This window comes from Spinacia oleracea, chromosome 5 (genome assembly GCF_020520425.1).
Source record: "Spinacia oleracea cultivar Varoflay chromosome 5, BTI_SOV_V1, whole genome shotgun sequence".
NCBI classification, from domain to species: Eukaryota; Viridiplantae; Streptophyta; class Magnoliopsida; order Caryophyllales; family Amaranthaceae; genus Spinacia; species Spinacia oleracea.
In genome coordinates this window covers 43350267-43422355 of record NC_079491.1, presented here as the reverse complement: position 1 = coordinate 43422355, position 72089 = coordinate 43350267, and the positions used below count along the sequence as shown (strand labels likewise).

General features: G+C 36.7%; 2 protein-coding genes across 2 annotated transcripts; one reads left to right on the top strand and one right to left on the bottom strand.

The window, feature by feature from the left end:
* Positions 1 to 29807: 29807 nt before the first annotated feature.
* On the bottom strand, positions 29808 to 32741 carry LOC110795933 (uncharacterized). Its single transcript, XM_022000966.2, has 5 exons — positions 32552 to 32741; positions 32370 to 32430; positions 31719 to 32129; positions 30297 to 30637; positions 29808 to 30216 (listed from the first exon to the last, which is right to left on the bottom strand). Exons 1-5 carry the CDS (start codon positions 32618 to 32620, stop codon positions 29998 to 30000), a joined length of 1101 nt encoding a protein of 366 aa, XP_021856658.1. The 5' UTR covers positions 32621 to 32741; the 3' UTR covers positions 29808 to 29997.
* A 30710-nt stretch (positions 32742 to 63451) lies between these two features.
* Positions 63452 to 65491, top strand: LOC110795932 (allene oxide synthase 1, chloroplastic). The gene has a single exon (XM_022000965.2). The coding sequence runs from the start codon at positions 63614 to 63616 to the stop codon at positions 65168 to 65170; it is 1557 nt and encodes a 518-aa protein (XP_021856657.2). The 5' UTR covers positions 63452 to 63613; the 3' UTR covers positions 65171 to 65491.
* The last annotated feature ends 6598 nt before the right edge of the window (positions 65492 to 72089 follow it).

The following is a 72089-nucleotide window of genomic DNA, read 5'->3' as shown; positions in this document are numbered from 1 at the left end:
ACACTAAAACAGAAAACACTCCTAAAAACACCTCAAAACGTCGCAACTCTTCAAGAAAATAGCTACTTCTTTTGTACCTTATTCTTTATGTGACCAATTAATTATATTTACCACGCAATCGGAAGGTATTCCTTTTTCAATATGGGAAATATCTTTAACATATGCAAACAGATTAAAAATAAAGCTCTTATTAATTTTATTCTAACGCATATGTTCCAGCTACCTTGGCTTCTATTGCTTCCATGCCACATATTTAACGTTAACTCCCTTTTGTCTCCTGTCTCTACTGCCTCTAAACATCTTTCTTCAATCTCCTAACTTTCTCTCAACCTTACAGTCGAGGCATAAAGGTTTTCCCACTTTTCTTTTGAGCTAGGTCCTATTGACATGGTCAGATTTATGGACAAATGTCTATTTTTGGATTTGAGGGAACAAGAAAAAAAATGAAACTAAGGTATGTTCCAAAGCTCATGAACCAGTGAAAAAACATGAATCTTGGCACAAAGATTTGCCTCCAAACTCAAGATTTTCACATCATGAATCCAAGTTGAAATCGAGGTTGTGATAAAAATGTATGTGTTATTGAACTTGATTTCTTAGTTTCTTTACCATTCGGACAATAAGAAAATTAAGGTGTTAGCTTTAGATTGAATTACTTCAGCTTCACTTACATAAGATCCCTTTGAAAATGGGGTTTTTTGGCCTTTTGCTCAGCTAAAGTGCATTGTCTTTACTGGATGAGGCCTGAACTTATTGGATCATAATTGAAACTTACTGAGTGTTGTATCGGAGCCTCGGATGGAAATTTCCTCCCATAATATTAGAAATTGTTTGGGACTCTTACATATGTGGATTCATGGGTGTGGATGATGATTTTGAAAGAAAACTCATGACAAAAATGATATGAAATTAACAAAACAATAGAAAAACTACAATAAATAGTCAGAAAAGGGGTTTTTATAAGCAAACAATAAGCAACGGCTAATTTTCAAACATAAAACTAGCCGCTGAGCATCAAAATGGGTAATTTTAAGTTATGTGTATTTGGTGAATTGAGTTTCAGAATAGGGGTATTATATGAAATAAGTAATAAAATAGGGGTATTTGGTGAATTTAAAAATTAGGCTAACGGAGGACTAACGGCGCGTCATTAGTAAGGGTATTTTGGGTATTAAGTCATTTGTGAGGGGCATTTGGTGAATTTCTGAAAGTCGAGGGGCATTTGGTGAATTACGCCATAATTCGGGGGTATTTCATGAAAAATCCGTATAATAAATATCAATATGATATTCAACCAATTGATAAACCGTAATCATTAAGGATTTGTAGTTCAAATAAGCAGTGTACAAGCAGAGACAGTAACAATGATATAAAAATTTCATACTTATGAGTTTTATTTTCACCTATATTGTAGGTATATAAGACTATCCAACTATGGCTTTCAAATGAGGTTATAGTGTGTGAGGTATACTGTTTCTGATACTGCATATTAATGTTATTATGAGAATGAGATACTATCATATTGGACTTAAAGAATACAGTAGAAAGGAAGTTCACAACCATGAGTAGATCTGAGCCAAACAAACTTTGACATACTAAGTAAGAGCAGAAATATAACCAATGTAAATGGCATAAACAAAAACATTATTCCATAATAATGAATGCTATATAATAGTAAACAAGATTGCATATATACCAGAGATCATAATTACAAAAATATATTACATCCAAAGGCAAACAAGGAGCATAGATCCTTGATAATAATCTTTTTTTTAATGGAAAGATACAATAAAAGTTAGGATAGTCTTCTCTCAGGACTATGCCCTAACTTATCTAAAGATATAAAATAAGAAAATTTACTATCTATATATGGATAAATATCTTGATGGGTCTGGATATGATGACCTATAGCGGCAACATAATCCGCTGCGCGATTAGTTTCTCGGTAGATGTGGCAAGAAGAAAAACTATCAAAATTGTTCAAAAGATGGTTGACATCTTTCATCAACATTTGAATTTTCCATGGACATTGAGCTTGTACCTGTAAAATATTAATTATCAATAAGTTATCACTCTCGATTAAAACATGACGTATATTATTTTCAATGGCTAATAAAAGACCATTACGAAGGGTTGTTGCTTCAGCGAGAAGTGGAGAAGAAGTTCCAAGATTATAAGTTCGACTAACCACATTATTATATTCCCTAGGTGATCGCTAATAACAACTACCCCAGCTGTGCCAAAGTGATTACGAACTGAACCATCAAAATTAATTTTCAAAATACCAGGGGCAGGGGGGTCCATGCAACATTTATAGTGCATGGCGATTTAGAAGGAGTGTTATTATTAGCAATGTTTACATCCTACGAATCTAGACGTGTACGCATATTCCATTCTGTAAAAATTCTAAAAGCTCTAGTATAAATTCCCATTGATGATACAGGACATCTATACCTAGTATTTAAAAAGGATAACCATAGATTATTGGAAGCCATGTGTCACCATAGATTATTGGAAGCCATTTTTCATCTCTCATTTCATTCATTAATTCATTATTAGTTTTTTTTATTTATATTGTTTATATGTTTTACAACTTTAACTCCTCTTCCACTTCATCTTCCTTATTCAACATAAATTACCAATAGTCCAAGATACACATTAATCTCTTCCACTTCACCCCCTTAACATTCAATATTAACTCAACATATATTTTTTATATTTTTTCAACCTTCAAATTAGGGGTGACAATTTCATCAAAGTCCGACGGATATTCGAACTCCCGAACCGAATATATGGTTGAAACCCGATAAAACACTCGTGATGGGTCGGATTCGGGTGGAGTTTCATCCAACCCGTCACCCGATCCATCATTTGATCCATCCATCCATCCGTTAAAATTAATAATTTTGTTTACTACAATTACTTAATTATTAATAGAATAATGTATGTATTACCTAATAATTTTTTATTATTAGTTTTCGGTTATTTTATAATGTAGATGTCAAAATTATAATTCATTGTCCACTATATTAACACATATTACTTTATATTCATTGATATTTTATAAATAAAGTTGACAATACTTTTAATTACTATCGTTAATCATCCGACCAACCCAATTCATCCGCGGATGCATGATGGATGAGTCGGATGTGGATGGAGGGTAAATGGAGTGACGGATGGGTTGGATCATAGATGAAAAGTTGACGGATGAAGGCGGATGAATCTCCACCCAATCCACCTCCGATCCATTGCCACCCCCACTTCAAATTACACCACTATTTAATTCATATATTACCAAAAATCACAAATCATCACTAATTAAAACTTTAAAAGACAGCTGAACAACCATTATACAACCGCCCGTTCTATAAACGGGCTCAAAAGCTAGTTGTCTAAATATGCAAGCATTACGTGTTTTCCATATACTCCAAAGAGAAGTTATAATTTTTTTTAGCCGGAAGGGAAACATTATTACGAAGTTCATGGAAAAGAGTAAGAATAGAAGAAGAACGGAGATGAGTGCCGAGCCAACGAATTGAAACGTGTGCATCCCAATATTCTCTAACAAAAGGACAATGCAAAAATAAATGATCTTGTGTTTCAGTAGGATTTCCACGGAAAGGGCAACAATTAGAAATATTAATGTGTCGATATGATAAGTTATCCCGGGCGGGGAGGCCATTATGCAGTAATTGCCAAACAAAAATTTTTAATTTCGGAGCAATATCATGTTTCCATATCCAAGAAAATTCCCACTTGGAGGGAGAATAAAAATTATGAGCGAGCCAAGTAGCAGATTTAATCGTGAAATTTCCATTACTAGAGAAATCCCAACAAGGTTCATCTAGTAGCCTTGATAATATTAATATATACATAAGGCATCGTAATATGAGGATGTAATAGGTTGATACTTGCTTCCAAAAATTATATTTTCCCAACATCTTTATGAATTGCAATCCTTGGAAGCAAAGTGATATATCCACAAACACCAAACAGTAAGAACAATGCCTTATTTTGAGCACTATATACATATGGCATAAAAGGATAAGGTGTTAGAAAAAATAAGCATGATGGGACATTCAGACACGTTTACTTTTGGAGGCAGCTGAATCCTCCATATCATCACATCTCCTTCTTTTTTATGATTCAGATGGAGATTGAATCCCCAAAGTTTCCATAAAGAGTTGTTCACCCTCTAACAGTTCCCCATAGTCTATGGGAAGATGAGACCCATATTCCATAACCGGGGGAGTAGAAAAACCTGACAGTAAATCATCATCGGACTCCAAAGTATCATCTTGAGTGACTGGAACTCTATCTTCTTGCTGAGGTGCTTGATGAGAAATGAGAGGGACTGGATTTTCCGTAGTAGTAGCTTCTCTAGGCTCTTGATCTTGAAGGATTGAGAAGGGATTAGTATCTATATGAATAGGTGCATCAGGGATTGTAACAGTAGGAGAAGGTCGAGATTGATGACGAGGAACATTAATGTCAGGTTGATTGATGGTGGCAGGTTTATGATGAAGAGGATTCCTGAATCGTTTTTTCGGAGTGACCTTGATCCATCAGCCACGTCCTTCTGGACGGGGTTGAACATCAACAAAAGATTCTCCAGTAGGAGAATCAAGGTTGCTAGCATGGAGATGCTCTACAATCAGGTGTAACTCAGAACGGATCCTACGAGGACAAGCGTCAAGGGAGTGATTGGAAATACCACAAAGAGGGCATACTTCATTCATGCCTTCGTAATTAATATGAACTTCAAAGGATTTATTAGGCAAATTAACCCACGGAGAACCAGGAAGAGGTTTTTTTGTATTGATATTAACACAAACTCTTGCAAAACGAGCTTTGGTCTGAGAAATAGTAATAGCATCTAATTTTATGACCTTACCAACAGGTTGTAAGAGATCAGAAAGACAGTCAAAAGACCAAAATTCAAGCGGAAGTAAGTAAATACGGATCCATTGATCAAGAGTTTCAATATCTGAAGCATAAGGACATAACCCACTTTCCTATGGAAAAAAAGCAAAATTTAGACCTTGAACAAACCTGGTCTCCCAGCCCATATATCTTCTTTATCTTGAGCATTAAAAAATTTAACAAGAAACCACCCATTACCCATATCTATTAGAGATAATTCACCTTTTAAGAAAGCCCAATCCTTACGAAGCTTAGTCAGGACAATATTATATGGTATATTGTCACCAAAAGGCTTCCCCACCAAACAACAAGCCTCAAGGTTCTGAATTACCCCTGGATTGGGAGCTGGATGAGCAGGCTTAAGGTTCACTATTGGGGGAGAGCTGGAATGAGGAGGCGAAAGGTGGTCGTGGAGAGCTGTATCATTAGGTTCAGCATGGGTAGCGGTAATAATACTCTTACTTTGATCTCCCACAATCTCTCTGATTGGAGAACTGGTGGTGGTGGGGTTACTTCCAGAACCATTACCAGGGAGAGGAAAAAATTTATTCTTTGGAAGTTTGGGGTCAGTAGAGTGACTGGAAGACGGAAATTTCGAGATGCAATCGGCATAGGTTGATTTTGAACTTGGAATAGAAGACATTAGATTTTTTGGGACTAGATTTGATAAGCAAACAGGCAAAGAACTAAGCAAACATAGATCATAAATATGCATAACTATTATATAGTTTCCTACATTATCCCAGAAAGTACTAAACACAGGAAAACGTGTCAATTGAATATAACTAAACCAATATTTATAACTGACACGAATTAAATTAGATGAATCATCTCTAACACAAATTGGAGAGCAAGACACGTTGCAATTATACATGCAATTAGATGAAATTAACAAGATCAAATAACAGGAAGAGGAAAAATTAGAGAATATATTAGAAACTCCCTGAAATTTTGATAACGTTGTTGACATCTATTGATGATAGGGGATTATAATCCGAGCTCCTTGTTTGAGAAATCGACAGCTGTAATTGGTGGTGATTAAACTTTGCTTTTGACTTAGTACATCAATTTTTTTTGGGACATTTTTGGTAATTGACGGTGGGTTTCTTGGACCCATGTGAGGCAAAGGTAATTAGGGGTATTAATGGATTTGATTTTGGGAGATTTTACGAAAAAACTAACAGAACATTGAATGTTTGGGGAAGAAAAATTAATAGTGCTGGTGGGCCTTTATGGCTAGAGAATAATTTCTCCATCTTTCTCTCTCTAGAGTTGCTTTTTTCTTTTCAACTACAAATTTTCATTTACTCTCTCCATTTCTTTTGTTTCTTTACGTTTAAGAGCATCTCCAATGGTTGTAGCTAGGGACTTGCTTGTAATTTTTAGAAATTCCAAGCTACTAGCTTGACAATTAGAGTTGAAATGATAAATTAGCTTGGCCAAACAAATTAGCTTATTTAAGCTAATTTGCTTGAAAAAACTTGGCCAATGAAATAATATTAAATTAAAATATTGATTGACAAACATGACTATATTAAATATCAATCTAGTAGCTAACCATTAGGGTATTAACTAGCTAGAAAGGGAAGTAACTTGAAATATTATGTGGCATGACAAGCTAATTTAGAAATTAGCTTACCGTTGGAGATGCTCTAATACTATGCACGTGATCCAACGACTAATTAATATGAATTAATATTTGTCTACTTTTTTTATTTAAATAAGGGAAATTATGTTATTTATAACGTTTCACATTTATCAAAAATATTACAATGGGACAATGAAAAAAAAATTAATGTCCCAACGGGAAAATGCGATAGATTAAATGTCCAATAAACTTAATTGGTTAAAATAATTTTTGGGCACAGATTTTGATGGAATATTAAGGCTCCATTCTATTATACTTATTTTGACTGAACTTATATTATCTGAACTTAACTGAACTTATCTGAACTTAGAACTTATCTGAACTTATTTTATCTGAAAAAACTTATTTTGTCTAAAATAAACTTGTGTGTGAAAATGTCTGAAAAAAACTTATCTTTTCTAAACTTATATTATCTGAACTTATCAAAACTTATCTGAACTTTCTGAACTTAACTTATTTTGTCTGAAATAATTGAACTTATCTGAACTTAATTATCTGAACTTATTTTGTCTGAAATAAGTCAAAATAAATCGAACAAAACAGAGCCTAAGACATTTATGTGACAATAGAAAAGGTAACGTAAAGAACAAAATAAGACACCAGCAATGGAACACATAAAGAACAAAAAGAGACGAAGGGAGTAAAAGTTACTCCGTATATATATATATATATATATATATATATATATATATATATATATATATATATATATATATATATATATATATATATATATATATATATATATATATATATATATTAAAGATTGTAAATCAAGTAAATTAAAAGTTACCCGATATTGTAAAAGTAGTCTACTTCACTTTATTTTAACGATATTTTTTTTTGCAAATCACTAATGATGTATAATAGTAACTATTATAACCCTTCCAAATGTTTATCAATAAAATAATTAATAATATAAAAGATAATCACAACACGTTAAAGGTTACATAACAAATAAAAAGTAAAGTTACCCTAGTGTACAATAATATTGTACACCTATTACGTACAACACCTTTTGGACGTAAAACTAATGTGTTGCCCGAGCTATGCCTTGGGATGCTACTTTGAATAATATATGTATGTTCGACTTTTTTGAATAAAAAACTTGCATAAAAGAAAATTGTTTTTATGTGTAGCAAACGGAAAAAATATATATTCAAAAACCACAAAATTAAAGTTGTTAGTTATTTCTTTAACAAAATTTAAAGTGTCTTATATAATTATTGCATCATGATAAGAGTAGTAGAATTAATCACTCATCTTTAAAGTTAAGTATGTTTATATAGTGTAATAAATCACAACAAATACTTGGCTAAGCTGGTAATACTTATTAGTTATATACTTGTTGGTCACATCTTCAAATCTTTGTATTAACATATTTTTGTTGTAATTTTACTTGCTAAATATGTGACGTGACATGGTTCTAGTGCTAAAATAGGTGACACGTGGCACGTATTCTAGTCTTATATATGCACGCGATGCGTGCGAAATTATATAAAAAATTTAAAGTTGTGTTATTACAACTAATCACAACGAATATTAGGCACTAAAAAATCATTCGCAAAGTTCATATTTTAAAACAGTGGGGGCATACAATGAGTCAATCTTGCAATCTAAATAGCGTAACAGTGTAACTCATGCCTTTACATGACAAAAAATCAAAATCTTAGTACCAAAGTAAAGTAATTAAACATATAAAATGGAGAAGCTTTAATTAATTTGATCACGAGACTCAAACAAAGTTAACATATATTTTTCAAATATGCTCGATCAACAGATTGATTCATGATGGCAAGAGATAGAAAAAGGGACAAAAAATAGAGATCAATAGCCCTTGATACCATTTAGAGAAGCTTAAGTATTTCATTGAAATGAGAGGTATTTAAATACTGATACATGAGCGTAATTACAACTACTAATTGATTTCAATTTATACAAATAAGGCTAAGAATAAAGATCACAAAATATATACAGAAGCTAGTATAAGGAAAATCAATTTTCTTTGACTTTGCCAATTAATGGAATGAAGGCAAATCAATTTTCTTTCAGCACGTCTCCTGTGAGACCAGTCACACCATCAACTTGATGGTGTGACGAGCGTGAAACCAATAGCGTACCTTCCCTAAAACTATAAAAAAAGTAACAGATCTAAACTATAGAAGTAACATACCTAAACTAAAAAAGTACCTCCTTTAAAATAAAAAATAAAAAAGTAACATACCTAAACTAAAAATGTACCTCCCCTAAAACTACTCCGTATAAAAAAAAAGTAACATGTCTAAACTATAGAAGTAACATATCTAAACTAAAAAAGTACCTCATCTAAAATCATATAAAAAAAAAGTAACATGTCTAAACTATAGAAGTAATACATAAACTAAAAAGGTACCTCCCCTAAAACTAATCCGTATAAAAAAAAAGTAGCATGTCTAAACTATAGAAGTAACATACCTAAACTAAAAAGGTACCTCCCCTAAAACTACTCCGTATAAAAAAAAAGTAACATGCCTAAACTATAGAAGTAACATACCTAAACTAAGAAGATATCTCCCCTAAAACTACTCCGTGTAAAAAAAAGTAACATGTATAAACTATAGAAGTAACATACCTAAACTAAAAAAAAGTACTTCCTCTAAAATTATATAAAAAAAAGTAACATGTATAAACTATAGAAGTAACATACCTAAACTAAAAAAAGTACTTCCTCTAAAATTATATAAAAAAAAGTAACACGTCTAAACTGTAGAAGTAACATACCTAAACTAAAAAGGTATCTCCCCTAAAACTACTCCGTATAAAAAAAGTAACATGTATAAACTACAGAAGTAACATAACTAAACTAAAAAAAGTACTTCCTCTAAAATTATAAAAAAAAAGTAACATGTCTAAACCATAGAAGTAACATACCTAAATTCACAAGTGAACTAGTCTCACCATCAGTTGATGGTGAGGACAGTCTCATATAAGAATTTGGGATTTTCTTTTCTTTGCCAATCAATGGAATCACGGTTATAATCAACCATGATTTGATTGTGTATGACTTTCCTTAACCGTCATATATTGATCTTCCACAGTTATGGCCTATAAGGAAGTTTTAATTGCAGGTACTAATTGATTACAATCTATACAAATAAGGTTAAGAATAAAGATCACAAAATATATACAAAAGCTAATATAGGGAAAATCAATTTTCTGTGACTTTGCCAATCAATGGAATCAAGGCAAATCAATTTTCTTTTACTTTGCAAATTAATGGAATCACATTTTTGATTGACCATGATTTGATTGTGTATGACTTTTCTTAACCCTCATATATTGGTCTTCCACAGTTATGGCCTATAAAAGAAGTTTTAGGTGTTTTATTTCTTTGGTTTCCTAATTTGTTACTGCAGTTACTAAATAATCAGATTTACAATTGAATTAAATTGCGAAATTGTGGGGTATTTTAGTCTATTCTATAGGGGACACCAAAAGTAATTTTACAAAAATAAACTCACCTCTTCACTTATTTTCCTCCCTTTTTTATTAGATGATACAATTGATAGTCAAAGTAAATTATATGGATATTGTCAAAATTCAATTTGTGTCATCTAAAAAAGAACGGAAGCAATATAAATTATGAGCCCCAAGTGTCATATTTATCTATATTATCTCTATTATATAAGCCAAGAGGGGAGGGTTATTTTCGTAATCACGCTTTTGGTGTCTCCCAATGATTTTACTAAACTACCCTCTATGTATTTAAGCATAACTATTAATGAAAATATCCCATAAATATAACCATTAATGTAATATGTGAGGATTTGTAATCCTTTTGTATCACATGTAATTAGATATGTGCATGATTAGCGGTTACCTAAGTTATATCCTATAATTACGTAGATTAGTTTGTATATATGTTGACTTATGTCATTCTCATCAATCAAGGAATATCGTCCAATAATATATATGGCTAAATATGATATAGAGAATAATATACAAAATATACATATAATCTACCAGTCAAATTTTAATTGAAAAGGGTCGGAAGACAAATATTCGAAAAATTAAAGCTTCATTCATGATTTAACACAATTTTATTTAATAATCCCCATTTGATATTGTGAGAGCTTCTAATATTGTACTTCGTATTCGGTTGTCAAACAAAAATAACGTAAAAAATCTATATGGTTCATTTTTAATATATTGGATGATCATATTTAATCTCGTTGTTAATTTTTCTTTCTTTTCGATGGTAATCGTTCTTCGATTCGTTCATAATCAAAATATACAATCAGAGAGAGAAAGTTTATTTTCTAATAAGGGTGCATTAGAGGTGATACGAAGTAAGAGAGATATGTAGTACTATTGTATTATAAAATAGAGATAATATGTAATTTCGCACGCATCGCGTGCATATAAGACTAGTCTCTATTATATAAGCCAAGAGGGGAGGGTTATTTTCGTAACAACACTTTTGGTGTCCACCAAGTAAAAGACTAAAAAACCCTTCCACACCCCCCCAAAATAGAGCTACTACCCAGCCCTTCCCATCTTCCATCAATTCAAAATCGCCCAGATAAACCCCCAATCCCCCCCACACACAAAAACCTCAATCCCAAACTCTCCTAAATCAATGTCGACCAGTGATCTCAATGCAACCACTCGCCGTCATTTCTAGGGTTACACTTCCTCCACGTTGTCCCTCACAAAATCGCGTCACAAAGCAGCGTTGAGGTAATCTTTTGTGTTTTTTTTCTCTTTCTCTCAAATCTTCAGTTCTCTCTTCAGTTGTAGCGATCTCAAATACCTTTCTCTCTCCTAGGGTTTTTTTGTCTTAAAAGATCTCCGCCATCTCTGGCCGGGATCGAGGTTGTTGAAGAACGGTGGGTTCGGTTTGAGAGAGAGGGTGGTTGAGGAGGAAGAAGAGGAGAGTGTGGTGGAGGAGGAAAGAGATTCGGACGGTGGTGGGTGGGGTAAAGGTGGAGGATCTGACCGTGGGAATGGGTTCGGGTTTGGGTTTGAGGTTTGGGATATCCTGGAAATTGATTACTTCCCTTTATTGCTCTAATTCCTGATTTTAATTTGTAGTTGGAACATGCTTTAGTCTCCATTTTCTCAGGTCAGATTTGTTCTGATTTAGTTACTTGATTGTTGCTTCTAAATTTGTCCCTATGTTAGGTCCTAATTTATGATTTTGATTTAGGTTTTGCTTCCAATTTAGTTGGGTTTAATTCCAATTTATTTTACCCTAATTTTCCCTTTTGGGGGATTCTTGATTGACCACAATTTCAGATTTCAGTGTTTAAGTGGAAATTCGCACCTTTTGGACAATAATGACAAGTTCTTGAGAGAGGTAATTCTTATTTCTTTAATCTTCAGATGATTAAATTTCATTTTTTCACAGTTATTATGAGAAATGAAGATTTTGTTGATCATGTGTTTTTTTCGATTTTGGTTTGAATTTCTTAACAGGCTCTTCAATAATCAAATGGTATGACATCTTACCTAATTTCAATTTCGATGTTATTAGATTTTCGTGTAATATTTTTGTATTTCGATAGGATTTTGAAACTTGTAATGGCATTGAGGAAGTTGCTGCAATTATTATAGACAAACAGTTGATGAAGAGCAGCAATTCAATGTCAATGTCGAAGAACTCTTTCTTCTGATCTCAACGACCATGTCTCCTTTTCTTTATTTCTGCTTAATTATGGATTAGTTTATCAATTAATTACATTTAATAATTGTTTTTTTTTTGTTATTCGTATCTTATCAGGTGTTGGTTGAAGGAAATTCACATAGCCGTACTGCGGTATTTCAAGGATCTGGCTCGAATAAACAAGTTCTTGCCCAGGTTTTGCTCCTTTTCGCTACTACCTTTTTCAGGTTTAGTATTGTATTTTTGATAAGATGTAATTTCCAGGGCTTTTCTGTGAAATGGGATTGTTTGTTCATAATGTGAATTGCTGAATTTTTGTTGTCTTACTAAGGATTCCGAGTTATTATTCAAAACTGGGCTCTTAGTTGTTTTTTGAATTTTATTAAAATTGGGTAAGATTGTGATTTTGGGTACTTTAAAGTGTAAACATTACATTAAAATTTTATGCTAAATGTTGATTGTCAGGTAATTATTAAATTATTTTAAAAGTTGTCTGGATCTGACTTCGGAGACTCCTTATAATAGAGATGAATTTATGCATCTTTTTTTGTTAATCTGATTTCAAAATTTTCATATAATACTTCAATTGATCGATTTCAACTGATTTTGGATTAAATTACATTAATAAGCAAGACATAAATTAAAACATACAGACTGTTGCTATGAAGTTTATAATGAATCATGGGAAGAATGATAAAGATCTTCACAATCTTAGGCAGGAGATTGGGGTAATATTTGCAGATTTTGATTAATTTTTATTCTAAAATGGTCATTGGTTTCGTACATGGGAAGTTTGAACTTTGGAACTATGAGTTGCAATTATAGTTGAATTTTCTTAATTAGTGAACTTTTGAATCGTGTAATGTACTTGATGATTGGTGCTGAAAATGGAATGAAGGTTTGTGGGTTTGTTGAAACTGCACTATAGTAGTGTTATCCAAATTATCCAAGCAAGGAAACATTAACAACAATAATTCCATGTTTGGACAATCTTAGAATTATCATTAACCTTGAACAATCTCGAGTATCTGTCACTGGTTAAGATATAGTCCCAGGTCTTATTAGTACATGCTCAAAAAGTCATATGCTTAAATTTATATTTGTATCTGATCATATGAACATGTATTATGATCTGTTATAATGTGACACCGTTCTTAGAATAAGTGAGCTATAGTTATGATTACTCCAAAGTTCGTCAAATTTGGATTATATCTCTATTATATAAGCCAAGAGGCCGGGGAGGGTTATTTTTCGTAATCACGCTTTTGGTGTCCCCATGTAAAATACTAATATACCCTCTACACTTGGACAATTAAACCCAATACAAAATTTGATTATTTACTGATTTAAATGCTGGATATTAATTCAATTAAAAAAATGAATTCAACAAATCAGGAAAATCATTTTTGAAAAAAAAACCGATTACTTGAACCTTCAGCAAACCCAATATCTCCGTCTCTCTCTCTCTCTCTCTCTCTCTCTCTCTCTCTCTCTCTCTCTCTCTCTCTCTCTCTCTATCCCCCCTCAGAACCTTCAACCTTCAACCGCCGCCACATCAACCACCCTTCTAAAACTCTCCCAAGTTCTCCATGCTCTGCATCGACCACACTTTCATGTTGTGTAATTTGGTAACTCATTAATTCTTACGCCTTAAACTTCAATTCCCTAGAATCAAAGGTAATTTTCTTGAATTTTCAAAACTTATTAAATTATGAAGTCATTATTAATTTTTATTTGATATTGTGATTTGTTAAATTTAATGTCTGATTTTGGGATGTATGAAGATTCATTTAAATTCAGTCTATTAAGGAATAGATTACCCGAAGAACCCTCGCTCTCCCCAAAGTCAAGGTTTTCTCTCTCCTATAAGCAACTTCACACCTGTTTACTTCCCTTTATTGCTCTAATTCCTGATTTTTGTAGTTGGAACATGCTTTAATCTCCGTTTTCTCAGGTCAGATTTTTTCTGATTTAGTTACTTGATTGTTGCTTCTAAATTTTTCCCTAGGTTAGGTTCTAATTTATGATTTTGATTTAGGTTTTGCTTCCAATTTTTTTGGGTTTAATTCCAATTTGTTTTACCCTAATTTTCCCTTTTGGGAGATTATTGATTGACCACAATTTCAGATTTCAGTGTTTAAGTGAAAATTTTAGCCTTGATTTGTGTGAGTTGAGTTCCAAATTTTTTGGATTTGTGATTTATATACAGTGTATGATTTGTTTACAGTGCTGATTTGATTGAAACATTGAGCCGTTCGTGAATCATTATCCAAAGAAGCTTAGTGTGAGTGTCCATACTAAATTGTTATGAGTATATTTTTCTGGATTTTTTTTTCAATCAGGTCTGCTTGAGAATGTTTGTGTTGATTTTATGCTTATGAGATGATAACAGTACTATGCAAGTGACTTAAGTGACTTATAATTGGTGTTAGTATAAATTTTTCCCGTTTCTTTTTGCTTGCTCATAGAGTCGTAGGATTTGTAGTATAGACTTTTAATATCAATGGGAAACATTATTTTGTACCTCTAAGTTCTCTTCAGTAAGTTATTTTTAGGGAGATGCAAGGGAGAAGCCAAGTCCACTTTGTATTTTATGCTCAAACTTAATGTAATCTTTAAGAGCTCCCTCTTCCGTTTCAGTTCATCATTTTGAATTTAGACTGCACTTGAAATGATGAATTAGTAGTAGTTATGACAATAAATATGATTCAGATTATAGTTACAATCATCAATAAGGAGTAGCAAGTGCCACTTTATCTGGTAGAGTTTGCTTCACATGTTGTTTGTTAAAAATAAGTTAAAGTTCCTTGCTTGAATATAATCTGTTTCATCACTATTTGGATGCTCATGAGTTTTCTATATTTATTTAGAGGGGTACTTGATGCTAGCGGTAAATCAAAACAAAACAGAGGTGAAAAGAATAGCCGAAAAGCTATGTTGAAGTTAGGGATGAAGCCTATCACCGGTGTCAGCAGAGTCACGTGAAGAAGAGTCGTCGTGTATTGTTCAATTTCTGAATTCGATTTGTTAGAACAATTGCGAACATTTTCCACTTTAGTAATGAAATTTAATTTTGATTTTTCGTTGTGATATATTAGTGGTAACGACATTTTAAGTTTTTCAATAATTTCGCATATAAGTGAAGAGGTGATGTTATTTTAGTAAATCCACTTTTGGTGTCCCTCTTGGATTACTAAAATACCCTCCATACTTATATAATATATAATATAATGACAACCTACCCAATAGGAAAAGCCCAAAAAAGCATTTTAATTAATCTAGCCCCTTAAATAAATTCTTACAATTTTAATCAATCTGTTATATGCGTTTGACTCTATCTAATTTATATGTTTCGACTCTGTCTAACTTATATGTTTATTATATTCGCACACATCGCATTTATATTATATTTTTTACATGTTATTTCAGGTTTAAAGGTAATAGCACAAATCTATTTCTTATATTCGCACGCATCGCGTGTATATAAGACCAGTAGTGTTGATTGGAAGAATCCCTATCCAATTAGGATTATGATTTCCAATAGAATTGCAATTCTATTAGAATTAGAATTCCAAATAAAATTTAATTCTAATCATATATGAAACCTAGACGTACTAGGACGTGTATGCAAGGTCACCCATGGTCGCTTGTCGTCCAAGTGCCTTGTTACCCAAGAAACCCACATGGCCACAAGGCCTATGCGCCGATGCACACACACCTCAGCGCGCTGCTAGCCATGCGTGTATGCAAGTGGGCTTGTCCAACTATTGTGCTGCTTGTGCTATGTGTGTGTGACCGGCTCGTGCACGGCCCAACCTGCTCGTTGTCGCTGCGACTTGTTGTGCTTGTGGGCAGGCTGGCCAGCCACCGCAACACCTTCCAGTTGTCGTTGTGACCTATTGTGCTTGTGGGCATGTTGGCCATCCCACCACATCCCCGTCGCCTGCGGGCTTAGCCAAGATATGCCTTGCTATGCTTAGCTAATGCGATGCTCGTACATGGGCCACTATGCATGTGGCCATTTGGCCCGTGCTTCCAGGTCAGGGTATGGGCCTCGCTTTGATGATTTGTATATTGATTCCGATTAACTTTCCCATGCCCACCTACCCGGTCCACTGAATTAATATTATTTATTGCCTTTAGACATTTTTTCGGCTCCCACTAAGCCCATTATCCGTCATTTTCTGAAAATTTACGTTCCTTAGAATATTTACCAAACAATGTTTATTCATGATAGAGCATAAAACTAATCTTGGGGCTTTAACCATCAGCTTAAGCTTTTGGTTAATCGAGTTGGTCCTTTAACATGGTATCAGACCCAGGCCCACAATTGGGACGTTACTGTACTGTATTCTGGGCCAACTGACGGGATCCATGTGAGGGGGATTAATAAAAGACACACTGACCCATGAAAAATCACATGTGACCCATATTGAAAAGGGACCTCACACGTGAGGGGAAGTGTTAAGATCTGACCCATGGAACATCACGTGTGAGAGTCCCACATTGATAAAAGAGAAGATTAGTTTTATACTCTATCATTGATAGAGTATAAAACTAATATCGGGGCTTTAACCATCAGCTTAATCTTTTGGTTGAGTTGGTCCTTTGACATGGTATCAGAGCCAGCGTGACGCAAAGGTCACGGGTTCAAATCTCATCCACCCCTCCTTTCAAAGTGGAATATTTCGCGCTGGGTATGAGGAGGCCTATGTTGCATCCACACTTCAAGCCCAAAGGGCTTTCATGTGAGGGGGCGTGATAGTATAAAACTAATCTTGGGGCTTTAACCATCAGCTTAAGCTTTTGGTTGAGTTGGTCCTTTGACGATTCACCTAAATATTTAATTCGTTCACATACTATTTGTGTGACCCCTACTAGGTTGTGCACAATCTAATTCCCCTACGGAATAAACCTACGGAACATATGCTAGGATCCAAGTAAAAATCACATAATCAACTAGCATAATTTTGGGAACATACATAGTGCGCGCCTTCCCTATCACGCCCGAACCAAGCAAGAACCAAGTTTCAGGACTCCAAATGTCTCCCCTCCAAGGTAGTCCACAATATGCCCAGATCCACCTTGGAATTAGTAGCTTAGAATAATAATCAAGGTAAGGTGTTTATTAATTTGGAATGTCACTTTTGAGTAAGGCAAGTAGAATATTAATTAATCTAACAAACATAGAACTCTAAGTCCATATTTATAAGAGTTGGAAATCTAGAATTCAACTAGGAATTCCGGTAGATTTAGGATTTTAGAAATTTATTTAAATACTTTGAATCGAATTAGGAAAATACACAAACTCTACACACACCCCTTGCACACGGCAATGGTTTGCTTGAGCCCAAGTAACTTACCACGCAAGTTACCTTGGTGCCCAAGCATGAGTATGCATGTGCGGCCCTTGCGCGTTGCGCATGTGCATTGCAGTTGTGTTGCGTGTGCACTGTGTTGTTGCCCCGCGTGTGTGCGCCATACTAAGCTCGTTCATAAGCATGGCCTTGTAGCCAACCTATGCACGCTTGTGCTGCAATGCTTCGATAGGGGTCCCGTACGTAGCATGCGACCTATGGCCCGTCCTTCCGGCTCATGGTTCGAGATTCGTGTTTTCGATTCGATTTTTGATTCCAATAATATTTCTGATTTCGATAAAAATTTTCATTTCTGGTAATATTATTTTTGATACCAGTAATATTTCCATTTCTGTCAATATTTCTATTTCCGGTAATATTTTCGATTTTGCCTTTTGACGATTGCTTGCTCCACTGAGCCCAACATAAGTGATTTCTAAATCCTAACCCTTATAAAGCCATGGACTTCCTTTACTATTCCTGTAACATTTCAATTACTATAATGCCCCTAATTTTTCTTTGTTTTACGTTCAGCCCTTGCCCCCGATTCTTTCTACCGCCTCCTTTTGCGTGCTTCCCTTTTCTCTTTCGTCTTGCTTCTCTTCTTGGTATAATCTCATGACTCATCGGCCACCCCTTCACCTCCTCTTCTTCATTCCGTCGTCTGCCAGTATCGTCTTTCAACCTTCTACTTTCTTTTCATTGTCTTCTATTAGCCCGATCTATCAAGGTATTTCAATTATCTGTTCTAAAATTCTAATGCAAAACCCTATTTCAGGAAATCGGTTGGGATTTGGAATCTTCGAAGGTAATTATTTGGAGTCTTGTTGAAAGATGGAATAACGATGTTGGGATTCAAGCGGCTTCGTCTACTGCGGTTAGTTGCCTATTTAATTCGTTTTCTATGTTTTCCAATTCTGATTTGCGGCTTCATGTTTTTTCTTCTTGGATATTTGTTTTAGTGTTTTCTTAATTTTGGATATCTGGGTTTTCTTTGTTTGACAATCTGATAACACCTTGATACGAATTGATAATCGGCTATTCGATTTGTGTTTTTATGCTTGATTTCGTGGATGTGGATGATGTATTGATGCTTGATTTCGTGGATGTTGATGATGTATTGATGTTTGTGTTTTTCAATTTGGATTTCAGATAAGTGCAAGGGGGGCAAGCAACACCAAAGAAAGTGATGGGCGCAAGATCAATGAAAACAAGCTCCTTTCCACAAGGTAAATCAAAGGCAAAGGTAAAGTAATTAGCACAGTAAGGATACCCTTGCAATTGATGTTAGTTCTGATGGTTGTTATCTAGCTACAAGTGGTTCGGGTCGTCATGTTCATTTAATGGATACTGGTAATTATTCACCTGCTTTTTGTGATTTGATGTTGATCTTCGGTTTAATTTGTGTATTTTGTTGTGAATTTTGTGTGAGCATTTGTCTATTTTGACCTTTTTGTTTGTATTATTTGAATTTCTATTGTGAATGGATTAGTGTTGAACTTTTGTTTATGATGGTTGATTTGTGGACATGGTTTTTTAAGTTGTTCTGGTGCATATTGCTGAATTTGATGAGTTGGTAGTTTGTTGAATTTTTTTCGTTCTTTAGAATATAGTTGTTTTATGGTTAAATATGGACCAAAATTGTTCATTTTAGCTCGATCTTGAGCAGGAGAAGAGCTCCAATTGTTGCATTGTAAGATCTTTTAAGAGGAAAGAATCAGCCACGAGCAATGGGGTTTTGGTGACACATTGTGCATTAGATGAACAACTACTCGATGTTATGAGTTGAAGACAACACTAAAACAATTGAACTGTTAAATTGAGAGTTGGATGATTATATTCCAGAATTTCCCTTTTTAGATACTTGGGGTGCTTTGGAAAATACAAAATGGAGGGGGGGAGGGAAGTGGTTCTGATGAAGGTGACAAAGGAATACGAAGTGGATCTTTGAACTAAGATTTTTATTTATGATTGAAGTCCTTTCTATGAGATGGTTATATATCTTGTATACAGTTCCCAACTGAAATGTTCCATATAGAGTTTATCAGATTCGGAAGTACCAACTTGATTTTTTGCCAATAGTGAAAACACTAAATATATCAATCCATGCGTGCTTTGTGATTACTGGTATGTTGGAGGACATAGCTAGGTGTTTGTGAGTTTGTTGGGAATCTTAGGTTTTCTTTTCTTAAGTATATTACTTCCACTAAGTGTGCAGTTCGTTGGACAACTATATTTGTATAATAAAGAGGAATTAGGATATATCAATTTCTTATGCTGATCAGTGGTGTAGCAAAGCGCACAAGACTGTAGCTCCTAAAAAATTTATGGTTTATATCAATTATATGCGTCTGAGACTCTGAGATTTGGTCTGTGGTTGGAGGTACAGATGAAGGTGACAAAAGAATACAAAATAGAAAATTGAACTATGATTGAAGTCATTTCTATGAGATGCTTATATATCGTATATACAATCCCATTTTATCAGATAATTCGGAAGTACAACTTGATTTTCTGCCAATAGTGGAAAGTATAAAGATACTTCTTTAGTTGTATATGCCTCGATCTTCCGGACCTTCCCGACTGTGCAATTAGTGCTTTGTGATTACTGGTTATGTTGGAGGACCAAGGTTTTTGTGAGATTGTTGGGAATGTTAGGTTGTCTTTTCTTGAGTATATTACTTCCACTTTGTGTGTTGTTCTTGGACAACTATATTAGTATAACAAAGAGGAATTAGGCCATATAAATTTCATGTGCTGAATCGATCTGTGGTGGAGTAAAGCGCACTAGACCGAAGTTCCTAAAGTTTTATTGTTTATATGCGTCCGAGGCACTGAGATTTGGTTTGTGGTTGGAGTACTCTGGACGTTTCCTTATGTTACTTGAAAGTGACGCTTTCAACTTTATTTAGTGTTGGAAGGGATTTGTACAAATTGTACCTCACTGGTCAATGCCCTCTCTTATTCACTTAACCGATCTATTGTAGAAAATGTGTCTGGTAAAAAGTTCAAATATCGTGGGAGACATATCACGTATGGGAAAGCTAGGGCCAGAAATGCATGTTCAAATATGTTCAACCTTACAAATTATATAACACGTGGTCATGTAATTTTCATTTATAACCAAGGTTTATTTTATTGTACATGTATGCATATTGATATTAATGAGCACTACACTGCCCACTTTCATGTTATCCTTGCAATAAGCTTGTCTAGATTTTATTTTTTGCCTAGGAAGGAATAGTATAAATCTTGTTTGAAGGGTACTCAAAAAGTGAGACTTTTTTATTTGTTGATTTCCTGTTGTTGTGATTCATAGGTTTTTCTACTGTTTGACAACTATGCTTTGGAAACTGGAATAATATAAAGCTTGTTGAAGGGTACTCGAAAAGTCAACATGTTAGTTGTGACTAAAACCTATTCAATGTTTTTGCTACACTAAGTTTTTCTCTGTCATATTAAGGGTTCTCAAACGGGTCTGTTCTATCATCTATGTTCTCTTCATGTTAAATATGAAAGGGTTTGAAAAGTTGCAAACCCGTGATGTGAATGTGACCTAATCATCAAATTGGCCAATATTCATTGACTTGAACAATTAAATTGGTTAGCTTGGTAACTTGTTTACCCACTTAATCTTAATTATGAATTATTGGCATATACACTCCCACAAGGCTTATGAAGTTATGAGTCTACTAGGTGAATATTAGTGACATTTCTAATCTATATGTATGTTCTCCTAAAATGCTTCCCTACTTTATTTTCCATTAGAGGAAATTTGGATAAGTTTTCCTGGCATGATTTTTTTTAATTTTGGAGTTTGTACTGAAACTGAGATTTGAATAATTCAATAAACAGGTTAGATTGAGAGAGCATGTTAGTGGGATGAGATGTCTAACCCGTTTGATTATGCACTTTAGGGGTGATTTCTAACAAATTGTTCATTATTCTTTTTGCAAATCTTAGTTTGTTTTGTGATATGAGTTTTATTGTCTCCATATGTTGTCGGATCTTTTTAAAAATTTATTTTTTTGTCTTAATTATGACAAATTCAGATTAATTCCTTTGGTTTTTTCACAAATAATTACACAGTCTCATTCAAATTATTATTTTTTGTTATTAATCAGGTGTCATCAACGTGTTTCTTTGTATTAATTACACATGTTAATTAAATTAGAATAGTCACTAATTAAATTGATGACTTCAGTGCCAGATTATTGGTTAGTGGTTACATATTTATGTAGCTTAATTAGATATTGGCTTCGAAATTATAATAAAAAATTAAATAAAAATGTTCAAAGTTGGATGGCTTAAACCCTAATCTGATTGCAGTTTTCGGGTTCTTGTCCTTTGGGGCAGGAGTTAGTTATTTATATAAATATTTTTTTCCCATGACTTGTATTTGTTTGTTTTTCAAAGGAATTGGCTTGTTTTTTGTGGAATGGGTGGCTCAGGGTGTATGCATTCTCATCCTATTAGCCTCCTTAAAAGATGTGTCCTATATCTTGATGTTTCTAGAGAATTCCAAACTGATTGGAGACATGTGCTTTAGGTGTTGACTGGGTACATCCTACCGCAGAGAACACTGTTCTGGATGGAGTTGCATACGCTTTGAACCGCAGTTATGTCTTTAGTCCGTGCAGTCCTTTTAAGTTTTTCATCCTTCCAATTAGCAGTCTGTTCGCCACTAAATTCGCACTGAGACTAAACGACAGAAGAAAAAAAAAAGCTAGACTGAATGCTATTAAGTTAAGAGAGTTTTAATGCTGGTCCCTGGTTCTTAAACCCAAAAAACTAAGTTATAATGCGAATATTTTCAGGTTGTGCCTTATTTTTGTAGGTACACCAACCATCAAGGTCCTTCTGAATTGTACATCGTCTAATCAAATGTTTTCTGCTTTTTATCAAATACATTAGAAGATTATTTTTCAGAAATTTATTTTCACCTGTTACTTGGCTGGTTAGCTTGTGGTGTCTACGGCTTTACGCACATGGTGTTACCCACTGCTCCTCTACGCCTCCGTTTAGGGGTCTTTAGGTCTTATGTTCAGTAGTTCGTATTAGTTTGTATAGGAGATTAACCTCTTTGCTGACCGTCCTGCCCTAACCTGAATCTTGTCACCCTCCGGGTTCCTTGTGCTCGTGCATGCTTAGGGTCCTCTTACCTTTTTCTGCTCCTTTTAGTTACCTACTTATACCTACTTACCCTTAGATGAAACACTTGATTTTTCTCATGGTGAGATCAGAGATAGGCCAAACTGAGTTTGTACTTTTTTTCCCCTCATGGTGGAATCAGAGACAGGCATTGTATGTCATTGGTGGTAGCCTGGTAGGTATAGATTTCCAAAAATGATAGAAGCAAATGAATGAAGGTTCAATTCCCCCCTCCCCTTCCCTGGAATTGGGTAGGCTGTTATGAGAAGTGGAGACATTATAGCTACGTTGAAAATGGTGAGAGTATAGCCAGAGAGGAAAGACTAAGGAGGTAATCTAGGTTATTGATTTTTGTGTGTGTGCGTGGAAAGAAAACTGTATCAAATGCTAATCAAACAGTGCTTAACTGTATGTTAAGTTTGGCATATACTACGTGTGTTTTACTTCTTTTTTTCACAATGTTGCGATTCTATTATTGTACATTCTTTAAGATAAGCTTAATGGAATTACAGGAAGCATCTGGTCGTTACTTGGATTTGCATCAATTCTACAATACATACGTCAATTCAAAATTTGGTGAACCATTGGATTATGTTGCTTACTTGATGGTATTCTCACAGCCACAAAAAATTCCTCGCAAACGAAAGATGACAAGGTAAACCCTTTCTGTTGTTTTTCTTTCCCGATTCATTTATCTTTTTGTCATCATAAGTTTCCTCAATCTCTTCTCTGAGCAGTAGTACAAACACCCTATGTTTGCTTTGTGCTTTTGCAGGCAGTACAAAGAGGTTGTACTAATAAACACCTCCTAAGGCAGCTTGGTGCTTATTAGTACTTTTCGAGTACAAACACTCTTCTGCAGGCAGTACAAAGAGGCATATACTACGTTTGTTTTACTTCTGCAGGCACTTTTTAAAACTAAGGTTGTATTTATAAATAAAATTCGGATTTTCATAAATAAGCCTAACTATAAATATCTTATTTATTTAAATAGACTTCTCATAAAACTAACTTAACATTTATTTATTTGGGGAATATAATTTGACAAAATACCATTCGTTCTTAAAAATATAAACTCTAATTTCACAATTAATCCTTGAGTCTGAACAACTTACTTTGGAATAACCAAATTATAAATATTTGAACGATTAGATTTCAAAATTCTATCTTGGTTATTATTTATTCAAGAATTGATCTTTAAGCTACCTTACAAAAAAACAAAATTAATTAATTTAAGGTAAAACTCGAGAATTTACTTTTGAAGGCTAGCTCAAAAAGTAATAATAAAATCCTAAATTCAATCTTGAATTAGTTTAGAAAAAAAAACTTAAGTACGATTTTAAGAAGATAATTATACCAACTATAAGATAAAGAGTTGCTCAAATTTCTGGGCTATTACACATTCGGACTCAAATGTTTTGATATTGAGTAAATAGAATGAAATTCTGCACTGTAACTCTGAAGCAAACTTGAGTTAGGAGTTGTAGAGTGTAGAACGGTGATATAGAATAGAGTTACTACTTTAGCCAATTATCGTAATGGTGAAATTCGAACTTGAATGGTATGGTTTTTGGGCGGTTAAATTCTTCAAAATGAGCGTTTTTTTTGTTCTTGCGTGTTGTTCCAATGATTAGAACTGTGTGAATAATAGTTCAATTCCATTTCTTAAGCTTACATTGACCCTTTAAATGGCACTAGCACATTCAGAGCATTATTTTTCGCTTTTTGTCTGAATGCTTAATCACATGTATGTCTGTGTAGTCTTGGTTCTTCATTGCATAATTTGGTCTTTGCTTCTTGATGAAGAACCTGTATTAGTCATCTATGTTGTTGCTTTTGGGTTTATAATTTTTGATGGCACTTAGCAGGAAATGAAGAGAGTTGGTGTATGTACCGATCTTGAAAAAAATTCTTTTAGCTCACAGGGTTTTTGTTTTCCAGTGATTTTACATAATAACGGTTACTTTATTGTCGTTTTTTGACAAAATTTACTTATGTTTGTCGTTCTGATTATTTATTTGTCGGTTTCCTCTTTGATATCTCACCACTTTTTAGGTATATATTTTGTTTTCTTTTGTTCTCAATTGCTTGTCTATTTATCTATGTATCCTGATTTAGTTTTTACCCCTTGTATTATGCTTTGATTTTTTTTTTCTTGATTCCTCCATCTTTAGCCTTTGATTTGGCCTTTAATTTCCTGTTACATAAATTAGATTAATTAAGAGTTTGTATTAGTAGAAGACTCCTTCTTGGTGTGCTACTTTAAAGTGATCTTTTCCCCCTAAACATAATGTCATTCTTTTTCAATTGCACTACCAATGTGAATTGTGAAAATGAAGTAAAACGTAGGAATGTAGACAGACTGTAGAGTCCGTTTCTCTTTTCAAATGCAATGGAAACCGGGATGTCTACAATTATAAAATTACATTCACAAATAAAAAATGATCTTTTTTTTTATTGTTCTCAAAACTAAAATGAACCCTTTGGATGATGGTGTTTCGTTACAAGATAAAACACCTTCTCAGTGCCACACATACAACTAATTTATCAGGCTGTTTTTAAGACATTGGGTTGGTCCCCCGTGTTGCGTCCAGGGTTAAAATTATGTTAGGAAAATTATATGGAGTGTCTAATTGTTCGGAAAATAAATTAAAGCTTAGGTAATATTGTAAGAAGTGATATTAAAACAATTGACCAAAGATAATGAATGTGGAAAGATTATGGTTAATAATATTTAGATGATATCCTATTATTTAAGGTTCATTTTATGTTTTTCTATTTATGTGGTATGCTTTGATTTCATGCCCATCCTTCTTCGAGATAATTCCTTTACTTGTACGAGATGGATATTAACTGTAGTAATGAAAATAATACACTTTATTCATTGCACTGTTGCCCCTTTGAAGATAATCTTCTTATCCAAAGAACCTATCATTATTTGCTGGATAGGGATCCTATGTGCAAGCAACTGTTTTTTGCTACTGGTGGTTACTCTATCAAGAAGATGTACCTATGTTTGTTGGGTCAGTTTCCTAAAGTTCAGTGGAGGAGAGTGGTTTGTAATAACTTTGCTAGCCCTAAAAGTCTTTTCATTTTGTGGCTTGCTGTTCATGGGAGGCTTTCTACCAAAGACAGACTCATGCAGTGGGGCATAGCTACTGATGGTGTTTGCAGTTTATGTGGTGTTGATCCAGAATCAGTGCAGCACTTGTTCTTTCAGTGTTCTTATGCTAGACAAGTCTGGCAGAAATTCCTACAGATTCTGAATATCAATAGGAGCAGCCAAGCTTTTGATCAGGAGCTCCAATTTGCTATGAGAATGAGTAAAAAATGTACTGCTGTGAGCAAACTTCTCCTTGCTGGTTTTGCTGAAGCAGTTTATTGCCTGTGGATTCAAAGGAATCAAAGAGTCTTTGCTGGTCATGTTCAATCAGCTGAGCAAATTGTTAAAGAAATTGTGTTTAAGGTTGCTTGCAGATGTAGAGATTCAGACATTGCTTTGTTGCTGTATTAGGCCTGTTGCTGTCAGGTTCTAGTTTAGGTGGTTTTGTTTTGTTCCTGTTGAGGAACTAGTGCTCCAGTTGTTCTGGTGCTTGTAATCTTTGAGCTGTTGCTCTTTCCTTTTGGTTTATAAAATTTTTATTTGCCAAAAAAAAAAAAAGAACCTATCATTGAAGGAAATATTTGTAAGTGATTTGTGTATAAAAAAGAAAGAACTTCTTTTGTATCATCTCAAAAATATAACTTGTAATAAATAATTTTATTTTTGGACAGAGGTAGTATGACAATATTTTGTTATTAATAAACTGTTTTCATTAGAGAACTGCACAAAACTTTTACATCGAATATCCATGATTTCAGTTTTTCATATTTATAAACAGAGATGAAAAATTGGTCTCTCATGCTATAGAGTTGAACGAACAGCTCTGCAGGATTTTTTCAAAGCATGCAGTTCGATCTGCTTTCATAAGACCCTGCATCAACAGCTAAAGCTCATGCGCCTCCTAAGCAGCCCCCTCCATCATTGGACAATAATAGTTTGGATAGTGTCAGAACTGGACTAGGACGAAGTTGCATCTCAACAGACAAGAAGGAATCTTCAAACGAGGTGGGTTAAGAAGTTGCATCTTAATAGACAAGAAGGAATCTTTAGGTGGCTTAGGAACTCTTTAGAAGCTCACATTTTTTTTCCATCCACTACTTTCTTTTTTGGTTTTTACAGATGGGATGTTGTTGTATAGATTAACAAATAGCTGAGCATAAGTGTAACTCATGTTATAAAGTTGATTGAGATGTAGGGAAGAACATAGTGAATGCCCCTTTTTTGGAATCACATATTTCCTTTTCTGCTTTTGATTTCCTACTACATGCGTCAACTTACTAATCCCGAAGCAAATAGTTGGTTAGTGATCAGCACATCAGTCATCAGGTGTCTTCAAGGGCTCAGTCCAACAAGGACTATCAAGTGTGTACAGAAATTAATCATGTTGAGTGCAATGTGAGCAAACTAATTCATTACATTGAAAACTCATTGTATTCATCACAAGCTTATTCATGTCTACCAAAACAACAAAAGCTTCCAAGACAAATCAAAGTGTATACTCGTTAGGTAAAATTCCAAGATTTTGTATCAATGATAAAATTAAACGCTCAAACAATCCAGGGGGCTAACTAAAACTCATGCAATGTTCTGAAAGATGCAAAAGGCCAGTGATGACTTCTTACAAAATGAACACGAACAACATATATTTCGTTTTGCTGCTTATCATAGGTGGGAAAGTATTATCATTAATGGAAAACCATATTCTGTATGATTTGTAAAACACATGCAAAATAATTCTGGTAACATAAATATGTGTTATGAAAATTATGAACAATTAACTAAAATCATTCTTGGGAGCTTCTGTAAAATTATGACTTGTATCTTGCCATGGTGATCTCTAATTTCAATTTCAGGTCTTTGTAATCCCTTATTTCTTTATAATCACGGTACTATATAGTTAAGATCATAGCAATACAATAACATCTCTTATAATCTTAATTAGAGTAGTTATTTTGTATAGGAAATCATTGATATCTCTTATTTTTTTTATATCAAACTAAAACTAGAAAACCCGTAAATCTTTTGGCTTGTTATTGTGCTTCCAAACTATCAATGATATGATGCCTACATTATAAATGTGTTTATGATTTCGTATTGTTCAATTTATGCAAATACACGCGACTTTAGCATGACATTTCTCATTTATCATATTTCTTGCATTTACCATAAAATTATATGGAGTAACTATATGTCTTTTACCGAACATTTTAACAAGATATTTTTTTATACCTTGGGGGACCGTGCGCGCTAGCGCACGGTCCAACAACTAGTTTATACAAGGTTTAGAATATTTACCAAATAATACTATTCGTGTTACCCCGCCGGTTCGGTCAACAATAAGTTGTGTAATTAATTATGCATTAATTCCACTTGATCTGAAGCGGCCAGACATCCAGATCACTGTATCTCACTAAATAATCAACTCATTAAATAATTGAACTGCATTTATTAGATTTCGTTTAAATGCATTAAATGCATAATTTGAGCAAGGACATAATTTCTTAAATTGTGCATTTTCTAATTCCTTTGTCACCTGATGCCTACTCATGGACATAATAAGGTAAGACTAGTCATCCTTATTATCTCTAGAGGTATTCCTTAGTGTCAAAGTTCAACTGATCAAATAAACAAATGATCATAGCCTATGACCCATCTGAGCACGGCACAGTTTCTAGCTCTCCAATTGGCCTTATACAACCTTGACATCTTTTCCCGATTTACATATAGGAGGAAAATCCTAATTTTGTGATTTTGAGGTTAGACTTCATTCGATAGGTGATTACCCGAGCATCACCTTTATAGTCCCCTTTTACGGTGTGACGGTTGACAACATCAAAATAAATAGTTCTCAAAAAAGTAATCTCAAATCACTTAGGTATTGAGGATTAATGTATAATAACTTAAATTTACTTATGACAGACTTTTTACATCTCTTACAGTAAATTTTCATAGGTTTATCCGATACTAATCTTTTCAAGTAAGTATCTTTGCAAATGATTGTGACATTGTCATGCCCACATAGTTCAAGAAAAAGAACTATTAGTCATCTTGCAAACCAGATGTCTAAGCTTTCTATGCATCCACCTTTATAGAAAACTTCCGACTAGAGACCATTTTCAACCTTTAACATTCAAGTTTACTTGATAGACATTTCTTTGTCACAAAACTGATCCTGACAATTTATCTTGAATATTCGTCAAATTGAAAGGACTCATCATTTAATATTAAATAAAGATTAAATGGATATGAAAATACATTTCATATGTGATATGATTAACCCGAATGTTTTGCAACTGTAGGGGGCTGATATAATTTTTCCCTTCGGTCGAGTTTCCAGGAAAAATTATACTAGACCATAGTCTCACAAAGCAGAGATTAACTTTGAGTACTCGATGCCTACTCCTCAATAAGCCCAAGGTGCGCAACGATCAGACGCACAGATTTGTATCCTACAGAGGCTGAAGCGGATAACTGCAAGTCTGCAACTGAGCAGAAGTAGCAGTACTCACTAGTCAGTTTATAGCAGTATACATAACAGGCCAAAGCCCAGACTTTAACAGTGACCTCAAGGGGAAAATATAGACATAAACACACAATATCTCTTCCTTTTACTATTTCGAGAGATGGGGTCGGGGCGGTAAGGTGCATAGAGAATTACAGATATCACACAACGAAAGATCGTTTTAGCAGTCGTTGTACTACCAGTATTATCAATGTGCACATCAAGATTTGTTGTACATATATATACTCCTTGTGCGTTGTGAAAGCCAGAAATAGGAACGCTTGCTAACCCATGATAAGGGCTACTTCCAAGCTAAATGGTAGATTAGAGAGACTAATATGCCCACTACAGCAATCATTGTTACCTTAAGAATTGACACAGCAGTACTAGTACAGTGGTACCAACAGATGAATTCAAGAGAGGTAGAAAATATACCTGAACTCTCAAATGACTCAAGGACGACGTGATATTCCAGATTGACCGAATGCTGCAGAACTTTCTATTTCTGTTAATTCAAAGGCATTTACAACACAATGCCTCGACAGTGATGTACATCAACTGAATTGGCCAAAAGTCCAAATTTTGTTTTTAGTTCCTACATTGATTTTTGCGAGGATTTTGAAAAATAAAACAAAAAGAGTAGCACCATTTACAGAATAGAAACGATCAGTAGTTCTCGACGACTGGTCTTGAAGGAAATAGTCTCAAAAGAAATGTTAATAACGACCATAAGCAGACCAGAGCAACAATATAGAAGGTCACAGACATTGCTGCTAAAGCCCCGCTTCTCTCTAACACTTCTGGGGTAGCCTCAGCCCCTCTCATTACGTATATCAAACCCTCAACATACGTTACAGAACGAGTTAGTTGATAGAACCTATAAATCTGCCAAGAAAATTCATAGCCATAAGGAACAAATTGGAAGACAAAAATTATCAGAATTCATTGAGAAATTGAACAAATACCTCAAAGATAATGGGAACTAGAGGCCAACAGGATGACCCTCGATTATCAATCAAACCCTCAAGTGCAAGTTGAGCAAGATAACCTATTAGCAAGGGGGTCACTGCAACTAAAGCATTCATGCCTATCACTGGCCATGTGACGTAGGTTACTACTAAAGGAGCAATTACCTTCAGACCCATAGAAAAAAATGTAGTCGATAAGTGTCCCTTCAAACCAGTTATGAGGCCCCATCGTTTTGCACTAAATTGAAGATATGGTCTTTGAACGCGATCAGTTATCAGAAGGAAGATCGCAACACCAGCATAGAACACCCCTTCACAAGCAAGGGTACCAGCAATCTCTGTTGTGTGGCAAAGTAGATCACAGTCAGTTCTCCTATATTTGAGGACTTAGTACACTAACCACATACAACTAATTGAACATTGCCACAGAAGGGGCCAACTCATTAGAAATTTCCTTATACGGTAGAAAGTTGATAACTTGTAGTGCCTAAACCAGTGTTACCAGATTCGCGGGTACCCCCTGCGAATCTCGAACCGGTTCGCCCGTACCGAATTGGGTTCTCCAGCGACCCAATTCGCTTTGGTTCGCGAACCAAATCGTTGGTATTGTCATGCCAAATCTGAAACCCTTGCTATAGCTATTGAAGGTCAGGGAAGACAAGAGAAGAAAGTATACGTTGGGGCTTTTAATTGGGAAGGAAATAACATATTATCTGAGTATGAATGTATAGTATTAAAATAAAATCTTGAACAATTTTGTTGTAAAAGTCCTGGAAAAAAAGAGTTTCAAACCCCTCTTGCGAACCTAAAACCAGCCAACCCGCGAATCACGAACCCGAACTCGTACCCCGTACCCAAGCGAACCACGAATCAGGTAACCCTGGCCTAAACTATTATAATGATTCATCATAAAAATAAAATAAAAAACACTATTGTTAGATTCATATTAACAACTAGTTCTACTGAGAAAACCTTGTTATATGTTCTACGGAGTACTTATAAGAAGTGAATAAGCTATAGTGCCAATAGTGGACAAACATTACAAGATTTGACAACAAAATGTCACTTGTGGTTTTGAGAAGGGAGAGGGGGTTATATAACTTGTGATTAGCATTATCAAAACACAATTGTTCAAGCATATGCTTTGTAACTTTGTAAGTATACAAGGACGGGATTTATCTCTGAAGGGTCAGATGAACTGATGAATACAAGTTCTGACATTCCACAGACTGCAATGTCATACAAACCCTTCTTTCAAACATTAACATGTGAGTGAGTGTCTGTGTTGCACACACTCACAAGTCACATACATACATACAGACATACATACATACATACACACCTATCAATACATGTCAAAAGTTCGCACTTAAACTACTATCGACATAATCAAAAGAATTAACAGCATGAGAAAGGTACCTGCAAGACCCTCATTCTTGAAAACACTATCAAACGCATTTGAAAACATAATTGGAGGGAGTATCAAAGATAGTATAAGAATAACCGGAGCAAGAATCCAGAGCACTGAACCACCATCATCCTTATATGGTGAAGAAATTAGCTTGCTCTCTTCCACGGAATGATGAGTTATCCCATAAAACGAAATCGAACCCGATTTACCTCCAAAAGGTTCAACACCAGCAAAATTGGAAGAAAGTTGCTGTTTTGCACGCAGATCAGAACGTGTTTCCGGAATACCAGCATTACTCTTGGAAGAAAGTTCCAATTCCGCATCGGGGTCAGAATGTAATGCATAAACTTTAGATAATCCCTTTAATTTTGGCAACAGAGATTCCTTAATCCCCCATTTCAACTTAGGGATAGCATATGCTGAAGAAATCAAACAATAATCAGAACCCAGAAAAGCAAATTGGAAGGAAAAATAAGAATAAAGTATCCTATATCAAATCATTTGGGCACAAAAATGAACAATTACAGCCAACATTATTTCAGCTCAAGAAGAGCTAATCCCTCCGTCCCACTTTTATAGGCCACATCGTATTCTATGACAATCGTATTAAAAAAAATTCTATCAAAGTGGGACGACGAGGGAAGTAGTTGATTTCTTACATTTAGTCGAATTGGTAAGCTGAATTGTTCGGTACCCTCCATTAATGGCACATGAGCTAACCTATAAAACCCACAAAAGTAATAGAATTAGTAATTAAATAAAACTAAAAAATCTCCATGAAATTGAAGAATTTGAACAACATTTGAACAAAGAGAGAGATAGAAAAAAGTGAAGGAATTACAATTTCTCCAAAGCGGGGATGGGGAATTGTTGGGGAACCGAAAGAACAGCAAATTGATTGCAAACCCATTGTTTGAGTAGGGTTTTAGCCGGTAGAAAAAGGGTTTAACATTCTAAAGGTGATATTGAGATAAAGCTACTATTGTAACTTTGTAAGCGAGCTTGTCGTTTCTAATTTCAAAACAATGTTGGGCTTTGAAGATAACAGACCCTGTGTCTCTTTTTCGACATATATTTGTGCTAGTGTTATGTAAGCCATGTGTGCGACGGTGTAATTTGGATCATATATTCGGGTAAATAGTACTTATTGTGTACCCTAATAAATATTTATTGAGCATTAATATGGAGAAGGATTTTAATGTCTACTAGTTGTTGGCCGACGCGCTATCGCGCGCCGTCCCCCAAGGTAGGGAAAACGTATGGCATAGTTATTTTCATTAAAATATATCAAATATGTTTAATTAGTATTATAACCATGTATTTGTAGGAAAAAAAACTTTTTGTTTAAAGATTGCTAATAACATTTGTTTTGTAAGGGAGCTGAAATAAATTGTGTATCATGTTGCACACCTCCATATCCGACAAATAAGGATTTGAAATGATAAAAAAAATTACAAATATGCAAACACATGAGGTATATAAATAAGAAATCAGTTACAAAATTATGGGGCCATTATGCAAACTCATTGGAACTATGTATAGCAAACAACAACACACCAAGTTTACATAACCACTTTGGTTAAAACTTCACGGAGCAACAAACAGAACCAGCAACAGAACCAGGCTACCCCGCAACCCTGAACTAACTTTCACTGCCTCGGACCAGCAACCTTCATGCAAACCAGAACACAAAATCATCAGCACACTTCAGAGAATCAATTACCTGATCAAAGAAAGAAGGGTGTAATTAATATCTTGATTGCAAGATTTAACCTTTTAAACAAAATTTTACATTTTAAAAACCATCATTTTCAATAAACAATGATCCAAATAATAAAGTTCTCTCGCTCTGTCTCAAAGGCCACATTTTTATTCCGAAATTCCCCAAATAATAATAGGCCACTCCTCATATCTTGTAATGTCTGGTTATAAATTTCATATATTTCTGTTACAATTTCCTAATATCATGGATGCTTATTCTAACAAATACACTTAAACAAACCCATCCAAATGTGGTTTCTAACCTCTTTCATCTGGAGGTTAACCGTTGTTAGTGGACGTAGTGTCAACGAAGCATCGTATCCGTCCAATGTCCCAATAACATGTACTAAACATACCAACATATACGGAAGACATCAGCCAAAAGAAATGATGCAGAATTGGCATGTCTCTTCTAAGAAAAGGGAACCACGAGTACGATATTTGTACCTTAATACGATGTGAATAATTTGATACTATGTGAATAATTTAAACAAATCTGATACTTCTATTCGATCTTTACTCCCTTCTCATATTTTTAGTGACAGTTAGCCACTATATTGATGCTTCATTAAGATACTAACAATTACCTTTAAATTTCCATTTGCCAAGCAGAAACTCTGAAGATCAATTCTTGAAGCCTCAAATCCCTTAGTTAATCATACAATTGGCAGGACTTGACGAATCTCATCAGAGACAACTTGCGTAGATTCTGCAAAAGTGTAAAACCTCAGTCAAGAGACCTGAGTAGGTGAAGAAAAGCATATACCAGTTAGGGTGGTTGTAACAAAATTTCATATATATACCAAGTAATAAGAAACAACTGCATAGTCACATTAATAAACCGTACACGCTCTAACCAAACACACATTTAGCAACCCTAGAATTAGAACCCCTCATATGGTAAATGCAGGCTACAACCCCATACAAAGAAGTAAGGTCAGGCTCACAGCCACAAACGAAATACATATTGAAACAACAAACATAGTAAATGCAAAGGAAACACCTAAACTGAAGCAACGAATTGATGCAGGGAAAGGCACAAGACAAGTGAGGAAGCGGATAAATGTGGTACCTCGTGACAGTGGGTAGCAGATGGAACAGAACAACCACCGCAAGCACAAACAATGCACTCTGTAAAGGAAGCAAATACAGTCAAGTTACCACTTCATAAGTCATGACATACCAAACAGACGTCTCCAAACATACACTGGACAACAAACCCAAGACCTAAAATATAACACGGGCAGTAGAAAAACACCAGGATCATGGACTCTAGTACGTTCATTATTTTGCAATAGAATAGAGGGCAACCCAACATAACTAACCGAGATGCGATCATCTCTAGATAACCGCGCAAGACAATAACTGGGTGATTTTGGTTTATGACTTAAGACCACTAATTGACCCTATCACCTAGGCCCTCCAAGTCTTCAACATTGATGTCACACTTTCAATTGTTTTGGGTTTTTAAACATAGCAAGATCAGTATATATTCATGAATGTAAATTCAAAATGCTGACACAAAGCTATAGTTTTGATGATTCTCATAACCAAGATAGGATAACTGAGCGCATTAGATACTAATTACAAGTAGTACACAAAATAAAAGAGTTAACATAAATAAATAAAAAAGGTAAGTAAGTTAAAGTAGAGATTAAGGCAACAGCTACACAATAAAGTGGGAACGAACTAAAGTAAGCTAAAGTGGAGATTAAGGTAGTGGCTGCACATTATTAAAGGAAAAGGTTAGATTAACCGTGCAACTCTCAACAAGTAGCTAAAAGCTGATTGTGAAATGTGTATAAGCAAGTTACAATAGCAAGGTAGGTCGTATTTAAAAGCAAGTTACGCAACTACGAGATCAGTAATGTTGAATTGAGCTTAATATTTCCACTTTTAGCTTCTCACGGATCTTCACTTCAAATTAACTCCAATCATTGCTTCAACTACGAGATCAGTAATGTTATCATCCTAACTAAAAAAAGAATCAACTCCAATCAAACACCAAAAGTCATTCAGTAAATCAAATTAAGCAAATAAAACATCCCTCACATCAAACATTCAACTAACAAAACTTCACCAGCTAAATATAAAACTCTGTATAAATCCTAAATATAAACCTTAAACCTAAAGCTAAATCTAATCCGAATCCAGTGATGAAATTAAGAGAAATCCACGTAGTTCAGTTGATCAGATTAACAGTGCATGCTTCAAGTACATGTACACACAAGGAAACAACACATCAGACTCTCAGACGGACTAATTTTGAAAAGAAAAGAATGATTTAGATGCTCAGACTCTTAACAAATCCTTTTGAAACTTTACCAGTTGAACCCGACAGTATGACTTACAGAGGGATCTCAAGCAGAACATGAACCATTGAGCCCTAATGAGAATCATAAAGGTAAAGAGTCTTTACTTCCAATCTTTTTCATGAATTACAAGCACAAAAGGAACCCAAATAATGAAACTACATAACAGATGCAGCAGGGGGGACAACAAAAAGATAATAACTACGCAAAATGAGCTACATGTGTGGTAGAGAGTTGGAGACAAACACATCACTATTTTATCTAGAAACATTATACTTGCATATTTCGTTGTAGCTTAGTAGCAAAGTGACAAACACAGAAAACTAAAAATGCCCAAAAATCTGAAGAAATAGAAGACAAAGTCCAACCATTCTACTTTTGTAAGCAGCAGATAAATGAATTTGACAATACAGAATCCACATTTATACACCAATAGTCTAGCAACCCTGGTCATAATTAATGAGATGAAAAAAAATAGTAGAATGTCACCTCCGCTCGAGCCATCTCAGCCCAGAGTATCCTAATGCTTTTCAAGCTCAGTTTCGGCGTTATCTCCTTCCTTTGGCTGGTAATCTACCTAAAAAAATTAATAAACCAACCAATTATGAAAAGAGTAGAATCCTAACACCCTCATAAGTCATAAGAAATCCAGATGCCAAGATAGTTAATTTATGCATAGACCTAGAAATTTCAGAAACTAAGAAAATATAAGAATCTGAACACCAAAAACCCCTAAAGTTACCTAGACCTAAAAAACTCAGAAATTGATAAAAGATAGAAATCTGAAACACCTAAAACCCCTGCAAAATCACCTAACAAAATCCAGACCACTTAATCAAGCACTTAACTACAATTTGGTGTTGGCCAAGGAATCATCCTTCCACATACAAGATCAGCAAGAAGATGTAAAATCAGTAACTAAAGCAAATAGATCTGGAAAACGCTAATGAACTCGGGCAATTGGAAAGCAAAAAACGGCATCGTATGCATAGAGATCTGGAACAATTTGGGCCAATGTTAAGACAAAAGAAACAAGAGAACATGTTCAAGCAATAAACGAACCCAGGGTAAACCACAATTGCAGATGATAAATAAACAATAAAACACAAGAAAGGACGGAAGAGAAACATTTAAAAAATCCAGAGAAAGGAGAATCATACAAGGGAGAAAGAGACGAATTGATATTGAGGAGATTCCTAAGGAGTAAGCGTAGTGAGGATAAAACTTCCCTCGGTTTCAAACATCTGCTCCTACTCACATAAACCTTCCCTCGGTTCCACATGCTCTGCCTCCACAACCCGATTCTCCTCCTGTTATTCCTGATAACAAACCACCAAAATCACTCCAACTTAAATTAACCTAATTTACACAATTCGATCTAATTACCAACATAAACCTAATTACCAACAAAACCCTAATCACCAACCATTTCTTACACAAAATTAAATTAAAAAAATTCAAGAAACAGAAATAAATTAAAAGAGAGAGAAATTACCTTGTGAAGATCCAAGTCAAGAAGCTCAGCACCAGCTTTTGATGCCGACACCGAAGAAGAAGGCCGCGCCTCCATGGACAGCAGATCTACAGAGAAAAGGCTGGAGGTGAAGGAGAGGCAAGGGAGAAAGAAAGGCAAACCCGATAACAAACCCTGGATGACAAAAGCCAAACAAAGAGAGGATAAAAAGGAGGGCGGATTTTTAGAGCAGAGTATGGAGGTGAAGGAGAAGGAGAAGCAAGGGAGAGAGTAAGGAACACAGAAGTAGGTCATGGGTGAGAAAGAGGAAGACAGTCATGTGTGAGAAAGAGGAAAGCACGTGTGGACAGTTTAGAAAGGGCAAATCTGTTAATGGGCATAAAACGAATGGCTTTTTAGGGATAATACTATTGCATGAATAGTTAAACTAAGGTTCTCTTTTTTAAAAGGTTGTAGATGAAGTCATGGTCTGATGATAAAGGCAAAAGTCTTGAGTATGATAGATTACAAGTTTTAATTATTTTTGTCATATTTGTATGGAGTAGTTCGTAATGTCCTCGTGACTCATTCTTATCAATTTAATTAATTAAATTCATAAGTACTCTTTTTTTACCTTTTCAAGGCAACTAAACAACACCCCCCCCCCCCTCATATTCTTACTTTCTAGTGGGAACAAACTCGTTGATGACCCCGGCCCATAACTTAGATCAGAATCCTCGTAAAAAAAGATAATTTGAGAGATTTTCATCACGTTGTAGCCGGGAAACTGGACCATAAAGTCATGATTTATTTGATTAAAAATAAGAGTGAGAAAGAAAGATAGATCCTAGAGAGATATAAGAAAGACAGATCCTGCAGAGATATAAATATCTCATGCAATTCAGCAAGAATAATATCTACCTTTTAAATAGTCCTGAGTCCTGAATCATAATGGATTACAATTATCAGACAAAGATTCCTAATTTCATAAATATTAAAGGCCAACTCAAAAAGAATTCAACTACTAATAATGGTATCGTGCAAACTCACCACACTATTTTGTCCATCATTGGTAATAACTGAAATCCTTTGTGTAATTGGGGGGGGGGGAGGCTTTTAACTAACATGTCCTTATTTAGCTTCCTAAACACAATGTTACAGAAGAAAATACTTCAATAAATTACAGCCTGATGTAATTCAAAGACACGCATTCTAATATGCAAACTGAAACTGCAGTGTAAATCATATACGCAAAGTTAGATCACTTACGATCTACAAGAGGTTGCTCAAGTCCATGTAACAATTTGCTCCCAAGGCTAACAATTTGGTCAACTTTCTCAGAATACACTGCAGCAGTGCAACACAAATTAGATAGGATCAACAATGACCATAAAGGAGGAACATCATCTAGGCATGTGTTGAACCTTTTTAAAGGTTTCCTAACCATTCTGAAAAGAGTAATTCTTATCAGATTATATCAAGGCAACTAAACTTATGAAATATCCACATATAATTACACCAGATGCAACAATAATAGCTAAAGTTTGTGCTCATATGTGTTCGACTCTAATGGATATAACGAATTTCATTGCTCAATACGACAACCAATACAGTTTGTTTATTGTTCATTTGTGTCTAATGTGCGATTAATTTTATGGAAACTGAATACGAAGTATAACTGAATATTTGGTGACAGAGGAGGCTTACAGCATAGGTATTTTCATTGATGGTCTCCATGAAAATCACTCAAGAACATGGTGGTAGCATCCAGTGTTGGATATAAAACCAATTTCCAAGCCAACCAGTTTCAAATTCACTGTCTCCTCCCTCCTTCATCTATACTTTACCGTCTCTCTCTCTAACCCTGACCCCCGATCCCCTCTCTAGCTCTCTCCAATTACAAGTATTTATTCACATAATATTATTCAATTTATTCAAACTGATCTGATACTGAACGAACATAAACATCTACAATTAAAAAAAAAGTATATATTTAATATTATTTTAAACATAGAATTAAAGTGGGCACAAAAACCAAGTACCAAAGTTTCAAAAGCAAAATAAATCAAACCTTAGAAGAAGCAGAGGACCTAGAAGGGTCGTGAGGGTATCCTTTGCCTCTAATGCTCTGTTCCCTTCTCTTTCCTTAAGAAGATATTCTTCAAGAACAGAGAGTAGCTGGACCTAGATGGAATTAGGTACATACATTAGTAGTGAAACCAATCACTGTATGAAGATCACAAACTCAAACTACAGCTGGGAGCAAATGTGGCCAAGAAAATGAATGAAAAAGATACATTCAAATCTAGCTAGCTTAATGGCCCCGAAAATCTTCTAGATATGATGCTGAATGCTTACCCTTTTAATAAAAGAATCTGACTCCTCTTTCTTTTTCCCATGCTTGTAGTTTTGAAGTCAAGACCTCCACCACTGCTACTCCATTTCAAAACAAAGATATTAGTAAGGCTTATGAATATGGTGGCAACAATTGCAACAAGAATTTAAAGTTAGGTCAATTAACCTCATATTAATTCCATCAACTATTTTTCACCGACACGACACCTGAAAGCTAAGGCTCAAACCAAGCAAAATTTTATACTGGTGTTGCTAAAAAGATTTTGAAGCATATACGGTACCTGAAATTTTGTTAATCAGTATACGAGCCTTTTCAAACTGAGATGTCAGCCTCTTTCGCCTTAATAACAACACCCTGAGAAGCGAGATTAGCACCAGTTAGAAAAGTAAGCAAAGTCAAATATAAAAAATAACCAAAAAATACATAAGCAAACAAGAGAGTGACCAATGCATGTATAAAGAAAAAAAAGAAGATACAAGTAAAAAACATTACTACAAAATATCAAATAACGGTATGGACTCATAGCTCTATCTTTTCTTATATGTTCTACAAAACAGTCCCTTTATCAGAAAAGTGTCATAGTGACTTCCCAAGTAAAATTTACAATACCTTTATCCTACTTTTCTCACAAGACAATAACATATATTTGAACAGAGAAGTTGGAAAATTGCAACCTAAATTTTTCAAGTAAATATTTGGTCTACAACTTCTAAAGAAAAAAAACACAAATAGTTTGAAAGCAAACAATAGTCCAAGATGTATTTTGCAGATCTCTGTTAAACACCGTTTACGTGCATTCAAATTAAAGGTTTTGTTCTTTTGGACATATTAAGGAGGGAGCGGAATATGCTAGCAGATAATATTCAGAAGGTAATCATAATCAAATTTCTTAGAAGGTAATCAAACCAAATATCGTTTTGATGCGAAGTTGCAAACTGATAGTTGTCAGACTGTATCACTCATTTATTAGCAAGCTTTGGGTACACTTCAAGGCTATCAAGCCATGCATCTGGCAAATATTCATACATACAGGCATTCAAGAAAGATTATGCAAATGTCCAATTGGTACAAAAATCTGAAAACAAGTGCTTAATAGTAAATATCACACCTTAACATTCTCTTTCCATTTGCCTACCAAGAACCCTCATTGCCTGTTTTAACTTCCCACTATCACACAAACTACGCAAAATAGTGTTATAGGTCACAACATCCGAAGCAACACTCATTCTATCGAGAAGTTTAAGTGCATTATCCATTTCCCCAGCTTTGCAATACCCACTAATCAGAACATTGTAAGTTATCACATTAGGGACAGCTCCGGATTCCTCAAGAATTTCCAAAACCCTAGTAGACTTCCTAGTTTTACCCATCCTACAAAACCCGCGAATCAAACTGGTACAGGGGATAATATCAGGGATATCACCTCGATAAACCATACTTTCGAGATACTTAAAAGCTTCATCAAGCTCCCCATTCCTAACCAATCGGCGAAGATAATTATTGCTCTCAAATTCATCATAAGTTGGACCAGCAGAAGCCCAAGATGAACTATCATCCTCGAATCGCCTACCAGAGTTTCTCTCATTGTGGAAAACTCTACCATTAATAGCTAAAGGTTCATCCTTAGAAACAGCATAAACCAAGTTTTTCTTTTTCTCCTGTTTCCTACACTCCCTATCCTTCTTCAAATCAGGGAAATCAACTGATAATTCAATATAGCTTATTTTAGACGCTAAAAACCCCTTTTCAGAGCTAAAATTAGCTGAAACCCTAGTACCAATTCTAGTTCTTGCACCATTATTGCTTTGAATACAATGAAATGAGCAAAACCCTTCATGGGTTTGCTTCGCAGGTATCATTACATCCATAATTACTCCTTAATTGTATGTTATATGATTGATTTAACACATAATTTTACACAGAAATGAAAAGTGTATTCGTATTCTACTTCTAATGAAATTGAAATTCCCTACAGAATTAATTGAACAATTTGAAGGATAATTACTTGGGGGAAAGAGGGAGGCTCACTTAAATAACAAATAACAATTACATAGAGGATTGAAGGCGGGTAATTACCAGTGTTGCCAAAATATGCAAAAAAAACCAAATTAAAGACAAAAATGAAGGTGGGTAAGTTACCTGTTACCTCATACAAACTCTAACAGCAGAAAGCCTATGAGAAGCAGCGTTTGTTGTAGATGGCGCGGAAGCAGCCAAGCGTAAACCTGTGATTGGTGGCGCTTCGTAGCCATATCCCAAAAAAAACCTAGAAATAAATTAAACAAAAACACCAATTCAATTAAACCAGCCATAATTCAACAAAATCAACAATTAAAAACAAGAAACAAAACCCTAATTCGAAAAACCCAGATTAGGAGAATTATACCAGGGAGAAAGAGACGAATTGATAGTGAGGAGATTCAGAAGGACTGAAAGAGTACGCGTAGCGAGGAAGAAGAAAATGGTGAAAACCACTATATCGGAGAAAATGGCGAATGGAGAGATCAAATTCCAGATCCGGCGAAAAGAAGGCAAGTGTGTATCCATGGACAACCGCGGACACAAAGAACAAGGAAAAAGAAACTGCGAAAGGAAGGGAAGACCGGAAAGGGAAGCACCGAAAGGGTGAGGACTGAGGAGCCCAGGAGGAAAGGGGAAAACCTAAACAAAGAGAGGAAGGGAAGCAATGAAGTGGAAGAAGGGAACGGTGGATGAAGAGCAATTTGCAACAACGTGTCTAACGGTTGAGAAGGAGGGCAAAACCATAAATTGTGAGAAATTTAAGGGCATTTTAGGGACTACACTATTGAATGAATAGTAAAAACTTACTCCTTGCTTTTAAAAGGTTATAGATAAGTGAACATTATACTATATACATTTTGGAATTTAATTATATGTTCATTTATTATATGTTATTTGGAAATGAAATACATGTCCTTGAACTTGAACTATATATTCATTGAAATACAGGTTGCACAACGAGCATTATACACACGGGTACATAAATCACATTTTGGTGCGAGAGTGTATGAAAACTCAAAAATGATTATTCTATCGACATTTTCACGTTTTTACTATGGGGTGAATGATTGTCTTTGTCGTTTATTTTATCGCTACATATCAACCTTATGGTCTATGATTTTCTAGTTTCATACTCATCTATTCAACCTTGATTTACATCACTTTTTTTTATACGAACTGACATTATTGGATCTCTTACAACTTAACTGCTTTGTCCCAATGGCAAACAATATTGCTCTCTCTGTCTGGCACTTGTGTGGTCTTATAGGAATGCTGCTATTTTTAAATCGATTATGAGAAACGCAACTTCTCTCTATAATTAGTTATGGACTTATGGGTAAATTACAAATTTACTAACTTGGTCTTAATTAAGGAGGCTCATTCTCTTCTACAAATCCTTTAAACAGGATTTTGACTAGCTCCTCCCTAACCAGATTACTTTAAGGGGTCGTTTGGTTCGCACGGGGTAAATGGAATGGAATCAAGAATGGGATAGAAGGGGAATGAAAATCATTCTCTTTGATTTAAAAAGTTGTTTGGGATGCTTATATTCATTTTTTCCATTCATTTTCTCTCTCACCACTCTTTCTGCCGCCGACCGCCGCCCACCACCCGCTTCCACCTCTGTCGCCGCCCCTCCTCCCTCTCCCCTCTGTCAGCGCCCCCTCTCCCCTCTGTCGCTGCCCCTCCCTCTCCCTCTTCCCTACATCGCCGCCACTCCTTCTCCCTCTGTCGACTTCGCCGCCACTCCCTCTCCCCTCTATCGACGTTGCCGCCACTCCCCCTCCCCTCTGTCGACGTCGCTCCTTCTCCCTCTCCCCTCTGTCGTCGCCCCTCTCCCTCCCTTTGTCGGTGCGGCTGTGTCAGCGTAGATGTGTGATAGTTCAGTAGGAACACTTGACAAGAGGGGGGTGAATTGTTTCTTGGGAACTTGAGTAAGTTTCTTGCGGAATTTAAACAATAAAGAGACTGAGAACAATGAGCGAAGAAAGATATAAAACGGAGGAACCTTCTTGACCCTAATCAAGAAGAACCTCACTACTCTTTTGTATTAATGCAATAACTCTATTACAAATACACTCTTTAACTCGAGTTCCTCTCGAACACGAGTTCCCCACAGCAATCCCCTTCGATTACTGTGCTACTCTTTCTCTCTCTGACTTAACTCTAAGTCGCTCCTTTTCTCTTTGACTTAACTCTAAGTCACTGTTTATCTCTTTGACTAAACTCTTAGTCGCTCTTTCTCTCTTTGACTTAACTCTAAGTCACTCAAGGATCACTCAATCCTTAAACCCAAAATACAATATGATAGATAGATTCTAGTACGTAATAAAGCTTATAATAATAAGGAACTCAAGGAACACTCTATTTTGCCAACTGATTCTTTTAAAACGTTTAAGCTCTTTAAGATAGATTTTGTAGAAATCAGTTGTGTTTTGAAAAGCCAAAACTCTTCTCCTTTTATAGGAGAGTTTTACCTAAGATTGGGTACCCATGTTCTCCTCAACTACCCACTAACTGTTACTGCTCAGTAACATGGGCATAGTTGGAGAGAAACACGGAGACCAAATCAAAACACTACTTGCACGTTTAAACAGAAATACGTGGGAGAGTTTTAAGGATCATGGAAAATCTTTTGCTTGAGAAACAAGGAGAATGAAAACAGAATCCTATGTTTACATTTATTAATTAAATTCATTTTATTTATTAACAAAGATTTTCCAACTTAAAACTCTTTTATAATTACAGTTAATATATTTCAATTTAAAACGTACCAAAATACTTAGGTTCCTTTCGTTCCAAATTACGTATAAACAATATTAAATACTTACATAAATCCTAAACATAAACTCATATGTTGTAGTCTTCATGTTGCACCTTTAGAAGCTTCACTCGAAGTCTTCCCAATTTGTTCCTTCTCTGGAACATCGAGGATCCACATAATATATGAGGATCTCGCCTTAGGAACTCGCCTAAGGATCTCGCCTTTGTAAACTTGCTTAATGATTATATCTTCAATGTAGTGTCTGACATGGATCAATTACTTGCTTATATTCCACGTTGCTTAGTTTATCCAACTCAGGATCTCCTTAACTTAGCATTATCCCTCTAAGGATCTCGGAACCTATTATGCAACATAACTTAACCAATTGTCAGGAGTTTGCTTTGTCATCATCAAAACTTTAGGGTCAACAATATTCCCCCTTTTTGGTGATGACAACAAAAGCAAACTTTCACTAAATGCAATAATAATCAATTAGCATAAATATAAAGCAATAAATTAAATAAAGTATTTTTATAAAAATTAATCTAAATTTCCTAAATGAAATTAAGGAAAATTGAAATTAATTTTAATAAACGAAAATAAAATTAAAAACGAGAAATAAAATTTTATAAACTTACATCGAGAAGAGAGTAGTGAGACGGACTCAAGTGATCAATTTAAGTTAAGTTTGCATTCATTTCCCCCTTTTGGCATTAACAAAAAGTAGAAATACACAATACTAATATATACCGATTAGAGCGCCCTCCGATCAACGGTTGGCAAACTAAGTTAGCCTCAAAGTTAAGTTACAACGTACTAATTTCGAATATAAAACATAATAATTAACAAGCCAAGTTCTTAGAGATACGATCTTTTAGGAGTTCCACAGAAATAAAAGAATAAAAATCGTATGTTTCCCAACAGAGGGTGACATACCAAAAAGAATATAAAAATTAAAGTAAAAGGTTCCAAAAAAAATCAAAAGCATAATGTAACACAAATGGATAGGATCAGGAAAGATGGCTTAGGTATGTAGCAAGTGTAAGTTGTTTCTTTTTCAACTGCATATCAACCCACATCCTTTCTCAATTTCTACTGCGTCCATTCATTCTTCCACTTTCTCATCATTATCCTAATCATCACAAGATATATCAACAAACAACAGAGGACTGTTCACCTTAGGAACCACGTTGTTAACCCTTTCATATTTACTCTTTTTTTTTTTTTTTTTTTTTTTTAAAAAAAAAAAAAAAAAAAAAACAACGTCATCCCTTTAATATAACTCAATCACCCATAAAATCCTTAATAAGAATGAAAACCTCCTTAGCCAAACTTGCATCCCTTACCAAATATACCCGCTTTTTTGTACGTTCCCCCTGAGAACGAGCATTGCCCTTTTTTTTCGGGTTTTTGTAAGCATCCCACTACCCGACCGCCGCTCTCTTCGCGGGTAGGTGGTGTTTCTTCTCTGCGGCTTCGTCGAACTAGGTAAAGAGGGAAGATGAGTCGCGGGTTGGTGATGGTTCGGGGCAGAGAACCGCTGGGTTAGTTTGGGCGGACGACGATTCTGGATCAGCAGCCACCACCAGCGAAGGGACGTGGGTCACCGACGCTGGTGGCTCGCGTTTCCTTGAGGGGTTGGTCAGTTTTGCTGGTGACGCGACGGTGGGCTCCGCGGCTGGGCTCGGTCGGTTGGCCGGGTCGAGTCCGGTCGCTGGGCTGAGTGCGACTTGGCCGGTGGTCGTGGCCTGCTTGGTCTGGCCGCCGGCGGTGGTGGTGTTGGTTTCAAATTTGGGGATTTTTCATTGTTAGGGTTTGAATTTGGGGATTTTTTATTTTTAGGGTTTCTTGTGTTTGAAATTGATGAGTTTTGAATTTGTGGTGGATTTGGGTATGAGAGATCCATAGGTGTGATCCATTAGCTTTTAATTTTGGAAAAAATAAAATTTAATGGAAAAAATAAATAAAAATATGGATATATAAAAAGAAATAAAAATAATAAAAATAATTTGTGGAAAAATAAAAGATGGAAGAAAATTGTAACAAAAAGAATATATCCATGATCCTCCTATTTTAGTGGAACTGTTTTAATTACGTATCTCATATTGCTTGACTAATTAAATACATATTTTAAATTTAAATTTTTAGTTGTTCATTAACAATGGTAAACTTCAGTTATGCTTTACGCACATGTATTTATAATGGTATATAGTAGTTATGCATAAATCTATAAAAGTAATACCTTGTGAGGAACTTTCCTGCTTACTTATCTCAGCTTGATCATCCCGAGGTCCAATCTCATTTTCCCGTGCTTCTTTCTGCTTGTTTACTTTGCATGTTCCTTGCACAAATTTTCATTAGTTGTACCAAACAGTATATTATCAACGTAAAATTGTACAACTAGTGAGTCAGTTCCTTTTGATTTTAAGAATAAAGTTTTGTCATATCTGCTTCGTTTAAAATCATTTTTCAGAAGGATTTTAGATAATATTTCGCACCACGATCTTGTAACTTGCTTTAACCCATGGAGAGCTTTGTCAGGCTTATAGATGTGATTTGAAAATTCATGATTTTTATAATGGGGAGGTTGTTCCACACAAACGTCCTTTTTAAAAAATTCATTTATGGAGACACGTTTGACGTCCATGTGGTACAACTTAATTTCTGTAAAGGCTGCAAAAACAATTAAAGTTTTTATAGTTTCTAATCTAACAACAAGAACAAAAGTTTCTTCGAAATTAGTACCTTCCTGTTGATTGTAGCCTTTAACAACTAACCTTGCTCTGTTCCTGACCATTGTTCCACATTTATCAAGCTTGATCCTGTACATCCATTTGAGTTCTATCCCCTTCTGGTTATTTGGCTTGATTATGGAGAGGAACGCATGGAAAGTACAGAAGTTCCTAAGTTCAGATCTTGTCACAATTCCTCTTTCAATGTCGCTGACGATCAGATCTATTGGAGAGGAACTCTGATGTTTCCATGGCTTAGGTTGAGATTGAGCCACAAGAATATTCAAACTTTCCTCAGTTACTTCTATTTCTTGAGTTCCTTGAGATCCTCGAGTTCCTTGTTCCTGTTGAATAATAGGGTGATCCTCAGGAACAGGAACTTCTGGATCATGAACTCTAAGATCTTGTTCCTCTTGAGTAGGAACTCCCTGATTCACTTTGATTTCTTGAACTCCTGATTCAACTGTCTCTTTATGTTGTCTAGCTGGAGAAGTTTCCTCATTGTTATCTGTGAAGTGAATCAAACCATTTTCGAAATCCTTCTGTTCCTGAACTTCATTAGTTTCATCAAGCATAATATGTACATTTTCAACTCTTTTAAAAGAGTCTTTAAGAGAGGTGTTCCTGTCAGGCAACTGAAAGAACCTACCATGTACATCAGATTTAACATTATCGAGGTAGGTTGTGTGTTCTTTGCTAAGTTCCATTGCCTTGTCACTTTGAGCCTTTATTACGATAAGCTTTTTAAAAATGTCTAGAGTTTCTATCAATAATTCCACTAATTTATTTACAGACAGATCGAGATTGAAGAGTTGAGGAACTTACTTCACTTGATGGATCTTGTGTTGATTCATCGATCTTTGCCATAAGACAAAGGTTTGCTGTTTCTTCTGGTTGATCCTCATCTTCTTCCGAGTCAGTGGCTTCTTCCCAAGCTTCGATCATTGCCTTCTTGAAGTTGGGCTTGGCAAAGGTGGATTTGTTGAATCTTTCCTTATATTGATCCTTTCCCTTGCCTTTCCCTTTTTCATTTTCCCACTGAGGGCAGTCTTTGATTTGATGGTCAGAATCACCGCACTTGAAACATCCTTGGTCAGACTTGGAACCGCTTGGTTTTCTCATTGAGTTCCTTCCTCTTAGATTTCCAGGTTTAGAGTTCCTGTAAAATCTTTTCATTCTTCTGACCAACGTAGCAACCTCATCTTCATCAGGTTCTGAGTCCTCCTGTTCCTCAGCCTTGAGAGCAAGGCCTCGGTTCTCAGGAACAGCTGCTCCTAGATGTAATTCATGAGTCATCAAGGATCCCGCCAATTGTTCAATGTTGAATTTGGTGAAGTACTTTGTTTCAAACAATGCAGTGACCTTGGTTCTCCATCTATCATCCTGTGGCATGCTCCTTAGGATCTTCCTAACCTGTTCATCAGAGGGAATAATTCTTCCAAGAGAAACTAGCTCATTAGTAATGTTAGTGAAACGAGTAAACATTTCCTGGATTGTTTCTCTTGGTTGCATTTCAAAACGTTCATACTTAGACATTAATAAATCAATTTTAGAACGTTTGACCTCATTAGTTCCTTCATGAGTTATTTGAAGGAGATCCCAGATTTGCTTTGCGCTCTTGCACCCCATAACTCTGTTATGTTCGTGAGGTCCAAGGCCGCAATGCAAGATTTTCACAGCCATTGCATTGATTTCAAATTTTTCAAAATCTTCCTTAGTAAATTCAGACATGGGTTTAGGAACTACCTCATTTTGAGCATTGGTCATTGTTACCTTGAAATCACCGACTTCTATGACTCGCCAGACTTGATAGTTCTCTGCCTTGATGTAGATCTCCATCCTGTTCTTCCAGTAGGTGTAAAATTTTCCGTTGAACATTGGAGGTCTTTGAGTGGAATAACCTTCCTCGAGTTTCTCGTAAGCGTTCATACTTTCCAAGAACTTTTTCTCAACAAGGTTTCCTGTATTTTTGTGAGAACCTGGCTCTGATACCAACTGATAGTTCAGTAGGAACACTTGACAAGAGGGGGGGGTGAATTATTTCTTGGGAACTTGAGTAAGTTTCTTGCGGAATGTAAACAATAAAGAGACTGAGAACAATGAGCGAAGAAAGATATAAAACGGAGGAACCTTCTTGACCCTAATCAAGAAGAACCTCACTACTCTTTTGTATTAATGCAATAACTCTATTACAAATACACTCTTTAACTCGAGTTCCTCTCGAACACGAGTTCCCCACAGCAATCCCCTTCGATTACTGTGCTACTCTTTCTCTCTCTGACTTAACTCTAAGTCGCTCCTTTTCTCTTTGACTTAACTCTAAGTCACTGTTTCTCTCTTTGACTAAACTCTTAGTCGCTCTTTCTCTCTTTGACTTAACTCTAAGTCACTCAAGGATCACTCAATCCTTAAACCCAAAATACAATATGATAGATAGATTCTAGTACGTAATAAAGCTTATAATAATAAGGAACTCAAGGAACACTCTATTTTGCCAACTGATTCTTTTAAAACGTTTAAGCTCTTTAAGATAGATTTTGTAGAAATCAGTTGTGTTTTGAAAATCCAAAACTCTTCTCCTTTTATAGGAGAGTTTTACCTAAGATTGGGTACCCATGTTCTCCTCAACTACCCACTAACTGTTACTGCTCAGTAACATGGGCATAGTTGGAGAGAAACACGGAGACCAAATCAAAACACTACTTGCACGTTTAAACAGAAATACGTGGGAGAGTTTTAAGGATCATGGAAAATCTTTTGCTTGAGAAACAAGGAGAATGAAAACAGAATCCTATGTTTACATTTATTAATTAAATTCATTTTATTTATTAACAAAGATTTTCCAACTTAAAACTCTTTTATAATTACAGTTAATATATTTCAATTTAAAACGTACCAAAATACTTAGGTCCTTTCGTTCCAAATTACGTATAAACAATATTAAATACTTACATAAATCCTAAACATAAACTCATATGTTGTAGTCTTCATGTTGCACCTTTAGAAGCTTCACTCGAAGTCTTCCCAATTTGTTCCTTCTCTGGAACATCGAGGATCCACATAATATATGAGGATCTCGCCTTAGGAACTCGCCTAAGGATCTCGCCTTTGTAAACTTGCTTAATGATTATATCTTCAATGTAGTGTCTGACATGGATCAATTACTTGCTTATATTCCACGTTGCTTAGTTTATCCAACTCAGGATCTCCTTAACTTAGCATTATCCTTCTAAGGATCTCGGAACCTATTATGCAACATAACTTAACCAATTGTCAGGAGTTTGCTTTGTCATCATCAAAACTTTAGGGTCAACAATGTGTCTGCGGGGCTGGTTGTTAATGAAGGAAATAATGCCCTTGGTCCAAGTATGCATTTAATATTAAGTCTAATAAATGCGGTTCAGTATTAATTAACAAATTAATAAATTCAGTGAGATCAAGTGAGCTGAATGCCTAGCTAGAGGCCGCTTCAGTTCAAGTGGAATTAATGATATTAATCCACAGCTTACTCTTGACTGAACCCGTAGGGTCACACAAATAGTACGTAAACGGATCAAGTATTTAATGGCATTAAATACTCCATCTATGGATATTCGTAATCAACGGATCTTGGTTTCAGTGGGAGCTAGGATCGTCAAAGGCAAACAAATGAATACTCCGGAAACGATGATATTGCCGGAAACGGAAACATGGTACGTATCGGAAAATATTATCGGAAATGGAAATATTGTCGGAAACGGAAATATTGTCAGAATCGGAAATATTATTGGATTCGGAAATTAATTCCGGAAACGGAAATATTAAATATTTGTTCGAAACGGAAATTAATTCTGGAATTCGAAATGTTAAATATTGTTCGTATCGGAAATGAATTCCGGAATCGGGAAATTAATCGGAAGCGCATCGTACGAATTAGCATCGAACGAGACTTGCTAGACGAAGGCCCAGCACGAAGCCAGGCTCGCGTCCAGCAAGCCAAGCGCCCAACACAACGCTGCCAAAGCCTCGCCAGACCCAGCGCAAGAGAAGGCCCAGCAAGGCCATGGCGCGCGCGCGGGGGTGGGCTGACGCTCGTGGGCTGCGAGCAGCGCCTGCTCGTGTGGGCCGCAAGGCTTGCGCGGGCTGTGCGATGCTCGTGCTCGTGCAACATTTGTGTTCGATACGAATCCTAAAGCTAATGGAATTCGTTCTATGATTAATTCCTAATCTTAATTGATAGAATTAGTTTACAAGAGTTTTAATGAAATTCTAATTAACTAATTAGTATCCTAATAGGATTCTAAATCCCTTTCCATAGCCCTATAAATATGTGCCTAGGTTCACAATTTATGGACGAGTTTTCAAGTATTAAGAGTGACATTTTGAGAGCAAAATTTCAGTCATATTGTTGACCTATTAGCCGAAAATTCTAAGTACCTTAAGGGTGATTCTAGTTGGTCAATCTTAAGGAAGATCCGGACGTGCTGTGGACTTTCTACGGAGGGACGACACTTGGAGTCCTAAAGACTTGTTCTTGTTCGGTTCGGGCGCAGTTATGGAGGGCACGCTACAAAGTGTATGCATCCTAGACTAATTATATGATTATGTGCAATTAATATGATTCCTGGCATTAAGATTTTTCCGCATGATTTATGTTGTTCATATGTATCATAACCTAACAGTTGATGGCGGTCGGCGGGGATGGTTGTTGACGGCGGTCGGCGGGGCTGGTTGTTGGCGGCGGTCAGTAACCCAGAAGGTGGCCAGAATTTGATGGTCTCGTGGTCGGAGGTTAGATCTAGGGTTAGAGGAGAGAAAGAGGAGGTGGGGGAAGTGAAGATGGGAAAGGGAATGGAAAAGTCTTGGGGGGGGGGGGGGGGAATGAGGGTAGAGGGTTTTGGGGTAAACTCAAAAAGGAAAAGGGTAAAGGGAATGATGAAAGAGGCCTAACAAACAATAACAAAGGGAATGATTGTAGCCCATTCTCTTTCCCTTTGATTATAACCCCCAACCAAACGCCCCCTAAGCTCAATAGGGATGGTTAGATCACATCACCATTAATTCAAACGAAAGCGCACTTGATTTTCCGATTTATGCTTAACTTTTTTGTAAATGCTCATTTGATTTCATATTGGAGCATATTTTGTAAAGCTAAACTTACATTACTTATTTGGTATATTTCTGACCTATCGGAGCAAGTTTTTGTAAAGCTACACTTAAAGACTCTTGTGTCTATATTTTGCGTGACGGGGGTTTACTTTTGCAAACCTACTAAATGCGGAAATCAAAGTCATATTATTGATGAAATTTTGTCGTTATTACACATCATTCACTTTCTCATTACAAACACTAGAATCAGAAACATTAAAATGCCAATTTTGATAGCTTTATGCATTAATTTCTTCAGTTGCTTAAGTTTCTTCTTCATTTGGTGAATTTCCTCAATCAAGATTCTATTTTCTTGCATTTCTTCATCCTCTATGTTGCCGTTGTTGTTTCTGCTTGGATGTAGTTGATCAATCATTCCCTTGCACCACCTGAAGTGGTCACATAAGTCACACTTGTAATATAGTCTTTGAGGATTTTTCGTTTTTCGGAACTTCTTATTGCAAATTTTTTCCCACATTTGTTGCATGTTTTGTTTGGAACTACAATGTTTGATCCTCCTTTAAATAGAGGAGATAGTGCAAAGACTAGTTTTTTGAAACATAGGGGCATATGGTGAAAACATCAGAAATCACATGGATTATCTGGTGAAATAAAGTTTATGAAAAACAGGGGTACATGGTGAAATAAAATTTCTAACGATCACTTAACAATAGGGGTAAGTCATGCAAGAAAATGAAACCTCATAAATATATGGTGAATACATGAAATTATGAGGTTATTTGGTGAATAATCTACTTCCTCCGTTTCATTTTGTTTGTTACGTTTGGACTTTCGCACGTTTATTAACGTATAATAGAGATTCTTTTTCTTTTTTATTAAAAAAATTAACCCAAATAAAACCTCAATCCACTAATTACTACACAACCAATAAGATGGTTTTATTTATCAAAATGAACCAATAATGGAAAAGCACAAAGATTGCTAACTTAACATACTTGGGAAATGGTAAATAAATTTAATGAGTTGAAAAAGTTGGCCAATTAAAATTAAGAGTGGGCACAAAAAATAACACTATAATAAGTTTATAAATAGAAAGATTCTTCCATGTAACAAACAAAATGAAACACCCTAAAAAAAATACGTAATAAATAAAAAGGAACGGAGGGAGTAAAATATAGGGGGCATCCCAAAAAAATAATATACCCCGTACCAATTTCCAAGTCTCTTCCTTTCCACCTTCTGTTTGGGAAAAAAAGTCAACTTCTTTCCCTAGCTAAACAAATCTCAATAATGACCGCTTTTAAACCTAAATAAACGTGTATTTCCTTCCTTCATTTAACCTCTTACTATTATCAAAAGTCTAACGCAACACCTTTCACAATCTCCTTTTAAATGCCTGCCTAAATTTATCCTCACCTTGGTCCAACTTTGTCCCCCAATTCTAATTCTCAATAATGCTATCTCCTGTTTTAATATACTAGTCAGAAGCACGTATCATGCACGTGTTGACTCGACGTACAATTATAATTTATACTATGTGTTAATTAATTAAGGTTTTTTATATAACATAAAAAGATACAGTTTTTTAACTGGTTACATAAAAGAAATACCATTTTTATTTGCAAATTAAGAAGTGTATATCCCTATCTCTATAAAAAAAAGCCACATGAAAATGTTTACATTTACAAAAAAAAAATTATTATATATCTATTATCTCCGTTTCTTTTTAGAGGATCACGTACTATAAGTTTCACAGTATTTATGTACTAACTTTGACTTTGATATTTTACTAATGTATAAAAGTCAAATGTTATTATGTAAAATGTTCTTTGATTAGTCACGATGCCTATTTTCATTATAACAACTTTTTATAATTTTTAGAAATAGAAAATGAAAGATAATTAATGGTCATAATGATGCAATGACAAGTGTGACAGTCTAAGTGGTACATTTAAAAAAAAGGAGGGGGTAGTACATGACATTAAAATCTACAGTTACATAGTTGTAGTTTATAGCAAGCTAAATTTATGAGTGCACGCTTCAATGACATGTGTGGGTAATATAATTATTTGAATATTATTTTGAGCAAACTGTAAATACCTTATATGAAGTTTATGGATTTGTCACTACATGCATAATCGGATATTTCTAAATAATCAAGATTGTAAGTTCATTTAGTTTCGCTAGTTAGGCAACATGTTAGAAAATATACCTCAAAACTAACATAAGAACTTCCTACATTACGTACATTGATAGTTAATTAATTACACCATCACGAGCTTTTGTGGATGAACTCTTATCTAAAACGGAGTAAACTACTACCAATCTACTATCATACTTCCTCAGTTTCCTAAATATAGCACCGTTTGAATTTTTATACTATTCACAATAGACATTTGGTCATTTTTTGTGATTAGTACGTATGAAAAATTGTAGTCATGTGCGGTCTTATTATATTAGTATCAATATATATTATCTAAATATCAACTTTTAAAAATTTTCTTACACTTAATTCGAGACATTAGAAGTCAAAGTCATGTGTTGAAGAGCATAAAGTCAACCATGATGCAATGTTTAAGAAACGGAGGAAAATACATAACCCGATTCTTAATTAACGCTTGAATCATGCAAATAAAAATAAAAATAAATCAAATTAGCTAAAAGAGCTTGTAATAAACAAAGGCATGGAGGGGTAAAATTGAAACAAAAATTATGCAAAAATTTTGCAAGTCGTTTTGTTGGTTGATATGTGTTTTGTAATACATCTCTGATATTGGAATTTATTTCCTCGGTAAAATGCATCTACCTGTCATTCCACATGAAACTTTTTTTTTTTTGATAATTTGTCTTTGTTTTATTGATGTGTAGGTGGAAATTGCCATGGGATCAACCATTTATTTGGCCCAATGATTACAAGGCCTAAGCATCAGGTTTAAACTGAGCCATGAACAGTTTTAGTTGATTACAACCATGCTACAAAGTCATCCGATCGACATAATCCTTGCTTGGCTAGAGCATCTGCTACTGTGTTAGAGGCTCTACTTTTGTACGTTATTGTGATTCCGCGTCCCCTTTTCGATGACTCCCTGATGTAGTTGATGATAAAGTTTAGGTTCCAAGGGCATTTGATGCTGCCATTGCACCATTTAACCGCGTTGGCCGAATCCGATTCAATGATGAGTCCACGACATGAGAAGTGGTCGTGTGCTAGGAAGATCTTGATGGCTCTTTGAATAGCTAAAGTCTCTGCGTGATTGATCTCTACTAGAGGGATTGGAGAGGAGAAAATACAGGAGAAGTTCCCTTCATGGTTTCTGAGGACTCCCCCAATAGCAGATTTCCCCATATCGGTGTTCAACGAGGCATCAACATTCCACTTCATTGTGTTAATTGGAGGTGGCAACCAAGGGATTAATACATGCTGAGTTATCAAGCCTGATGTTGCCAGTGCTTGTTGCGCCCAGTTGAGGCATTTGGGGTTCCTGAGAACGTCGCTGGATGTATACGGGAAGCGCTCTTCCCAGCCTTTTATCCACCAGGAGAGGCGCAGCAAAATCAAGTCCTGGACCAGGCCCAACGGGCTTTTATTTCCTTCAAAAATCCTGCTGTTTCGTTCTTTCCAAATTGACCAAATGATGATGAAGTAGGACGCAACCCACACTTTCTTAATAAATTTCCCTTTGAAAGGGGACTGCCATTGATCGAAAGTTTGACGGAGCGATTGGGGGGTACACCAGTTTACCTCCCAAATTTTCAGCCACCATGTCCAAAGTTCCCATGCAAACGGGCAGTGAATGAATAGGTGGTTGCACTCTTCTATCTCTGTATTACATAATACACACATAGCTTCTGAGAGGGGTATGATGTTGAGGTATGCTAATTTTGCTTTGCAGTTTATTCGCCCAAGTATTGCGAACCAGATAAAAATCTCAACTCTATGCGGAACAAGGCTACGCCATAGCCCTTTGACAACATCCTTGGGGCAATGAGGATCGACTTTCGCAAGTTCATGTGTGAATGATTTTACTGAGAATGCACCCGTCTTGTGGGGTGCCCATATTAAAGAGTCTGGTTCACTCGTGTTCAGAAAAACTTGTGCTAGAATATCATGAAGCTTTTGTCTCTCCACTAGGTCTTGCGGTCTTAGGGTTCTTGACCATGCCAAGCTCCACTTTCATGTATACCCGTCCCAGAAACCATTGGTAGCAACCGAGGAGTTTTTCGACGGGCTAATCAGAAAAAGTCTAGGACATAAGACTTTGAGGGGTGTTTGAGTAGCCCAATTATCATGCCAGAACAAGGTATTGCGCCCATCACCAATTTTCTTCCTGACATTTGATTTTGCGATTAATCTAGCTTGTGGGTGCTTCATAATAGTCGTGCACAGGTTCTTCCAAGGCCCACCATTAGTGGGGATTTGCAGGTCTGGTATGGTGAGCGTCGGCCCATATGCATATTTGGATTGGATCACTTTGCGCCATAAGGCATATGGCTCATTCAGATAACGCCAAAGCCATTTGAACATCAAGGCCATATTTCTGTGAAGTAAGTTGCCTAAACTCATGCCACCTAAAGCCTTGGGGAACTCGAGTATCTTCCATGAGACTAGTGCCATGCTTTTTTTCTCAGTTAGCCCGTTCCACAAAAAATTCCTTTGTATTTTTGTTAACTTGTCAAGCACCCCTTTTGGTATCGGAAATAGTGACATGTAATATAGAGGAAGGCTTGAGAGAACAGCCTTGATGAGTATGGTGCTCCCTCCAATCGAGAGGAGATTTCCTTTCCACGAGGCAAGCTTTTTCTCTATGCGTGCAATCACCGGATCCCACATAGCAATGCGGGAAGAAGAACCCCCAATGGGTAGACCAAGATAGGTGAGAGGTATTGAGCCAGTCTTGCATAGTAGTGAGTGTGCAACATTTTGTAACCATGAGTCTTCAATGTTGATGCCCATTAGTGAAGTTTTGTGAAAGTTTACCTTGAGTCCTGACACTAATTGGAATACAATCAATGCCTTCTTTATGTTAAATATGGAGTCAATGTCCGGTTTGCAAAATATGAGGGTGTCGTCCGCGTACTGCAGGTGACTTATCTTGGGGCCATTGCGGCACACCTCAACTCCCTCCCAAAGGCCAAGTGATATTGCCTTATTGATGAGGAGGTTAAGGGGTTCTACTGCAATGTCGAACAAGAACGGTGACAGTGGGTCACCTTGCACTACTACAAAAATGGGATAAGAAACCATACCAAACCAGCTTAAGAGACCTTAAAAGGTATGGTGTCTATCTCACTGGTCTCTTAGCCTAAGAAACCATAATTTTGGTGTGGTGTCTTAAATTGAATAGAGAAACCAATTATTAATGAAATATGGTTTCTTAGATACGTTATATAGTATTTAAATTTACAAACAAAGAAATCTGTATTATAAGAAAAATGGTTTCTTATGTTAAATTAAAGCACCTTTTTTGTTAGAAATATGGTATCTTAGCTTAATTTTAAGAAACATTATGTGAAAGATATATGGTCTCTTTTCTACTTTAAAAACACCGGCATAGCAACTGGTTTGCCGCCATTGAAAATTATTGCCCAAATAAATTTTGCATATTAATTAAACATCTTAATTTGAATTTCAAACACAAAATAATTACTCATATCACTTATATGAATCATTCAAGAACAACCAATGATATCATATTGGGATAAAAATAGATCCTTCGATTACAACAATAAAAAGGTCCCGTACAAAATATGGAGGATTTAGGAAAATTTTAGTTTTGTACAATGAGTTTTTTTGGTGCTTCCTTTCAAAAACAGACCCTGACATTCATTGAATATCTTTGTATCTCTTCTCAGAAAAGAAGCATGGGCAATCCCTTCCGCCGCCGTACCATGCTCACGGACGTTCATATATCACCGCCGATCTCGTTTAAATTCACACAAACGGACCCCTAACAATGTTTGAACCTTGAGATAATTTAAGAATCCCCAAATAAACCCTAACAAAACTTACAAATCAAAGTGAAAAAAATGTCACCAATTCTTCAAAATTCCTTATGCAACGTCACCACCACCCACTTGAATCCCACCAAAACATTCAAATTCTCTATCCTCCATAACAAATTCTTGCAATTTAACGCATACCCACTTCCTAAAAACTTATCTTTGTTGCGTTCTCTCTCTAATAAAAGCGCACAATTCTTCTATTTCTTCCTTTGATGAAGAACAAGGGACTTCGATTCAATTGTTCAATTTGGACGCATTTCTATCTTGCTTGGAATCAGTTTGCGTGGTTTCTTCAGTGTTGATTTCGGTGGGGTTTTCGGTAAATTGGGTTTTGTTTAGGCAGCAAACTTCTGGGTCGATGTTGCTGGGAAATTAGAATTTGGGTTTTGTTTAAGCAGCAAACTTCTGGGTTGTTGGCGTTGTGGAAATTGGCTCGGTGATTCGAAGGCGGCAATGGAGTCAGGCGAGTGAAAGAGAGAATGGGGGCGGAAGATAGGTTTTTTTTTTTTCTCTTATAGGCCTGGTTTATTTATTTTCCTTAAAATTGAAAAGAAAATATTTAACTGCAATACAAAACTTTTTTATTTTTAGTTTTCTTATTATTTACTATTTAAATTAAAATTAATAAGAGACCAGTTTTCATACAAATTTGATATCTTTGACTTCCACCTAAATTCCATTATGTATGAGGAACCATATTTTTCTATGTTATGGTTTCTTATATTTTTTCTAAGAAACCACACTTCTTACATAATTGGTCTTTTTATCTAAGAAACCTAATATGTGACATATATGGTACTATAGGAATGGTTCCTTAGCCCATTTTTGTAGTAGTGTTGGCGAAGCCCGCGTTGGAGTTTGAACGGGGTAGAAGGCGACCCATTGACTAGAATAGATGCTGCTGCTGTGGTCACACAAGATTGGATCCATGTTCTCCATTTGGATGGAAAGCCCATCTGTTTTAGTACCCAATCCAAATAACTCCATGATACACTATCAAAAGCCTTGTGAAAATCCAATTTCATAATCACCGCTTCTTTATTGTTTTTCTTGCAAGAATCGATAACCTCTCCTGCTATGAGTGCTCCATCAAGAATTTGTCTACCTTTTATGAAGGACGATTGATGTGGCCCAATAATCGATCCCATGACCTTTTGGAGTCTCCTGGCGAGAATTTTCGCAAGGATCTTGTACAAGCACCCAACCATACTAATCAGCCTGTAATCTTTGAAGCCATCCGGGATTTCAATTTTTGGTATAAGAGCAATTAAGGCCATGTTGCTACCATGTGGCAGACAAGAGTTTCTCCAGAAGTCATCAACGAGCTCGTAAATATCATTCTTTATCACATCCCATGCTTCTTTTATGAACTTGAAATTGAACCCGTCTGGCCCCGGGGCTTTGGAGCAGTCACATGATGCCACTGCATTGTCTATCTCTTCGTGAGAAAATTTGGCAGTGAGTTCCACGTCTTGTTCTTGTGATACGGTTTTGAATGCTAGGTTATTTATGGTGGGCCTCAATGGGTGTTCTTCTTTAAATATTGATTCAAAGAAGGAAGCTGCCTCGTTTTTTATTTCTTTTGGGTCAAGAATCAACCGGTCACCTTTTTTTATATGATCAATTGTGTTCCTCCTTCTCCTCAAAGTAGCTAGGGTGTGGAAGTATCTTGTGTTCCTATCTCCTTCTGAGATCCACTTTGCCCTTGAGTTTTGGGCCCAATAGACTTCCCTGCGCTTGGCCCATGACCAGAGCTCAACTTGGGCCGATTTCCTTGTTCGAATTTCTTCCTCCTCAAGACTTCTAGTGTTTGCGATCATGTCTATGGCATGGATTTTCTCTTCTAAGGCAGCAATTGATGTATCTATTAGTCCGTAGACCTCTTTGTTCCATTCCTTCAGGGTATTCTTCATTTGGGATAGCTTTTCTGGTAGAGTCAATGTGGGATTCATTGCCCATGTATTCTTTATTAGCTTCAAGTAGCCTGGATGACTTAGCCAACAATTAAGGAACTTGAAAGGGCGAGGACCCCAATTCTTTACATCTGTGTTGGCAAGAATAGGGCAATGATCCGAGAGATTTCGCCTGAGAATTGTGAGTTTCATTGATGGATATGCCGTAATCCATTCTGAGTTTACGAATAACCGATCCAGTCTACTCTTTGATTGTCCTCTAAATCATGTGAACATTCCATTAGAAGGGGGGATTTCCAGCATGAGGGTGTCCTGCAAATTTTTTTTGAAATCATTTAAGCCGTTAGAATTAACCATTTGACTCCCTCTCTCACTTTGATGTAGAACTTCGTTAAAGTCCTCTATCAATAGACATGGTAGTTGCGAAGTATTCCAGAACTCGACTAATTCAAGCCACACTTGTGCTCGGGCGTCGGCTGAGCAAGGATTATAGATGTTTATGATGATGCAGTTGAGGTTTGATGAGGGGATGAGGCCACGTAGGCCTATCCAGTGCCTTTCCACTTTGAGGGACTCCATATGGAAGAAGTCAGCGTCCCACAGGGATAAAATACCCCCCGAGCTTCCTTGGGATGGGCTAGAGGCCCACTGAATATTTTGGGAGTTCCATACTGTTCTCAATGTTTTGGGGTTGAAGTTTTCCATCTTTGATTCTTGGGTGAATACCATGTGAGGGTTGTGTTTATTGATGAGCCTTCGGAGGGAACTTTTTTTGACTTTCGCCCCTAGACCTCTTATGTTCCAAGATAACAAAATCATTGGATGGTTTTTTTGGTGAGTGACGATGGCCTACTGGGAGACTGCCGCCCATTCTGATTGCTGGCGTTTTAGAATGTTCTCTATGCGATTTTCAAGGATGGATGTGTCTCCCTTAAATTCAAGCTCGAGTGTTCTTACAAGAGCTAGAGTGGTTGCCGCAGTGATGGTGTGCTGTTTAGGGGGGGATTTGGATTGGGATGGTTTGGTTTTTGGGATCGCTGAGTGCCTTGATGATCTCTTCTTTGCTTTCTTCATGCGCTTTGTGAGATGGATTTTTTTAATGTTTTCTGGGATCAAGTCTTCGAACCCAGGGGGGAAGGTCGGTCCAGATGAGATAAATGATGTGGGGGATGACTACTTTTGTCTCAGAAGGGGTGCAAACTTGTTGGATATAGCAATGGGTGGGCTTGGCTCAGTTTCGAGTGTGGGCTGATCAGGGGGTAGGTCAGTGGTTGGACTTGGTATGGGTAGTCCCAATGTTGGGCTTGGTTGAGTGGTTGGCAGATTGGATTTGCCGCTTGGTTGGGCGGGTGGGGTAATGGAACTTTTGGGTTTCCAATATTTTGGGAGTTGAGATTCTGACTTCCCGTTATTTGGGAATGAAGAGTTTTGTGGGTAGTTGGTGGGGCTGATGGTGTGAGTTACCATGCAATTATTGGCACTGATATTGAGGGAAGTTGGACTGTTGACATTGACTTCCAGGGACTTTTCATTGCCTGATTGAATCGACGAGGCCACGTCATCACCGCCGTAGTCTCCGTATGGTTCTGAGGATTCCGGTGTTCGCAGGGGATTTAGGGGTTGAGGTTGTGGTGTCTCAATGGATGCTAATTGGGCGTAGGATTCGGCAATGCATATTATGTACTGTTTTGCTCCAATTTCCATTGCCAGTTTGCAATTAATTGAGAATAGACAATCAGTGAGGATGATGAGGTTGGAGCATTCAAAATTTGTGTTGTCCACTAAGATTACTCTTCCGAATATGCTTCCAATATTGTAGAAATTTTCATAGCCCCGCCCTATAAGTGGGACTCCATAGATTCTGATGTAAGTTTTTCTCCATTTTGCAGAGCAGATATCGTTCACATTCCGCAAGTCAGAGAACCATTGTTCGAGCCAGTGACTTTCTATCATGGCTTTTTTATCCTCATAGCTTTCAAAGGAGATGAGGTGTAGTAGCCCCCCTATAGGTTTGATGTTTATGCTTGTGACTCCTTCTGCCAGGATATGGTCTAGAATTTGAGATGAAGATAGGGATGATGTTGTTGTACCAATGACACTCCGCGTGTATAGCTCATCATGGTCATGAATTCTTGACCCTTTAATGGTGATAATTTCCTCACCCTCTATTTCACTGGTTGATAGTTCGTCTCTGACTCGCTCTGTATTTTCAACTAGCAGTCTCGAACTCATCTTTCTTACTGGGCATGGCTTGAACTTGAAACAGTCCGGCAGTGGGTCAGGTTCTGGGGGGGTATATGATGGATTTTTGTTGGCCTTGGGCTGGGTGGCGGGTTATGGTTGTTGGTTTCTTGAGTGATGGGGGTTGATGGTCGCTCTGTATTGAGGAAGGCGTCCTTGTAAGAACGGTTTGTCGTACTGGATTTGATGTGGGTGTTGTTTGATATTTTGTTATTGGAGGTGGGTGGTTTTGGCTTCGGGTAGGGTTGGTTTGGCCGGTGGGGGGGGGGGGTGATGGAGGCTGAATCTTTTTTGGCTACCCGTATTTTCATACGGAAGTTGCTTAGTTTCCTCCCATCTTCCCCTTTGATTGCTTGCATCATCGAGTTCTGGTTGTAGTATCTGATGAACGCGAATCTGAATCGCGGTTTTTCGCTTCGGGGTGATGGAATGGAGATATTGGTGATGTGGCCGTATGGTTTGAAGATGTTGTAGAGGTCATTTTTGGTGATATCAGTTGGGAGGTAGGTGATATAGCAGGTTTTTGACGCCATTTGTGTAGAGGTTCTTGGCTTTCTTCGCTGTACCATTGTCCATTGGAGGGGGTTTCTCTCACTAAGACTCATTTCTCCCTCTCTCTCTCTAGACGCCATCTCTCCTTAGGCAGCTAACCAGCGTTAGCTTAATCCCTTCCACCTGAAACTTTATTTTGGCCATTTACTTATAAGATTTTATTTTTGACTTGTCGTTTACTTATAAGATACAAGCACATAGAGAAAGAAATAGATTTGGTTGTATGTATAAAATTACAATGTTCTACTCATCTTTTTCTTTTGGGTGTGAATGAGCCACAAGGACAATACACATTCTACTCATCTGGTACAATAATAAACATGGTTTGACTGTCAGATAACAAAGTGTTAGAAGGTGTGATATTTTTAATTTTTTTTGAAAGGTCCTAAAAAAAATGATTGGACCAAAATAATGACCATTAGAGCTTCACCGTCCGGCCGTTTTCCAACCAGTGTCAAGGTCCCAATACCCAACAATAAAGTCATAATTTGAATCCAATAAACTTCCCTTACATTTAAAACACGAGGTTCAATGTTCCCACTATACCATATATTAATATTAATATATATATATATAAAGCACCAATATATAGAATAGAGTAAGTTACAACAATAAAACCCACTTCCATCTTCAAAATCTTTGAATACCATTACTTTTATATTTTCTCCCACCCACTTCTAAATCTTGTGTGTTGTTGTCTACCACTATGGCACTCTCTTCATCACTGCTTGTTCCACTCCATAATACTACCAACTTTCCTACTAGCCGCCGTCCGACTCCATTGTTCCTCACTCGCCAAGGTTGTACCCGTGCAGCAATCACGGTTCAACCATCTACGGAGTCTTCAACACCCAAGAATCTTCCAATCAAGAAGATTCCCGGCGATCATGGTCTTCCTATTATCGGACCGATACGTGATCGACATGACTACTTTTACAATCAAGGGAGGGATGAGTTCTTCAAGTCTAGGATTCAAAAATATAAGTCTACTGTTTTTAAAGTCAATATGCCACCTGGACCTTTCATCTCCTCTGACCCTAACGTCGTCGTTTTGCTTGACGGCAAGAGTTTCCCTACCCTTTTCGACGCCTCCAAAGTTGAAAAGAAGGACGTTTTTACTGGTACTTTTTCTCCTTCTCTTGACCTCACCGGTGGCTATCGAGTTCTCTCCTACCTCGACCCATCGGAGCCCAACCATGAAAAGCTCAAAAATCTCATGTTCAAGCTTGTCAGCACAACCCGCCACCGCGTTCTCCCCGAGTTTCAATCATCCTTCTCCGAGCTCTTCGACGTGCTCGAGAACGAGTTAGCTACCAACGGGAAAGCCAAGTTCAACGAGGCAAACGATCAGGCTGCGTTTAACTTCCTTTCCCGAGCCTGGTACGGAGCCAACCCAGCCGATTCAGAGCTCGGAAATTCCGGACCCGGGATTATTTCCAAATGGGTATTGTTTCAACTCGGCCCGATTCTTACCCTGGGTCTCCCAAAACTAATCGAAGAACTAACACTCCACAGTTTTCGTCTACCATTCTCTCTAATAAAAAAAGATTACCACAAACTCTACAACTTCTTCTACACCAACTCTACTGATCTTCTCGAGGAAGCTTCTAAGCTTGGGATCTCACGTGACGAGGCGTGCCACAATCTCATTTTCACCACGTGTTTCAATTCATTTGGCGGGATGAAGATCTTTTTCCCAAATATGATAAAGCAGATCGGACGAGCGGGAGTAAATCTTCACCGCCGTCTCGCGGAAGAGATCCGGTCAGCCGTCCGATCCAACGGCGGAAAAGTAACCATGGCTGCTATGGAACAAATGTCTCTTTTAAAGTCAGTAGTATACGAGTCGCTTCGAATCGAACCTCCAGTCCCCCTACAATTCGGTCGGGCCAAGAAAGACCTGATAATCGAATCTCATGACGCTGCTTATGAAGTGAAAAAAGGTGAGATGTTATTCGGGTTTCAACCATTTGCAACGAAAGACCCAAGGATCTTCGAGCGAGCCGACGAATTCATTGCAGACCGGTTTATTGGAGAAGAAGGTGAGGAGAAGTTGAAGTATGTGGTATGGTCAAACGGGCCAGAAAACGAAAGCCCGAGTGTGAATAATAAACAGTGTGCTGGAAAAGACTTTGTTGTGCTTGTTTCGAGGTTGTTGGTGGTTGAATTGTTCTTGAGGTATGACTCGTTTGGAATTGATGTCGGCGTTTCGCCTTTGGGTGCTAAAATTACTGTCACTTCTCTCAAAAGAGCAACCTTCTGAGGTTAAAAATACTTGCTTTTTCTGGAAAGTAAATAATGGACAATTTGCACTAATTTTATTCTAGATCACATTTGGTTGTCACGTTCCGAATTTAAATAAGTTCAAACGGACGGAATGGTAATTTTTAGTTTAGTGTCATTCTTTTGAAGAGCCCTCTCAAATATGAGAATAGGCTACGAACTAGAATTAGAAATCAGTCTTTCTCTCATCGCTTCTGTTATTATTTTGGTTACTTTTGATTTAGTATTATCTTTGTTATTTTGTTGTACTTCGTAGCTTCTTAATTTAAGTAATGGCAAAGACTTATTGATTATATCGGAATTCGGCTATGTATTTTTTTTTTTTTTTTTTTTAATTTAATGTAATATAAAAGTCATCCCTTTTTCTTTTTCTTTTACTTGCAACCACAAGTCCATTACTTCGAGTTGTGTAACTAATACAATAAAAGTTTTTTTTTTAACACGTAATGTGTCAGAATTCAATCTACTTTTACTTGTAATTTTTTTTTATATATCAAATCTATGACCTTTTTAAGAGATTTCTAGGCTTTAGATAGAATTATTATCAAAAAGTCTTGCGCGCACAAGTTGTATAATGTTTATGCCAAATTTCGTATAGACGACATTTGGTTGGGACATAGACGACTAGATAAAATAAAGTATGCAAATGACGGGAGATAAATGACAGAAAATAAAGAGAGACGAGACAAGAGATGGTGACGCGGAAAACCCGAAAGGGATAAAAACCGCGGGTGGCAATGAGTCCACCAATCTACTATGTTGTCGGCATAAATAGCCTAGGTACGTGAGTACAAGTACAATGTATATTTTCGTATATGTAGACATAGCTAATAATGAAGCATAAATGTGAGAAGGTATTTACACGAAGAATAATGGGTTAGGGATTGCCAGGAAAGGTAATTGCTAATAAGTATTTATCATCGATGTTTATGGCGTAGCCTTTGTAATGTCAGGGATGTTGGCATATGAGAATGAGTGGATTAAGGGAAAGGTATATAATAAACAATAGTAGTTAGTTCTCTTGAGTGGCATGCTTTGTGAGTTATATAGGAGAAAGAAGCTTACTCTCATTCGTAAGTTAGTGGGCTACGAGGAAGGTAATGGTGTCGTGGGGTTAACACCATTACGAAGGGAAGTATTTAGTGGAGGGTGCTAGTTTGACAGTCGGTTTATCGTAGGTATTCTCGGAAGTGCCTTATCATTGTAGAGTGGTGATCTTTATATAGTACTAGGTCTAGCATAGAAGACGGAATCATGTTGTTAGTTGTTCCATGATACTCTCAACCGCCTCCACGATCTTCTCAACTGATCGCTTGATCTTCTCTAACCGTTTTCTTGATCCTTGTTAGCTTCCTTGACCTTGTCCAACAAGCATGAAGTGGGGATAGTGGCTCCTTGAATATAGGAACCAACCTTGACTGCTTCCTTAATAGGATCCGAGGACGGACTGACTTGCGATGACTTGTTCCCGCGTCGACCTCACGTCGTACAAAACGACCAATAACAATAGCCCCCATTTTCCTAATTGTAGGGAGTCGAAAGTTAGGAAAATAATCTTCAAAGTCTTCCACCGCGTTGATTTGATGTCGATGCTAATCTGTCATTGTCTTCGTCTTGTCCGTCGTCTTCCATACTTAATCTTGATCAGTGGCGTCGCAACTTGGTGTCATCCATGATTTTTGACAGCACTTGATGTCATCATGCGTATATTGGTGTCTTCATGTCGGCGTTGGTGTCCTTAGCTTAATTAGATGTAAACCTGACATCTTGTGAAAGAATCATTCCTCTTAACGAGCATAAGACAACAGAATGTAATTCTCAAAAACCTGTGCGAAAACATATATGTTAAGACACAACGTTAGTTAGGTATCTAGCGTCATGGCCAACTTTTGTATCTTCGTCTGTCGTTTGATATTTGCGGGCGTCACGGCCAACTGTTGTACCTTAGTCCGTTGTTTGATGTTTACAGGCGTCATGGCCAACTGTTGTATCTTAGTCTGTCTTCTGATGTTTACAGGCGTCATGGCCAACTGTTGTATCTTAGTCTGTCGTCTGATGTTTACGGGCGTCATGGCCAACGATTGTATCTTAGTCTGTCGTCTGATGTTTACAGGCGTCATGGCCAACTGTTGTATCTCAGTCGGTCATCTGATGTTTACAGGCGTGCCTCTATTGTCGCTGTTGTGTGACATCTATCGTATACAGGCGATATAAGCCTCTTCGTTTGTTCGTAGTCATGCGAAGAATTTAGAGAAGGAAGTTGCGTCGATTGGGCACAAGGTCGAATTATTTTAGTCGGATGTAATGTCGTGTGAGGGTAGGTAGCAGGAGACTAAGTTGAAGTTACAGGTAAATGAAGTGAATGATTCGAAGCAACCTTATGACGAATGTCAAGAAGATTCGAAGGGTTGTGAGGTTTCCTATAACATGAGGACAAGGGATAAGATGTTTTGATGGTGTAGTTTATGGCAGAAGACTTTAGCCTATGGGATTTTTAGAACAACAATTTAAGTAGGTTTTGAGCATTCTGGGCTTGCTTTGTTTTTCGTCAGTGTTGAGGGGGAAAGACATGTGTTTTTCAATTTTGTATTTGTCGATTGGTTAGGCATTTGGACAAGTGTCGGGGGTGCATACACGTCGTTAGCTTAAAATGTTGTTTACGATGTCTCTGTTGTTCGCTGTGAAATAGATGTCATATGTGAGGTACTCGAAGAACGAAGTTATGTGCACATAAATAGTACCTGCGTCGTCTGTAGTGGTCGCGCTTAGAAGCGACATGTCGTCGTTGTGATCCAATAAGTTTAAGGGTCATGACCATGGAGACGTCGTCGCTTGTAGTTGATAGCGTCGTTCGTTGACGTCGTCTTCTGATGTTGTTGTTCGTTGCCGTTGTCGTTGATGATATCCTCAATAAGTGATCTGTAGAAAATACAACAGGTAGAGGTGGACGCTCGCTTGATGCGATGTTAGCGTTGCTTTCCAAATAAATAAGATGAAACATAAATATAATATAATTGCGTTCGGAAAGAGATACTTAACGTAACGGATAAGAAAAACAGAAGTTGAACTTTAATCGCAGTGTAGTTAAAAATATAAATTAAGTAATTAATTCATGAAGTAAATGTTAGATATTACTTAATATGGGCTCGTGTAACGGAATTACGTCGTGTAGCAAAATGTCCCTCGATGACGACTCTACAATCAACAGCATTGTGTCCTGATATCGTGACATTTCTCGTCGTCGATCTTGTTTTCGTTCCTGAGATCATTGTTATCGCTTATGCCGCCGCCGTCACATCTGGCGTTGCCCCGTCATGTTGAATGAGATTGACGCATCGCTGGTCTTGACGTTGTCCAGTCCAACGTTGGTCGACTTATTGGTTGATCCTCGAAATGTGGCACAAGAAAGAACATATGGTTAATGTGAATTCCTTATACTGTCTTAAGTGGACTTTTTCTTGACGTCTTTAGTAAAACCATTTGACAAACGTACATAACAATATGTCGTAAATTAAAATACATGTGAACTCTTTATAAATTACCTTTCTTGTTAATCGATGACGTCCTATAGCTTATGGTCTTTAAGGAACCCTGTAAGTTTGCTTTATTCGCCACTTCGATATGTTATAGTGGTTGAGCCCCCAATGTTAATAACCTCATACCTGATGTCAAAGTCTCACGACAAGATTATTATGAAAAATGAATTATATTACATCGTTAGTTGCATTTCAAAGTTGTAATATTAAACACCAAAGGAGTATATACTATCTTGCCCCCTTGTGGCGACTTTGGGAAGATGTTGTGACTGAAGTCAGCCACATATGTGATGATGTTTGTTTGTAGTTGACGTCTTACATGCGTGTCAGCATGATGCAACCTCTAAACGTCCTGTTGACTCAAACTACCTCAAAATGATTTGATAAAACGATTAGTCATTAGAACAATTGAGATATTCGTAGTGCGACGCGATAATTTATTAGTCAACTTAATGAATGTAAATACGAGACATGTTAATACAAGAGAACAACAATGAATGAATTGAAATGAGAAAGTGTGTGAAAAATAGTTTAGAAGTTACTCATGTGTCATCATGGTCATTGATGATGATTATTCGACATTCCGATTTCCTTAGCTTTCTCGGTAGTCTGGTGGCGTCGTGTCAACGGTCATTGCCATCTCGTGGCGTCGGGGCATACCGTCATGATCAAGGTAATCTGTTGTCATTAATATACATACTAACGCGTATAGTCGCGGCATGTCGTTAGTAAATGAAAAATAGTTATCACGGATGATATATGAGAAAATTTCAATAGGGTATGAGATGTTAGTTTATAAAATTTTGACGTCACTAATAAATGAATTGAGTCACTCATACCATTCGATTGTGTTGATGACCCTCACGATCTGCGATGTACGTGGCAGCGACAATACGTGTATATTATAAATAAAAGATAACTTACTTCGAAAGTATGTTCGTACCTTTAGCCCCCATTGATATTCATGTATCAATCAACGATCTGTTGGCGAACTTACGAAGAAATATATTGTTAAAATAAAGATGTTCGATAATTACTTCTACGTACCATGTTTAACGCCAAGAAACTTCTTTTCATCATAGGGGTAACCAGAATGGTCGCGTCCTGCTGTCGTGACTTGCTGTCGTGGCGTCATGTTGTGTCGTCGTGACCTCATGTCGTGTCGTGACCTCGTGTAACACTTCTAACGTTGGTCGCCTACTTTACTCACGACCTTGCCAAGCGACACGTCAGTACCTGTAGACAAGACGGTACCTTGTCACCTGCATTCTAACGTCGGTCCCCTGATGTACTCATGACCTAGCCAAGCGACACGTCAATACCTGTAGACAAGACAATACTTGGCGACACGACATGATCAAACGACAAGTGGTGACGATGTTAGTACAAAAGGTAGGATAACAACGTATAGCATATATTTCAAAGTGCTTTTGGAAATTAAAACAAGCCAAGTATACTATATAAAAAGAAAATCAAGTATACTATATGAAAATTAAATGAGATAGAGTATACTATATGCTCCCCTGTGGCGACTTCAGGACAACTACAAATTCTCCTATTTGATACTTGGACTGAAGTTAGCCACAAAATCTAGTATTGCCGACAATTTGTTGTTGAATCTCCATTTGTCGCCTTCGTTTTTGGAGACGTCGTCGACTGATGTGGAGGTGACGTCGGACGAAACTATGTTGATATCATGTCATTGGTGGATGACGTCACGTGTTCGCATCTGTTTTAGTGACAACAAAGACTAGAAACAATATTAGCTTAAATCAAAATCACTGGGGTTGAGTTTTATACCATACTTTTCGCGACGTCAAGTGATCAAATCGTCTCGAGATCTTATCAAGGTACGAGACAGCTCATATTGTATCTTGTTTGTGGTGACATCTGCATGATGGTCCGTGACGTCTATTTTCGATGTCATCAAGCGTTGGTGCCGTTGTTGTCACGATATGCATCATCTAGGTTGAATTCGACCACTCAGACGCGTCACTTCTAGCGATGACACCTACTGATGTCGACACCTGATCTGGCGACGACATGTACCCTGACGTCATTCCATATTCCATCGACCAACGAGCCTGGCGACGACACCTGACCCGTTGACGACACCTGACCCGTCGACGACGCCTGACCTTCGACGACACCTGACCCGTCGACGACACCTGACCGTCGACGATACCTGACCGTCGACGACACCTGACCCGTCGACGACACCTGATCCGTCGACGACACCTGACCGTCGACGACACCTGACCCGTCGACGACACCTGTCATGTTGACGACATGTGCCCTGACGTAGCTCCATCTCATGGTGGCGACAAAGTATGACAACAATCCATAGCCTGGCGACAACTTTATTGGTGAACCCAAGTGGGTCGGATATTGTGTTTGAGAGAATATTTGTGGATATGTGTTTGAAGATAAATCTAGCCATCTCCCCACAGACGGCGCCAAACTGTTTATGCCAAATTTCGTATATACGACCTTTGGTTGGGACATAGACGACTAGATAAAATAAAGTATGCAAATGACGGGAGATAAATGACAGAAAATAAAGAGAGACGAGACAAGAGATGGTGACGCGGAAAACCCGAAAGGGATAAAAACCGCGGGTGGCAATGAGTCCACCAATCTACTATGTTGTCGGCATAAATAGCCTAGGTACATGAGTACAAGTACAATGTATATTTTCGTATATGTAGACATAGCTAATAATGAAGCATAAATGTGAGAAGGTATTTACACGAAGAATAATGGGTTAGGGATTGCCAGGAAAGGTAATTGCTAATAAGTATTTATCATCGATGTTTATGGCGTAGCCTTTGTAATGTCAGGGATGTTGGCATATGAGAATGAGTGGATTAAGGGAAAGGTATATAATAAACAATAGTAGTTAGTTCTCTTGAGTGGCATGCTTTGTGAGTTATATAGGAGAAAGAAGCTTACTCTCATTCGTAAGTTAGTGGGCTACGAGGAAGGTAATGGTGTCGTGGGGTTAACACCATTACGAAGGGAAGTATTTAGTGGAGGGTGCTAGTTTGACAGTCGGTTTATCGTAGGTATTCTCGGAAGTGCCTTATCATTGTAGAGTGGTGATCTTTATATAGTACTAGGTCTAACATAGAAGACGGAATCATGTTGTTAGTTGTTCCATGATACTCTCAACCGCCTCCAGGATCTTCTCAACTGATCGCTTGATCTTCTCTAACCGTTTTCTTGATCCTTGTTAGCTTCCTTGACCTTGTCCAACAAGCATGAAGTGGGGATAGTGGCTCCTTGAATATAGGAACCAACCTTGACTGCTTCCTTAATAGGATCCGAGGACGGACTGACTTGCGATGACTTGTTCCCGCGTCG

Coding starts and splice junctions, on each gene's coding strand:
- LOC110795933 (XM_022000966.2), bottom strand. CDS start 32,620: ATGGGTTTGCAATCAATTTGCTGTTCTTTCGGTTCCCCAACAATTCCC. Junction 30,638..31,718: donor CAAGAATGAGGGTCTTGCAG/GTACCTTTCTCA, acceptor GCCACACAACAG/AGATTGCTGGTACCCTTGCT. Junction 30,217..30,296: donor TAGTTCCCATTATCTTTGAG/GTATTTGTTCAA, acceptor TTTTCTTGGCAG/ATTTATAGGTTCTATCAACT.
- LOC110795932 (XM_022000965.2), top strand. CDS start 63,614: ATGGCACTCTCTTCATCACTGCTTGTTCCACTCCATAATACTACCAAC.